The sequence below is a fragment of the Cryptomeria japonica genome, chromosome 8 (assembly GCF_030272615.1).
Source record: "Cryptomeria japonica chromosome 8, Sugi_1.0, whole genome shotgun sequence".
Taxonomy (NCBI): domain Eukaryota; kingdom Viridiplantae; phylum Streptophyta; class Pinopsida; order Cupressales; family Cupressaceae; genus Cryptomeria; species Cryptomeria japonica.
In genome coordinates this window covers 313,946,102-314,018,190 of record NC_081412.1, presented here as the reverse complement: position 1 = coordinate 314,018,190, position 72,089 = coordinate 313,946,102, and positions in this window count along the sequence as shown.

Sequence of the window (72,089 nt, the reverse complement as noted above, 5' to 3'; positions counted from 1 at the left end):
AGTTGCTTCTCCATAGCCATGTTCAATGATTCTGGTTTCAGGATCTTCCTCAAGCTATTAAACTTCCTTCGAGGTACTAGACTCTCATACCAATTGTTGGAATACAATGAATCCAAGAACACTGAGAGGGGGGGGTGAATCAGTGTTTTGTCAATAACACAAGATTTTAACCTTTTATAGCATACACATATAAACCGGTAAATGAAGAAACATATAACATGAAGTAAATAAACCAACCACATGAATGAACATCATAACACACTTAATTTATATGTGGAAAACCTCTAAGAGAAAAAACCACGGTGGGATTTGTGACCCACAATATCAATTCACTGGCCATATGAAAGATATTACATAGCATGGGGGCCTGCACATGCAGGAAGGTACACTGCTCAACACAAAAGAGTCTCACTGACTACAAGCTTTTGCTGAGATAAAATAGTACTCGTGAACTCACAAAATATATCTACAATGCCAAAAAGAGTTCTAGTTATATCTCTTCTCTGTACCGGTTCATAAACCTTGAACCCTTCTATTGGTATCTCCTCTCCTCCAATGATTATTTTCAAACCATATACTAATCATTGCATGATATAACATTCGCATACATATCCTTCACATTACACAGTTCTTCTACCTTGTCATATATCACAATCACCTAATAGACTGACTTGTATACCCTTTACAAACAATATGCCTTATGTCGGCTTACAATACAAAAGATATTCAATGTCGGCCCTATACAATAATTACAAAATTATTTTTTTACAAATAAAACCTTTCGGATCCTAGACTAATGTCAACTTCATTGAAGTGTTGGATGTCGGTGTCGATGCCAGTGATGACCCTAATTACTCCAATGTTGGTATCTACCAGTGTATGCCTCCAAATGCCGGTATAAGCCTTCTATAGAATCTTGTTTCCATCAATGAAAACATATGAATCCAATGAGTATCAATTCCCAACATGTTTATCCGTATTGCTTCTAAATATAGGTTTTCTCTGATATTTCATATTAGGCTTATAACTCCTCATAAATATTTCTTGATTCCTAGCAGCTCTCTCAGGACATCTAGAAGCAAGATGACCAATCTTATTGCATGAAAAACATTTAAAAGGGACTTTTCCTTCATACTTACTTTTAATTTGTCCTTTAGGGATTCTTCTAGAAATTAGAGCTTCCAACTCTTCAAGTTCTTTGTCTTCTCTCTCAATGTCTTCCAAATATTTAGCATACAATTCCTTCCAATCTATTTTATTCTTACCGAAGGCAGATGCTTTAAATGTAGACTCTATTTTAGTAGCACTCTTATCTCCAAGTTCCTCAAGCTCAAAGGTATTCAATTTCCCAAGTAATATATCTCTGGTAACAGGGGTACTTGACATTATCCGGAGTTAATTAATTGCAGTAGCCTTCATCTTGTAAGCTGGAGGTAGAACTCTCATAATTTTTGACACAAATTCATCCTCACTAACTGGTCCGCCGTAACATTTAATTCCCATGACAATTTTATTCAATCAATCCATGAAAGAACTAATCTTCTCATCTTCTTCCATCTTCAAAGTTTCATATCTTACCTAGAATCCTTCAAGTTTTATAATATTTACTACTTGGTCGTCTTCATAAAGAGTTTCAAGCTTTATCCAAATCTGCTTTTCATTCTCCAACTCTATTACATTCAATAGCTTTTCATCAGTTAGGGCACTCAATAATGCTTCTTTCTCTCTAACATCATTTTCAACTCTCTTATGTTCATCAATAGGTGCTAGTGTTCTAGAATTAGGATCATGAGGTATATATGCTTTCTCCAAGACATCTCAGATGAATCTTCATTCGCTCCTTTCATATCTTGTAATTTGTGGCATCAAATCTAGGACTCTCCTTCCAATAGGGATTAAATGTGGAACTAGATGCAGATGCCATCGGATCTCCTCAAGTGATTAAGCTTCTGTAAAGAGGACCTTTCTCTAATACCAATTGTTAGACATATCTGATACCGAGAGTAAACTAAGAGGGGGGTGAATCAGTTTACTATCAGAAATTAGAACTATTGCAGATTAAAACCTTTAAACCAAAACACAAAGGAACCAACACAATAAAAGATAAAACATGAAAGCACAGTACACACAACACCAATATTTTAATGTGGAAAACCCGATAAAGGGAAAAATCATGGTGGGAAACCCTACCCACAATCAGATAATACTTCTACAGCAGTATGTGAAATAATTACAATGGGGATTGCACTTGCAATCAAGCCAATAGCCTAGAGCTCACTTATCATCACAAAAGAGAAGTATCACTGACTTACAAAAGCATCGGACTATAATCCGAAAAGAATGAACTGTGAAAGTAGCATCTCCTAATGTTTGATACAGTTTCAGTTAAGCATATATGTCTGCCCTGCAACACCAAAATGTTTTATTGAATGATATAACAATGTTTGCACATAAACCTTCCTCTGATAATATAGACATAACCATCGATCCCAAAAACCATATCCAATTACATAAATAAGTCACACCTATAAATATAGATCATCAACCTTATTGATAAGGTCGGCTAAAACCTAAACCCATAAACCCATAATTATAAAAATTATCACACGATATCACTAGACCAATATTATGATTTACATTACATGGCATGGACCTAAAAAAAATTCCCAAACAATTATATCCGCCAGAAATCATGCTAAGACCAATCATCAACACATTTCACCAACCGGTAGAAACCCTCAGTGCAATAACATAGAAAGTCTAACCGAATCCAAATAGGACCACCATAATAGCACGCCAGCCAATGCAAAACCACCAAACAATTAGGAAACGATCAAGAAGCACCTTCAGCATGCTTGAAACCATTTCCATAAGTTAGACCAAAATCAGTTAATCAAATCATCAAATATCGCTAACCGGTAAAGCTAACCGGTACCAAGAAATACCAACCAGGAACATAAGCGATAGCTACCAGAGCACCAAATCATCAACCAATAGAATATAGCAAGCATTTAACCATCTTGAATAAGTATCCAAAAACCAAAACCAGGGATCTGATCATATTGGATCAGAATTGCAGCCAAAACCAAGATAAATACCAAGTCTAACTGGGATAGGTCCAACCAGGATAGTAGAACCATATCCAATCGGGATACAGTTTTGACATCAATGAAAACACTTAACCAAATCTAGCATATTACCAACATGAACTAACTCCCTTATTTACATAAGGGTTACAAACAATTGGCAACCCTTATGTGCACACCTCTTCATCTGCATGGCGGAAATCATGCGAAGAGAGATAGGTCTTTGAATACCTACAATCTCCACACTCTGTCCACCATCATCCACACACTACACTCTCTTACGTCTATAATCTATCTGCGCTTGCTGAGATCTAAGCCAATCCATAACAAGAACCAGATCATAAGATCCCAAAGACATAATACAAAGATCCATAAAAGTATGGAAATCTCCCAAAGCTAAAGGACAACCGAGCACAAGGGAATCCACTGCCGCCTTGGACCCCATAGCTATCTCTACCTGCCACCTATCATCCTTCTTTGTTCTAGCAAGCCTGCATTGCTCTACTAGAAAAAGGAGAAATAAAATAATCTAGTATTCTTGAATCAAATAACATTGAAGAAGAGATATCACCTATCAAACCTGATGTCTCCACAATGGTAGCCCGATGCTCAACCTAACAATTATCAACCATCGCAAATACACGATGTGACCTACCTGCATCTCCAACCGTAGGCTTGGAAATAGTTGGCATCTACTGCCCTAACATCTAAGAAGTGCATTAAGGACAATGAACAACAATGTGTCTTGGTTTCCCACATGAAAATGAATCTCTCGTACCAAAATCTCTACTCATTGGAGTAGCACTCGAGTCCTAAACACTGCCTCTACTAGAGGCTAGCTGAGAACTCTGTGTTGGCTATGAAGGTGTAGGTCTCCTATCACACTGATGATTGTGACTCCTATCAACCTAAAATTTGGCACCTCACACAAAGTTCTAACCCTTAGAATGCCTCCTCCTAAACTATTGGCTAATATGGAAAGAAGAAGGATGGGTCCTAGAAACACCTATAGACTAAGGCTAAGAGCCTCTTGCAACTGATCCTATAACTGGTGCACTAGCTATCTATCCACTTGTCGCAAGATTCTCCTCTACTTTCATCGCCTTCTCCACAGTTGCCTTCAAGGTCTTAGGTTTGTGCATCTGAACCTCACCACTAATATGATCACTGAGACCTCTCACAAAAAGTTGAAACAAATTTTATTTGTGAGGAACGGGTTATTACTGAGAGGGGGGGTGAATCAGTAATAACAATAAACTTAAAAACTTTAGCAACCACCAAAAACTCCTTTCAATACAACTCATAAATAGTACCAGTAATAACTAAAATCATACTGCTAATCTGATTCATCAAACTGCTCATTTTAATGTTCCATATCATGTATGCAATAGAAAGATATCAACTTAACACAAAATAAATCAAGCAACACATGAACACCAATATTTTCATGTGGAAACCCAAATGGGAAAAACCACAGTTGGAATTGGTACCCATAAGATTTTTACACTCTTTCGAAATGCGCCCTGTTAGGATCCTAGCCCGGTTAGGAGCTTAAAAATATGCCTGGTTAGGAGAAGACCCTGTTAGGATTCCCCTAGTTAAGGGATTTACCTCAGCCCTGTTAGGAGCTTTACTCTGTTAGGAGCAACCTTGTGAAAGGATATAGAACCCAAGATAATGAGTCACTCGGTGAAGGGATTTATACAATCAAGCCTACCAGGACTACCCGATTAAGGGATTTTGAGTAGTTGCAACTATTATGGAACAACATATGTATGATATTAAAATATCACTCTTGCTTGTACAGATCCTTTTATGCTCCAATCCACTTCTTACTTGCAGACACACATACTGGTTCACCCACACACTTCTTCCTTTGATCACCGACATAGTAAATCATCATAGACTTACCCTCAATAGACTTTACAACTTAGTCGGTTACAAAACCCTAAGATTTACATCATAGATCATCACCACACATCGATCTGATATACTTTCAAACCCTTAGCTCATTATAATAAGCACTTCGCATATTCCCAAGAAATTCACTCTTTTATCGTGCCAAAACATTAATTAAACAATTCGTGAGGATTCAGCCATGTCATCACCATCTTAAAAACATAAAGAAATACACCGCCAAACTCAAAATCATTATCGATTATAAGATTTGAATATCGATTCTTAAATCCTACTAAAACCCTACAAAAAATATATCAGTCAATCAAAAACATGACTTTCGGTAGCCAAAACATGATGTAGTTTCAGTCATAAGCTCATTACAATGTTACCAACACAATCCAAACCACAACACCAAATTATTCATCAATCTCAAGATCCAATTACTTAAGCATAACATAGTTTCACATTTACCGGTTAAAGTCCTATTTGCCAGTTAACTGTCAAATCCATTCCATAGCTTTCCGGTCAATCATAGACGACTTAGATAACATGATAAAACAATATAACCATAGTTGCCATCAATGACAACACAAACTAATTATCAAGTAATCAAACAACATCTCAACAATATCATCACCAATAGTCCTTATACCGGTTCATCAATATCATCATAGTTGTGCCAATATGCCAACAACAACATCATCTCATCATCTGCAATCCCAGCATGTTGTCTAAGCTTGAAGAACCTACGCTCATACTGCTCCATTGTCATCCTCTGCTACCTCAAATCATGGAATTCATTAGCCTTCCTCTGCCTCCAATGCTCTAAGAGGAATCAAGCATGAAACCGCTCTAGGAACAACTCCCAAGAAAAAAAATGTCCAATCATAGGTTTTGCTCCTCGATACACCACCATGTTGATGCAAGATCATGAAGGTGTATAATGGCACACCTCACCTTGGTGTTACTGCTATATGAGTGAATAGAAAAACACATGCTCAAATCCAGCAACCATGTCTTCACCTCCATACCGTTGCCTAATCTGTCGAAAGTGGGAGAGCGAGACCTCAACAGATCTCTCATATGACAAGCTGCCAACTCCTCCTGATATACCATAACTCTCCTCCTTGGAGAACGTGAATGGTCTCTCTCCTGATGGTTCTCCTCATGTCTTAATCCTAGACGACCAAGAAGCTCTTGAAGAATGTTCACCAACTGCAGAATCGCATCACCTATAAGTTGATCCTACTATTGGTGTTGCTACTCATGGTGTGACTCTTTAGAAACATCAGTATGAGGATTCCTACAAGTACCCATGCGACCAACATGACGACGATATCTACCCCTAGCAGCCATCTTGTCTAAGCAAGATGCAACACATAACTATAAGCTAACAAACTAAGGCAATAGGAGAAAGGACAACAAGTAGGGATAAAAACCATTGGGAAACCCCATGCTAAAGGATAACATGCAAAATAGGCTTAAATAAAACCAGAGTACCCAGTGTATGAACATGGGCTCTGATATCATATGCAATGCCCGCCAAAATGCCCTAGAGAAACTAAGCTAAATCACCTATTAAAGGAGATAATAATTTTTTTTTTGTTTAACATGTAATGTTACACTTAACATCTTTTATGCAATGTGACTAACATACATTAACATTTACATCTTCAACATAAAATCACTACACATAATACATTAACAATTTACGCAAGCGGAATTAACATCATCCAATCTTTACACTAACTCCCTAGGGTATCTTATCGTCATTACTTAATTACTACCATAGTAATAACATCTACACAATTTCTACTACAACTTATACTACCCTGAATCCATTAACATGCACATATGCATCTTATCTATATAATCCACCATGATATGCATCTATATGATTATTTATGTAATCTACTCACTATATGATCATCGATGTAATCTACTCTATTATTAATCTCCTACTCATGGATATGCAACACATGATATTTCTTTTCACTAAATAAGCACATATGCAATGCACTTTATACTATCTTACATGATGTACCATCTATAAGATTTCCTTTTATATGATATACAAACCTTTGAATCTCCTTAAGCTACATGATCTCAATGAAAGATTAATCCCTTAACTAATATTCATTTTAAGCTCCAAGTCCAAATATTCCTTTTTCCCTTAACCAATCCTATTGCATAATATCATCTTACAATTACTACCACGAATAATCATCCTATAATACATAAGCATAAATTCCTTTTACATGCAACTTTTTCCATAATCCACTTATGATTCTCTATGCCTGACATGATCACTTATTAGCATGAATCCTATATGTGTAATGCAAGGAACTAAATGTCATTCTTATTTAATCCTTTCGTATGATATGCATATTTCCCAAATATTACAATGCAACTATAAGAATAACATCAATAACTAGACATGATAAGATCACCAACCATGATTCCTATATTACATTCATTTCATATACATAAGGTTCATTACTGTAGCATAATCTACCACCTAATTACATAACATTTCTTCTTCAATATTTCTTATTCGTTATCATGATCTAAGCCTATTCCCAATATCAATCCATAACAAGGTAGAATTTACTTGAAATCATTTCCTTCCCCATTATGAATATAAACAATATATCATGTTTCAATACATAACAATGTCACATCATTATTAATATATTCATTCACCCAAGGAACCTACTAGAGTATCATTACAACTAACATGAACATTACAACATGAGCATATCTCATCTAATACAAGACTCATCTATAAATATTACAAGTTATTTACCTCTCATCATCATGAAAGTGCATTACATAAATCTGCAATAAGATACACCCAAGTGCTGCAAAACATCCATAAGCCATCATGAATAATAGTCCACATCCATGCATGAATAATCCAATAAGGAAAATACCCCAATGGTAAAAAGCACCAACCAGCCAACCATGTGGAACCAAAGGAACCACCCCCCATGCTAGGAGATGACACAAGGTCCCAACACACACTCTACATCTAGGATGATACTTAATACCAAAGAGACGAAAAAATAGTAGGAACTCTCAAGCATGAAATAACCACAATAAACCACAAACAAGAAACTCCTAGAGGCTACAAAGCAACAAGGCATGAAATCAAAATCAACAAGGGGACATGTGTAGGAGTAGAGTGTCATCATATGCCATCCTCATAACATATCATATAACATAAGGCACTCGCCTGATGGACATGTGGAGCCATCTCAACCTATGGGAGACCAAGGGAGATTGACTTGCCATCACAATGGTCTTCTCATGCTTAGCCTAAAACATCCTCCCTATGACAAACTCATGAGGCTCACATCAATTAATTATATTGATTAATGCATCTAACTACCCACCCCATGAGTTTATTATTATGTTATCACTTGTTTAAAAATCATGGTAAACTCCCAATGTTCCCTGGCGGTCTAGACTTCATGCATCCTTAAAAGGAACCTCATGTAAGTCTCTCTCGTGACCTCGATCATCACAAGGAATCCCACTCCCCCTAACATGGACCCATACAATAATAAATCATAAGAGGCTCTTATTCAAGTCTAAAAATTTGAAAGTATAAACATGTACATGCAGCCAATAACATCCATACATACATATGCTCATACAAATGGCTTAAGCATCAAGTACACAAAATGAGCCTCTTGTCATAAAGATATAACAAGGGCCACAAAAAGACCATCAAAAATTTGTCATAAAACATGTAATTAAGCTATGACAAGGCCTACTCACTTGCTGGATTAAGAACAACAACATAAGCATCTCCCTCACATAGCACATCAACATGGAGGAGAATTCATTCAACAACATAAAGCATAATAGATATTAAAAAAACATCAATAAATCCATAACAAGGATCAGAAACAGTCAATTCAAATCTATAAATCATTTGCAGACTAAGAACAAGCCTCTAGTACAAGATCTAATCAGAAAAATAATGTCAAATTAAGCAAAACTGTGAAAAAAACACAAACCAGATAGGGTCGCGCATTCATCCATTTTGGCCATGCATTCACCCAGTTTAGTCGCACATACACATAGTTTGGTCACGCATACACACTGTTTGGTCGCGCATACACATAGTTTGGTTGTGCATTCATTGTTTTCGTTCATTTATTCAAAAATAACTCTGACACTCGGAAACTTATGGCAAAAAATATTAAATCAAAGACTAAGAAATAAACTTCAATAAGTATATAAAAATCATTGCTTAGACCTTAGGAACAAGTAGATCAAATAAAAATAAATATTGATAGACTATAGGCAAATATTTTAAAAAACTTGCCTTGCGGTTGTGAGACCTAGAATACACTTGCAGAGACTCTCCATGAGTCCAGAGTGGACAATAATAAACACAAATGAGACTGAACATACGGAAACTCCAAAGGACTCATAACACAATAAAAAATAATGTGTAAGTATTGAAGAAGGATCTTTGTGAAAGCTTTTGCATGACATGGTCGGATGGAGAGTTTCACAGAGAGCTCCTCAAACACCTAGCAAAATAAATCTGGGTAGTGAAAATGATATATACATCCAGCATGGTAAATCACAGTGCAAGAAAGAAATACAATCAATCTCCCAGCCAAAACCAAAGAGAATGTCTTGAATGGCACAACACAAAGAGTGCAAATATATTTTCACAAAACTATACAAGCAATTATATAACCGAAAGTTTCAATCCCCAAATATTTTCTGAAAACTATACAAAATTATATGAAATGAAATACCTTCTACCTAGCTTTCGAAAAACATTTGCAGGCACGGAGCATATCGAATAAACCAGAAACTAAATGCAAAGGCAAAAAGGGCTCCAACCTGCACCCTGTGTGATGGAAGAAGGTTGAAGTAGAGCTCCCAAAACCAAAAGCCAAACCAGCAAAATCTCTAGGAATCCAAACCAAGCTCCCAAAAGAAAAAGTTGCAGAAAAACTTCCAAGAGAAGAACCCGAGAATAAACTTGAAAACCAAATAAAAAGCCATACAATAATCCAAAAACCCTAGCCACATTTCCAGCCAATCAAAATATTCCATTTTGGAATATATTTCACTGTAGACACTGAAAATTGTCCAAGTCTTCAACGACACTTTTCACTAACCTTTTTCGTCTAAACTGATTAAAAAATTCTAATTACTTAATTAGTACTAATATTCTTCTAGTTTCCTATAATCAAATAATTCTTAATTATTTCATTACTATTCTTTTGAACTATTAATTAAATAATCTTCATTATTTAATTAATATTCATCATTATCTCTTTCTAATCAATTAATCTTGATCTTAATCAATTAATCCTAACAATTCCTCTTTTATTAAATAATTCATTTAATTATTTAATCTCTTTATTCTATGCTAATTATTCTTCCATGATTAAAAAATTATTTTAATTATTTATTCCCATTCTCCAAATTATTCAAATTAAATAAATTTTTAATTTATTTAATTACCATGCGTGGATGAAATAAATAAATTTTATTTATTTATTTCTGACCCCACTTATCTCTTCCACTTACTAATTTTTAACTCTTATCTCTTCAACCTGCTAATTTGGTATTTATGAGAAGATAATTAAACATTTTATTATTTATTCTCGTAATATCTTCTCATTTGCTTTCTTCTATCTTCATCCTTCCTCGAATGGCAGATCTGTTGTGCATTTAATCTCATCCATTGATTATTTTTAGTCTCAAATCAATCTTGGCCATCCAATCAATCCTATTTTTTCTATAAATTGAGCTCTCATTGCTCATTTTTAATAACCACACTTCTAGTATCCTTACGTTGTCAATTTGCTATCATCTTGCCATCATCTTGCTTTCAAATACACTTGCTTTGTAAGTGAGATCCACAACAATTTGAAGGAGAAAGAACAATAGAGGTCAATTGAAGGATATTTTGTTTGGTTTTCTTTTTTTGTTTACATCTTATCTTCAATTCTTTCATTAAATGTGATAGGAGTTGATTTCATTTGCAATTAGGTTTGTGGTTGCCTAATGTTAATGTTTTTAATGTTTTATTTTGATTTCCTACCTCACATTTTTTGGTGAACCCGATGTGAACATGCTTGGATCTAATATTTTTTGAAAGTTTTGTGAAGTTGCAGATTTTTCATGGAGAAATTGCAAATCCTTCTTCTAAAACCGTCCTAATCATTTGATCATATAATAATTTAAGTGCCGAATTAAACCAAATTATTTCTCGGTTTATTATATCTCATTCTCACCTTTCCAGATCATTTTACAATTTGTGATTTGGATAAATATTGAAGAAGTCACTAATACATTTGGCCTCAAATTCCGACGAGCATTTCCGACAATCTATGGGATTTTTTTTGCTTTGTTGGATTGATTTGTTTTTTTTTTCAAAAATTGCCCTATGTTTGTCGTAATTATGACACTAATACATTTGGTCTAGAATTTAAGATGGAGGTTTCCAATGGAGAAGGTATATTGTGACCAGATTTGATTTTTTTTTTGAAAAAATGCTCGAATTTGTCGGAATTACGACGATAATTTCACATTTGGTTTCGACGGAGAAGGCATTAGGAATGAAATTTATTTTTGTTTTTTTTTAGAAGTGCCCACGTTCGTCAAAATTTTGACGACAACGGGCATTACTTCAAAAAAAAGCACCACATTTCATTTTAACCCAAAGCTGCAATCCCGCACAAGCAGAGCTCTATCACTCCCTACGTGCGATCTCCTCCACCCAATCCTAAATCAAACTAACTGCCTATGAAAAGAAAATCTCTATCACTCCCACCTAACCCAGAATTCGAGCTTCACTGTGGCGACACATTACAACTTTGATAACATTTCATGCAATTTAACAACTAAAAGGTTAGGGTGCTCTACTTCATTTTGGGGTTGCACATTATCGATTTAACATTGATAATATTGAATTTTGCATATGAATTTTGGACCTACTGCAAGGGAACTTTATTCCATGTTATCGACAGCTAGATTATCTATGAATATCATGATTATCGACAGCTAGATTAACCTTGATCATGCTAACAATAAATGGAAGTTGAACCTTAACAATAAAATGTTGAAGAAAACCCTTAAGTCTTGTTGAAGCTCCCATACATCATATCGGGAATAATCCTAAAAAGGACCTCTTTCCTTACATTCCCATCATTAGTATACTAGACCTAATAGACATACTAGCATGCATAATTCCTCTGAAACATAGCATTAATTTGCAAGGGCTTCAAGAATGATAGCCAAATAATTGCCAATTTCTACTACTTTCACCGCAAATTTGGAAGGGGGCTAAATTTTTGTTGATGACCCCAATTCGATACACCTCCCATGCATCTTCTATTAGGGTTTTCTTTCTTTCCTTCTACACCTTTGCTTGGACATGCTCCTCTTCCTCATCATCTGGGTCCTCTTCCAAATCTGATGAGATGTAATTGCTCGAGTTGAAATATACACCCAACAAAATTACACAGCTACTTAAATCCAAGTTCAAGATTTCGTTAGCAATGGCCTGCCCATCCATAGAGAAAATAGACCCATCTATCTTTTGGATACATACCTCCTTTGAATCCAGAACATCGACCATTGGACAAAGCACGGCTTCATAGATGAAACCATCACACTAATTTCTACCACCGCCCAAGATAGAGGTCACCAGTCTCCATACCACATCTCTTGCCCTATCATCGATATGAAACAACCTCCTACACTGCATTTGAAAACATTCTTCTCTACACATGCAACTCATACCGAAATGATGAACCATTTATGCAACACTTAGTTGAATATCGCATGCCTCCTCTCTACAAACACAATGGCCTTTTTATAATGATCAATCGTGAAACTACTAGGCCACAATTTTGGAATCAATTAGATCAATTTGATTGCTCTCGATTGAATATTTTCCTCGACATCTTCTTGCAATATGTGCTTAATCTTTCTGCAATGCCAACTATTTGTTGTATTTCTCATACTCATCCTTCTCTCCTATCGAGATTGGTTTACTGAGATCCTTAGTACAAATCGAGGCAAAATTTCACATTTTTTAACCTTTTCCTGCTCTGATGTTCTGATTTGCACGATCCAAATCGCTTCTTATTATCCTTAAGAGCTCTCCACTCTGTACCTCATGAATGATTTCTTCTTTTTCATATCTTGACTCGATACTTATGAAGCTTTAGAGCATGTATTTCTTTTGGAGTCTGTATGAGACAGATTGGAAAAATATGCAAATAACAATAGACCGTTGGACTTCATCGGGTAATTGAGAAAATAAGAATTGAAGTGGTACAAGAAGAACTATCCTCAACACTCAATCACTTGGGATGTAGTAAAAAAGAAAATTTTTAGCAAACTTTGGCACCATAGAAATTCCAACTGAAAGTGTTAGTAGGATGCAAAACTTAACACAAGGAGACAATTAATCAGTTAAAAGCTATAACAAGAAATTTAAGGAAGTATATAGAAAACAGGAGGAACCTTTAAGTGAAAAATAGAAAATAGAATAGTTCATACACATATTACATAGAGATATTTGAGAAAGATTGGATGGAAGTATCTAACAAATATGTTTTTTTGATTGCCATAGCATACCAGATTGAAGCTCAATCATGGAGAAGACTGAAGAAAGATAGGAATGCTAAAATCCTTGAAGATTTACAGCTAAAAGTACATAAATTAGTAGTACAACAAGTAAACAAGGTCGGTGAACCTAAAAATCCTACGAAAATTTGGTATACATACTGTAATAGGTAAGGGCATATCCAAAATGAATTCCCCAAGGACAAATCAAAGAAGACACTAGTGTTGGCATTTGACATTATAATAGACAATGGGAGATTGTTGGCATTTCAATAAGGATATTGAGAAGGTTGTTGATGATTATGGATATAACTGATTAAGGATGTTTACTATCTTGATATTATTATTTCGTCATTGATGTCAATAAATTGATTTTCTAATTCAATATGATGTTGTCATATCTTGAGAAGTATGATTTGAAGAGTATAAAGATGTCGGTAAAAGACACACAAAGAATATGATGAATAAGGGGATGAATAAGGTATTCAATGGGAAACTATTACCGAGTCAGACAATGATGAGATCATGATGTTTAGATTATTTTAACATCATACATATGTTGTAAATTATAAGGTTAATACTATACTATGTTACCGAGCAAAGAACCTAGTCGGTAAACCCTAAGGTTATCGCTATCAGTTAATGAAGGCGGAATGTCTACTGAGTGAAGTTTAGTATTTACCGAGTTGTTACCAAGTTGTAACCGAGTTGTAACAAAATACATTAAATGGTTACATGCGTTATTTAATGAAGGAAGCTGATGAGCTAGAACTGATTAAATGATTGGTATGTCATGCATGAAGTTTGTTAATGAATCTATGGTAAAGGAAAATCGGCATGAAGATCTACAGCTCAGATTGAACCACAATACCCTAGCACAAGTTCCAAGAAATATATGCAAGTTCCAAGGCAAGGTAAAATGTTTTCAGATCAAAGGATACATTGAACCTAGTCAAAGTTTGAAGATCTGATGGCTATGATTGATCATGGGAAATGTGATCAAGGAGATTAAGCGGTTAGCTAATTGTTTATAAATAGGGAATTGTTGATAAACAATGTATGCGGGCAAATGTATGCACAAGGATGCTACATAGTGATTACCGAGCACAAAAGCTTGAAGACCTGTTTGAATAACATAGTATAGAAGCCCAGTAGATGGACAAGATTAGTTCTATGTCTAGATTGTATTGAGCAAATAAGAATCTGCTTTAGCATTTTAGATATGAAGTTGCAGATAGATTTTTATTACTGTTATTTTGTGAAAGTGACAGAAAGTCTCTTAACCGAGTGGACTTAACAGTCTTATTTGTAAAACCCTCTAGCAAGGTGACATTCTGATTGAGTGTTTGAAATCCTTTAACAAGGTCACTTCTAACAAGGTGAAGATCCTAACAGATCTGAGGGAAATCCCTTAACCGGGTCACATCTAGCAATGTGTTTGTAATCTTTAACAGGATTTGCTTTTAACCGAGCATACTCTAGAAGAGTATATTTCTTAGTGGGTCCAAAATCCCACAGTGGTTTTTCCCTATTTGGGTTTCCACATTAAATCTGGTGTTATGAGGTTTATGATGTTCATATGCTTTTGAGTTTGCATGTTTAGCAGTTTTGGTTATATTACAAAAGTATATGTTACCGAGGTTGAATCTGATGTTTTTATGGAAGATTAAGTTTGTATGATTCACCTTCCCCCCCCCCTCATCTTGTTGGCTATTAGATCTGTACTTACATTAAGTATCAAAACTATCAACTAGCTATAATGAAATTAGTATGACCCAATTCTATATGCTATGTTATTTATCAAGAATGAAATATACATCTAACAGAAGATTGTATGAAGAAAAACCTCCAATCTAAAATGGAGGAAATCAATATTGTCGTAGTCATAACTATGATGTGGATAAGAAAAGCAATGTTAGATACTAAATCCCACACTGGAAAGATAACCAAAATTCATATTGCATGTTGAATAATTAACAACAAAGTTATCATGGCGACAACAGACAATCTAATTATAGAGGAGGTATGTGAAGAGATTGAAGCAATAGAAGAATGAGTGATGCAAATTATTTTCATTGTGGAAAAGTGGGACATCATGCATTTATATGTTGGGTGGAGAAGAAAGAGAAATGTGATTTTTGCGAGAAAGACACTCAATATATATTTTCATATGAAAATGCAAGGATATTCTTTCAAAAACTAGCTAGTCAACCTACCCAGAATGATGAGTTACAAAGAGAAACAAGAGTGATTTGAAGATGCTACAACAAGGAATTAGAGGATTTCATAGAATGGATATGGGGTCCTTGGATACTTCTATGGAAGAGTACTCTAGAGGAAAACTAGTCATGGAGAATAAGAAGAAAAAGAAAACTAGATGGGAGAAGAAAGTACATGTTCTAACTAGACAAGGTACTGATACTAGAAAGAATAAGAAGAAATAAATGGTAGAGGAAGCTTATGAAGAATATTATAGTCTAGAAGAAGAATATGATGAAGAACCAAAATATTTATAGCCAAATTAAAAGCAACATGAGAGAGTGGTAGAGCAGGCTAAATAATCAATAATTCGATAATAACATGAAGAGGAGGGTTGTTTCACTAAGGAAGCTATTAAAATGCTTTAAGAACTAGCAGCTATTGCCAAACAAAAGGACTTGGTGCTCAAATTAAAACAATGGGGAAAGTACTGTAATAAGAAGAAACAAGTGAACCAGTTATTTGAGGATTGGAATTGGAAGAATGGTTGAAAGTTGTCGTGCCTATGATGAAGTGTGATACCTGCAGCTGCAACAAAAAACACTCAATAGATCATTACAAGCATGGTTAGAAAATCATAAGCAAAATAAAAATAAAACCATGACAAAGTGATCTATCGCCTCCTAAGAGATGCGAGTGTGGATTTGCTCTCAGATCTGAATAAGCAATCCTAGTGACTTGACTACACCTAGACGGAGGATTTGAAATGATAATGATATGCAAAGATGAGATTGATGTGTTAGATTGATCCAAGAGACTAATTAAGATAATGATATGCATGATTAAGCTATGATGATGATGAAATTAAGATAGAAAAGAGATTGATTAAGCTACATGATTCAACAATTATGCTAGAAAATGATCAAATTAAACTAAATCTAAGATGAAATTGCCTATAATAACAATGCTCAAATGATATGCTAGAATGGATATGCCTATAGTAACAATGCATAAGATGAAATGAGATGGGATCCTTATTGCTCCAAAATGGGGGATATTTATAGGATTTCCAAGGCCAGGGGTGAGGTCGTAGGAATCAACGTTCAAGATTGAGTCTGAAGATATCAAGGGTGAAATTGGAGGAGGTTGAAGAAGAGGTTGGAGGAAGAGACACTTGTCATCTTTGTGGTGACAAGTGTCAAGGAGATTTTCTCATAAAAGGGCAAGTGTCCAAGAGAGGAGACATGTGGCCAAAGTGCCATGTGTCTCAAGAATAAAATATCCACACCATAGGAGGTTAGGATAAGGAGGTTAGAATGTGCAAGATAGGATAGGGTTATTTAAACCCAAGGTTAGGTGGAATGGGTTAGGTTAGAGGGATTGTTAGGTTAGGTGGTTAGAAGTTAGGAGGCATGTGGGTAATTTGAATTTAAAAATTAAAATAATAGGAAAAGACTAATTAATTCTCAACAACTCATAAATTGATTTGTTTAAATTAATGAGGGGATTAGAAGAATTAATTGAAGTGGGGGGAGGAGATTAATTAATTTAAATTCATTAATCAAAGGGGACTATGGAAATGAACCTATTAAATAAATCCTTAGATTTATTAATAAGTGGATGAAAGGGAGAATTTAATCAAATTGCCTAATGAATTTAATTAAATTAGGAAGGGGGATTAATTAAATAATTGCTTAATTAATTAATTATCTTTAGACCATTTTTAGGTGTATACAAAAGTAATTAGAACCCAACTCACCACCTAAGAGTTAAGGAGTATGTAAGTGAATCAAGTGGTTGGATAAATAGACCAAATTTATAGAAAATAGATGTTACAAGGTTCACAAGGATGAAGAAGAGGCAAATCCAAAAATATATATTAAGGTAGGAAAAGGAGAATGACAATTACAAGTAAAGAAGGCTTCTAAAAATCACTATTAAAATTAACCACTTAATCTCTAAGAAGAAAACATAGCTATATCAGATAGCCCAAAAATGGCAACAATAGGAGACTATTAGGAAAGAACTAGTTGTTGAAGAGGGGAAAATGGAGTAGAAGGGTCAAATGATCAAAAACACAATGAAATAAGCATGAAAAACACCAAAACATCAAGAGGTCATTTTTACCTTGCTATTTTACCTTCTCCTTCGGATTGAGCTTGATGAAGTGGATGATGAGGATGTTCCCTTAATGCTCCACTTGATGTGTTCCTTGCTTGATTTGGATGTGGATTGATCTCCTTTGTGCTCAATAAGATAGATTGATGGATTGGATTCGCATTGAAATATTAAGGATGGATGGAGAGAGGAGAAAAGAGTAGCATGAAAATGCATGAGAAGTGGATGATTTGTGAGGAGAATAGGCTCTAATTTATAGATTGGAGAAGGTCAATGGAGGGACAAGATTGATTTGATTATGAAGGGTTGAGATTTATTTTAGATAGAAGGCATGGATCAAGGGTGCATTGGGAAAATAAACAAGAATATAAAATTCCTTGGAAAAAAAGGGGGAGAAATTTGAATTTCAAATATGAGGAATTAAAAATTCTAAAATAAGGATGCATTGAGGGATTCAAAGAAATTTGAATTTCTTTAAAAGGCTCAATGTTTATGTGACATGGGTGGGAATTAAAAATTGAGGGATAATGATAATCATGATTATGAGAGATTCTAGAAGGATTAATTAGGCTAATGAGATTAGGAAAAGTGATTTGTAGGAATCACATGACTAGGTTAATTAATTAGAATTAATTAACTGAGTGGGTTTAGAGGAAATAATTATTGGAGGGGACTTTAGAAGAATAGGGGAATAATTTATTTATTTGATAAATTAATTATTGGACAATAGTGACAGGATTAATTAAATTAGATTTAATTAACACTGAGAAGAATAAGGATAACGCAATTAAGTCAATTAATTATGTTGATAGGCTTAAATTAATTAAATATTAATTTTAGGTGTCTACAGTTGTAGTATCAATAATTGAATTATTGACACAGTTTGTGGAACTATTCTCCTAAACTTTCATGGAGATGAAGGGAATTAAGGAAGTAGGTACTATGAAAATACAACTAAAGGAGAGCACTAAACCACGTAGGAAAAGACCATACTGTGTAAACCCTAACATGAAGAAAAGGGTAAAAATAGAGCTAAACAAAGCTATCCAAAGAAAGATTCATTATTACCCGTGTTGACTACTTAGCCAAATTGGTAGAAAATAAACCAGCCAAAGATTATATTGCATATATTGTTGCTAAATTCTTGTACAATAATATCATTACCAAATTTGAGTTCTCCTTAAGTATCACAAGTCATGAGGGAATCATTTTCTCAATAAAATAATGTTGTCTTTGATTATATTTGGCATAATAAAAGGTGAATTTCAATAATGTTGTCTTTGATTATATTTGGCATCTAAACTCATTAGTAAATTCTTATGTAGCAATGTTTTGATTTTTTTTAGTTTGCCTATCCATTTGGAATGCACCAAAGCAGTTATAAAAAGATCTTTGAAAGATGTATAAAAGTAAACAGTTTCATAGAGTTCACAATATTTATTATTTTACTATTTTTGAAACGTGATAATGAGCATGTGAATTACTTGAAATATATAATTATTGAATAAAGTTGAAACCTTAATTTCAAATTTAATGAAGCTATTGATACAAAAGACATAAAATTATTTATTATGGTTATTTTTTTGAAAGTTTATAAAAAAATTCATTTCAAAAATTACAATAAATATAGTAGTTAATGACATATGCCTAGAGGCCACACTGTCCGCATACCAAGCATTCCTAGGAATGTGTTGGTATAAAGACAATATACCATTGAGGAATCTTTATCAAACTTACAATTGGGGTAACCAGTGTCTATACAATAATGATTTTTATTTTATTTCCAAATTAAATAACCCCACCAATGGGTGGAAAATCTTGTGTACATATGTGTTTTTATACCTTATGCTTTGTATGGTTCCATGATGCAATCTACACATGCAAAGTGTGTTGGAGAGACTGGTTTTTGTGTCTCAGTCTGATAAGACAATGAGATGATGAGTTTTGGGTGGTGTGAATGCAAGAATCGAACTTTGGAAGAGTTAGTGGAAGTCTAGAAGGGTGTGTGAAGACATCATAAATATGTCCCAAGGGTTGGCAATGCCAAATACCCAAACCAAAGAAGGAAAATGATGATTGGCCTAATGACAGTGCTTTAGACTGCAACAATATAGCAGTGGGTTGAAATAATCCAAGTGGAAAGGGGTTTGTGTGTCTTTGGTGTCAGGAAAGACATTAGAATGGGTTCACAATCTTTGTGATAAGAATTTGGAGTATTGGGAAGGGGGTTTGTCCCTTGAAAGTGTGACTGTCCCAAGCATACATGAGTGTCTTAATAGGATAGTGTTGCATCAGTAGGATACTTTGTGACCTTTAGGGTGGTTGGGAGGGTAAAGTAGGGTGTTTGGCTATCAAAAAGAGTTCCCTTGAAGTTGTCACGCAATACCTTGGAGTGGTATGCACCCATTTGGCATTGGGACTTGTGTCTAAATCACCACAAAGCCATTAGATATGTTTTGAGATGAAAAAGAAGAGTTAAATGGTTTTGGTTCAATTTTCATAATTTCTATGTTCAAGTAATTTAATTTAGTATATTATACTGAAACGTGATTTCATAACTAACATTTCAACCTCTAATTTTTTTGCATGTGAAGAAAGACCATATCAAACAATATCAGAGAACAACAAAATAAGGAGACAACTGCTAGATTGTGGTCTAACTTGAAAAGAAAAGGTGATGGAAAATGTTATTGTCCCTGCAAAATTTGCAAGGGGTTAAAGACTAGAAGACTTATAATCAAAACAGCTAAGAAGTATTGTAGGTTGCATGGTCACATTGAAGGTGGACATGATTATCATCCATTAGTAAGTTTTTCATTATATCGTTTTAACAATTTATATACATAATAAATCACTTGATGATGAGATCAATTTTATATTGCTCGAGCACCCTAGAGCACATGATATGGATCAACACAACCTAGAGAATATGGTTTTTGAAGTGGAGGAACATGGAGGCGTGAATATCAAAGCTGAAGATAATGATCCCATGGAAGATGATGATCATGAGCCACAAAACACAATTGAAGATGATGGTACAAATACATTTATCCATGACACATTTAGTATTAGCGTAGCTGATCATGATGATGAAGATGACCTTGATGTTGTACATGATGTCCCTCTACTTGAGAAGGCATCTGAGGTGCTTTAGGAAGGCTCCCAGACAACTCTTCTCTTCGTTGTATTGTTGTTGGTGAACTTGAAGGTTATGAATGGTTTATCCAACATAACAATCTCACGTATGTTAAGGTATGTCATATATGTCATTATAGTTAATAAATGGTGAATCACTGTACCATTAATATTCTTTATACTAACAAATTATATTTTTTTGTTGTAGATTGATAGGTGAGTTTTTGTTACCACCATCAAATGTTCTACCTCGCTCATACTGAGAATTATCTACCATTATGAAAGATATTGGAATGGAGTATCAAGCAATAGATGCCTGTCCCAATGATCATATTATATATCACGAACAACATGAATTTTGAACTAAATTCCCTGAATGTCATATCAGTAGATATCGAACAAATCAAACAACAAAAAGGGTTCCTCGCAAGGTTCTTTGTTATATTCTCATTATTCCACATATGCAACGATTATTCAAGTGCACCAGCTTGGCACAATTTATGGATTACCATGCACGTAATAGAAGTTGAGATGACATTATTCGAACACCTGCAGATGGTTCAACATTTATGGACATAGAGGAAAAGTGGCCACACTTGAAAGAAGAACTTCGTAATCTCAAGCTTTCATTGGCAGCGGATGGTGTCAATCCATTTGGAGAGATAAGATCTACTTGCTCAGTGTGGCCTATTTTTGTTATCAACAATAACATTCCTCCATGGATGTCAATAAAGAGGGAGCACATAATGTTGGAAATGATTGTTCCAAGTATTTTATCATTTAATAGTCTACATTTAATTATAAATAATGCAGTAAAATGGTCATAATAATTATGTAATGTTTTTTTTCATTCGATTAGGTAAGTACCAAGTTAAAGATATGAATGTATATATTGAGCCTCTTATCGATGAGTTTTGGAGTTATGGAATGGTGTCACTATGTCTGACGTCTCTAGACCAATAGGGCAAAGACAATTTCAATTCCATGTAATGCTTGTATGGACAATACACGATGCCCTAGGGCTAACACATTTTTGTGGTATGTTATAGTGTTCAAGTTGTGCATGATAATTATAATTAAAAAAATTAACATATTTAATCCAATTATACATTATCTTGTAGGTCTTCAAACAAAGGGAAAATTTGCATGTCCAGTTTGTGGTCCAAAGATGAAATCTCGTCATTCAAAAAGTTTAGGAAAGAAGGTGTTTGATGAGTATAGGCACTTTCTCCACAAAAATCATAAGTATCGAAATACTGAAAAACATCTTTTCAATGGGAAAGAAGAGAATACATCAAAGCCACAAAGAATGACACCTCACCTATGGAAGTTGGAATATAATAGAATTAATCGTCAAGGTAATGTCATTCCATCTAATGGTTTATGTCATAAAACATCTTTTCTATTGTGTTTTGTTTACTAATGATGTGATTGATGATCGTGAAGGTCATCAAGGCATAAATGAACACCTTCCTAAGGGACTAAAAATTTATCCCCGACAATTTAGTAGGTTTCCCTACTACGAGCAATTAGAAATTGTGCATTTGTTTGATACTATGCATATTGGAAAGAATATAACGAGACATTATGGAAAATATTGGATGGAAGGAGTTACAAAGAAAAAATTGTCAAAATTTGTAGTGACATTTAGGAATCCTATCATGCAATGAAAAATGTCATTCAATCAAATAGCCATGGAGACCAGATTAATATAAGTGACTTTCCTTGGTTATTAATGAACCAGCAAAGAAATGCTATAAAAGAAGTCATACAAAAAATTTGATTTCCCACAGGATTTGCTACGAATATAAACAATCTCATATCAAAGAAAAGTAAATTTGGGCCAGGGATGAAACACATGATTGGCATACCTTCATTAAGGTAATTCATGTTCTTGTGTTTTTACTATATATTTGTATATTGTGCATGTACTTTTCATTGTATTATGTTAGAAAAAAATGAAAAGATAATTTTATAATTGTTGCAGTACATTCTACCTCTATCTCTCCTTGGACAATAATGTCAAGCAAGTCATATATGATCTTGGAAAATACATGAGGTAAGTAGTGATATTTGTTCAGTTTGTTGTATAGATATTATATTTACAATTTGTTTTACTTGTTATATAATATATTTTTTGCGTCTTGAATATCTTGTAGGTGGTTGTCATGTAAAGAAATGCATAAGGAAGATATAAAATGTTGGAAGAGAAAAATTCCTCATCTAATGTGTGAAATGCAAAAGTGTCTACCTTCAGCTTTTTTTAATGTACAAGAACACTACCTCATACACCAAGTTGAGGAGATTGAATTGTGTGGACCTGTACACACTAGGTCAATGTGGATGGTTGAGAGGCACTTGAAATTTTTGAAGGCTTTGATTCGACAAATAGCACATCCTGAGGGTTCTATGGTGGAGGAATATATGGTATACCAGACTATGGTCTACATTTCTGAATATCTTCCTAAGTTTGCAGCAAAGATCCACATGGATCGCATTTGGGATCCCAACCCAATTAACAAATTCAAAGGGGATTACTTGACGGGGAAAGGTAGATTCAGGGAAGTGAGAGGTAATTATAAGATGTTATTGTAGTTAATTAATTCTTAATCTTCAAAATAAATTGGTTGTAAGACATCTATTTATTTACTACATTTGTATATTACAAACAATCTTGATTGGATGATGGTATGGATTGAACGTTGTCAACATTCTACTTGCACATTAACATGGGAAGGTGTGGCTTCATTAGTTAAAGAAGCTCATCATAATGGAGATTCCAATGTTACTCAAAGGGAAATTAATTTAGCATATGGTTTAAGAGATAAACAGGTACGTATAAATTTATTAATCACCCATATGTTTATCAACTCACGATGCAATAATTTTTACATGTTTGACATATCGTAGGTCAAACACCACAATGCTATGTGCTACAATGGTCATAAATTTTGCATCAAAAATTTGGATGACACGAACAAAAATTATGATTCTGGGATAACTGCAGTCTTTGAGGTGACAAATATTTCATCGAGAAACGACATACATCCTCAAGAGTCTCAAAATCGATAATATGGCATTTTGGATGATATACTTGAGTGTGATTTTAATTCTTTCAAATTAGTTTTGTTCGTTGTCAAATAGTACAGGCTACGATTGAATAAAAATTATCCTGATAGAACTGTTATTGAACATGATAATGGTTTTACAATGGTTAATATTGTACACACCTAAAAATGGTCTGAAGATAATTAATTAAATACGCAATTATTTAATTAATCCCCCTTCCTAATTTAATTGAATTCACTAAGTAATTTGATTAAATTCCCCCTTTCATCTACTTATTAATAAGTCTAAGGATTTATTTAATAGGTTCATTTCATAATCCCCTTTGATTAATTAATTCAAATTAATTAATTCCCCTCATCAAGTTCATCATCAAATTCATTTCTTCTAAATCCCATAATTAATTAAAACAAATCAATTTATGAGTTGTTGAGATTAATTAGTCTTTTCCTATTATTTAAATTTCTAAATTCAAATTTTCCTAACTTCTAACCACCTAACCTAACCCCTTCTAAACCTAACTCATTCCATCTAACCCCGGGTTTGCCTAAACCCATCCTAGCTTACACATCCTAACCACCATGTCCCCTTTGCTTGAACACTTTTCCCTCTCATGAGAAAAGCTTTATGACACTTGTCACTAAGTGTTTCCTTTCATCCAACCTCTTCTAGAAGCCTCTTGACACTTGTCACCATAGAGATGACAAATGTTCCCTTTCATCCAACCTCTTCTAGAAGCCTCTTGACACTTGTCACCATAGAGATGGAATTGTCCCCTTTTATCCAACCCCTTCTCCTACCAACCTCCAACTATCCCCTTTAATCCAACCTTTTCTCAACCACCTCCAATTTAACCATTGATATCTTCAGATTCAATCTTGATCGTTGATTCATGCCACCTCACCCCTAGCCTTGGAAAATCCTATAAATAGACCCCATTTTGGAGTTCAAAGGATCCCGAATCCATCTCATTTGCATTCAAGTATTGTTAATATAGTCATATAGCTCTTAGAAATATCATTTTAGCATTATCATCATGTTCAATTTTAGCTTAAATCTAGTTTATTTTCTAGCTCAATTTGCTTATCATCTAGCTTAATCTCATCATTTCTAGCTTAAATGCATCATTTATCATTTAAATCCTCCATTTAAGTGTAGTCAAGTCACTGGAATTTGCATGACCAGATCTGAGAGCAAAATGCATACTCGCATTTACTAGGAGGCAATAGATCGCTTAGTTATGGTTTTTTCTTTCTTTGCTTCAAATTCATTAACCATGCTTGTAATGATCTATTGAGTGTTTTGTGTTGCAGGAACAGGTATACACTTTATAGGCACAACATTTTGGTGCCCACCGTGGGGCCAAAATTATCCTTTTTTGCCTCTCAAGCTTCAACAAAACTTCATATGTGCCAGATCTTGATTCAGAATATCGTACGAGTTGATTTTCCAACTCGTACGAACTTCCTTTTAGGCTGGGATGAAACCTAATTCTGACTCGTATCAGGTGAATTATGTGTCATATGAACTCATTTACCTTGTCGTACGAGATCTAAAGTTGTGTCGTATAGATTTATGACTGAATATATTCTCACTTGTATTAGCTTGTTTCTATGTCCTACGAGCCTGTTTTGGCTTGTGTCTGAGATCTAAATCCGTGTCATTTCAGCTCATAAATCATGTCGTATGATTCTCTGCCTCTATGATTTTAAAATAAACTGCATTTTAGGGTTTTTTGTTTTTAATCCGAGCTTTACTAATGCTAACCCTGACTTGTTTGTGAAATTTTTGGTAGCTTAACTCTTTTCTGCATGACGATTGACGAAGATATGCTTGTCAAAGACCAAATTCAAAATGCATCAATGACTACTAATAGATCTGTTTTGTAGGTTGCCTAAAGGAATTGGAACAACCTAAGTGGGAACGACTAACACCAAGTAATCCAACCCACTATAAAATAAATGTGATTTGATGAAAATCAAGTCAATGGCAATGCTCAGGAATAGCTCTCCTTCATACCTTCGGGTATATCAAACCTTGGTTTTCAAGGCTGAGAGACCTCTTAATTGAGTATTATACCCCGACATGCTAAACGAATCCCTTACTAGTGTTGGTTAAATTAGAAGCTACCTGATTCACCTCCGAAAGGGTGATAATCTTTGTGCAAGAGAGATAGTAACTCTCCCAAGATACTTGCCATATCATTCCCCCATTAGCATTTAGAGTCGGATAATACAGCATTGAGAATCCATTGTGTGAGACTCAACGGTCGTATTATGATTAGCTATTGGGTGTGTACCTAAGCTTGCAAACAAAGGTTTTCTCTCCTCAGCCAACTTCCTTAGGGTTTAGCATGCTTGGAGTCACTTATCACATCATGTGTTTGTTGTGTATTCATCCCTAAATTGAATAAATCAAACATCTAAAACTGGAAAACATAAGCAAAACATCAAAATCTGCTAATCCAAATTCGGCAAAAAAAACATTTTTTTATCTCTGCCCTGTTATCTATCATACGAGTCAAGTTCTCTGTCGTGTTGTCTGGTGATTTGTCATATGAAGTTAATCTTTTATCATCTGGTTCAAAAAGAAATGTCGTATGAAACTGAGTTTTTTACATGAAATTTCTGATTTGTTGTTTGGTCTTATATCTCTTGTCATTTGGGGCTATAATTTGTCATACGAGTCTCTATTTTTATTAGTCTAGAGCTACCACTTTTCATTACTTTTTCAGGTGTGTCATTTTGCTTGATCATTTTGTTGTAATCATAAACATCTATGATCTATTACTTTATGCTTGGATTGTCTACTTGGTTCGATTGGTCAAGTTATCATCCGTCAAAATCAAACTTTAGAACATAAACACCTCAAGATTTTCAAGTGCTCACCCTCAACAAGTTCAAGATCTAAACATCTCAAAGTGCATTATCACCTTCTTTGGTAAACTGATCACTCAAACATAGTTTCTCATCAGGATCTATCATCCTTTATCACGAAACTGAAACATTTGGTCAGGATAATCTCGTCCCACATTGTAGGATATATTGTTCCTACTAGACTTGGTTCTTATCATATCATCATCATTGCACTCCAAAACCAAAGATCGGAAAACTTGCAAACCTTTAAAACACTTGAACCATCTTTTCGTGTCATATCGCGCTATCACATTTACCTTGATAATTGATCACTTATCAAAACAAACTTTTGGACAATCGAATCCTAGAAAAATAAAACATGTGTATGCCCATTCTAACTAGAGCTTAGAGATGAAGGATCGCAGAGACGGAAATTGAAATATTGGAAACAACTGAAGAGAATATAACCATGGAACATGAAGAGGAAATAAAAGTTGAAGGAGAAATAATAGAACAAAATATCAGAGATATCAAGAAAGATCCTCAATTCAGCAAAATTATGCAAAATTATTGGAGGGGGAAAAAGAAAAATATTTCCTAATGTTATCCAAATCTGGTGCTGCATTCCCCCAAGATTTTGATATGAACAAATTGACACAAAAGAAAAGTGATCCTCCCCCTAATAATGAACAATATGAGGATATTTTTGGTCTCCACATGAATGACACATCAATCCCCAATAATACTAGAACTAATGAAGAAACCTACATACCCAAAAGAGATGAAGTAGAAATTTTGAATAACCTCCAATCCAATGAAGATACAAGAAGGACTAGAGATGACAGCAGAAGAGATCAAGATCCTCCTAGAATACAAAATCAGGTTATATAAGAACAAATCATGTTGATAATCCTATCACAACTCTCACACAACAACTACAAATAGTGCAAACACAAATTCAAGATATGCAGAGAGGAAATGTTAGAAGATACTCACTTCAAGAAATTTGTCCTTAACCATTTGACAGAAATCTAAACATGATACCATTTCCTATAGGTTTTGAAACTCCTAGATACAAAAAATATGATGGAAGCACTTGTTGGCATTACAATAGAAAGGAGATTGTTGGCATTTCATTAAGGATATTGAGAAGGTTGTTGGAGATTATTGATATAACTGAAGAAGGATGATAACTATCTTTATAACATTATTTTGTCATTGATGTCAAGAAATTGATTTTCTGATTCAGTATGATGTTGTCATATCTTGAGAAGATTGATTTGAAGAGAATTAAGATGTCGGTAAAAGACACGGAAAGAATGTGACGAATAAGGGGAGAAATAAGTTATTCAATGGGCAGCTATTACCGAGTTAGACAAGATGAGATCATGATGTTTAGATTGTTTTGATATCCTACATATGTTGTTGATTGTAAGGTTAATACTATAGTATGTCACCGAGCAAAGAACCTAGTCGGTAAACCCTAAGGTTATTGATATCAGTTAATGTCAACCGAGTAAAGTTTAGTATTTACCGAGTTGCAACCAAGTTATGACAGATCACATTGGATGGATAAAAGCATTATTTAATGAAGAATGCTGATGAGATGGAGATGAATAAATGATTGGTATGTCGCGCATGAAGTTTGTTAAGAATCTACGGCAATGGAAAATCAAGAGGAAGATCTACAGCGTAGATTGAACCGCAATAACCTAGCACAAGTTCCAAGGCAAGGTAAAACATTTTTAGATCGAAGGATACATTGAACCTAGTCAAGATTGAAGATCTAATGGCTAAGATTGATCATGGGATATGTGATCAAGGAGATTCAGCGGTTAGCAAATTGTTTATAAATAAGGAATTGTTGATAAACAATGTATGCAAGCAAGTGTAAGCATAGGGATACTACATAGTGATTACCGAGCACAGAAGCTTGAAGACTTGTTTGAATAACAGAGTAGGGAGCCCAGCAGAGGGACAAGGTAAGTCCTATGACAAGATTGTTTTGAGCAAAATAGAATCTGCTTTAGCATTTTAGATGTGAAGTTGCAGATATATTTTTATTACTGTTATTTTGTAAGTGACAGAAAATGTCTTAACCGAGTGGACTTAACAGTCTTATTTGTAAACCCTCTAGCAAGGTAACATTCTAAATGAGTGTTTGAAATCCTTTGACAAGGTCACTTCTAACAAAGTGAAGATCCTAACAGATCTAAGGGAAATCCCTTTACCGGGTCACATCTAGCAATGTGTTTGTAATCTTTAACAGGATTAGCTTTTAACCGAGCATACTCTAGAAGAGTATATTTCTTAGTGGGTCCGAAATCCCACAGTGGTTTTTCCCTATTTGGGTTTCCAGTTAAATCTGGTGTTAAATGTGTTATGATGATTATGTGTTTATGAGTTAGCATGTTTAGCAGTTTTTGGTTATATTGTTGAAGTTTAAGTTACCGAGGTTGAATTTGTTGATTTTATGGAAGATTAAGTTTGTATGATTCACCCCCCCCCCCCCCCTCTCATCTTGTTAGCTATTGGCATCAGAAATTTACAATTGGTATCAGAGCTTTGGACTCCAGAAGAAAAGTTTAAAGGTACTTGAGGCAAAGATCCGAAGATGTATAAAAGGGATGCCCCAAAGCTAAACAAGTCAAGTTTCTCCACATGGCAGAAAAGGATGAAGCTGCATTTATCAGGAATTGGAGAATATTCAACATATTATTTGGAGAATGATTACATACCACCAAGAACCAACCTGATGACCTTGGAGGAGATAAAGGCAAAGCAAGAAAACATTCAATCAATGATTGAAATAACATCAGCATTTGACCGACTCAGAGTTTAATGATCTAGAAGGCTGTAATGATGCAAAAGCAATGTGGACCAAGCTCATATTTGTGTATGGCGGTGATGAACATGTTCAAAGAGAAAAAGTAGGTAGTCTAAGAGGACAACTTGAATCCATGAGAATGAATGAAGGTGAGAACATAACCTAATACAGTACAAGGTTAAAGGAGACTATCAATCAAATTAAAGGAGCTGGAGGAATTATTGAAGAAAAGGATGTAACAAGTAAGTTGTTGAGAACCCTTCTACCTGCTTATGCCATTCGAGTCTCTGTAATCAATGAATTAAGGTCTGTACCAAATATGCCAGTTTCTTTGGATGCTACTATTGGTAAGATACATGCATTTGAGTTAAGTAATTTTGATAACAGTGGGTCTTCGGTAAATAAAGTAGAATCTGCATTCAGTTCTTTTCATATTGGTGAATCTGATGATTACAATGATAGAATGAGTAAGTACTCTAAAGGGAATCACAGTGGAGCAAGTGAAAGATTTCATAAAAACATAGAAGAAGTGCACAAACTATATGAGGAAATCAAGAAGCAAGAAGAGTTTGAAGCATTATTAGCCAGAAGGTTACCAAGAGGAAAAGGTAAGTATAAAGGAAAACTACCTTTAAAATGTTTCAATTGTGATAAAATAGGACATATGGCTTCTAATTGCCCTGACAAAGAATCTAGTGAAAAGAGGGAATCCTGAGATAACAGGCAGAAAGACAACCAATACAGAGGCCACCGAGACTTCAGAAGGAGAGACAGAAAGACATGCCTAGTAGCTGATGAGGAATCCAACGATGATAAATCTGATGAAACAGATACAGAGGAAGTTGTTTATGTGGATATTAAATATGGATTAGATGAAGAAAGGTATGAAAAAAAGCCCTAATATCTCACATAAATAATAATGACTCTTGGATCATAGACAGTGGATGCTCACATCACATGACAGGTGATAAACACAAATTTGTTAAATTAGAAGACTATGATGGAGGTTATGTAAGATTTGGTAATGATGCACCATGTCCGGTGAAAGGTAAAGGCTCTATCACACTTCTTGAAAATGATAAATGGGATGATGTATAGTGGGTTGAAGGTTTGAAATACAATTTGTTGAGTGTAGCACAGCTAAACAATACAGGATATCGAATAGAATTTCAAAAAGGAATTGTCAAAGTCCATGACAAACATGGAAAGTTAGCTGCTACCAGGACACAAACAAAAGGTAATACATTTCATCTTGACTCAACTCGGAACAAGTGTCTTTATACAAAGATAGATGATACCTGGTTATGGCATAAAAGGATTTGTCATGTAAATTTTGATAATTTGATCAAAATAAGTAAGAAGCACCGAGTAAGAGTCTACCAAGTCTGGAAAAATGGGAATGCTATGTGCCGAGGATGCCAGATGGGTAAGATGACAAGATCAAGCTTTACAAGTAAGTCCTACACTTCTAAAGGAATTTTAGATCTTGTGCACACTGATCTTTGTGGTCCCATGAAAGTTCAAAGTTATTATGGTGATAAATATTTCTTATTATTTGTGGATGATTACTCAAGGATGATGTCAGTTATGTTTTTAAAATAAAAATCTAAAGCTTTTCAAATGTTTAAATGGTACAAGGCAAGAGTTGAAAATGAAACAGGAAGACAACTGAAATGTCTTAGATCTGATAGAGGAGGAGAGTTCACTTCTAATGAATTTAACTTATTCTGCAATGATCATGGTATAAAAAGGCAAGTGTCTGCACCGAGAACACCTCAGCAAAATGGGATAGCCGAGAGAAGAAACAGATCAATTGTGGATTGTGCCAAAACCCTGATGATAAAAAAGAAGGTACCTCAAACATTTTGGAGAGAAGCAATCAGCACTGCAGTTTACACCCTGAACTGAGTACAACTGAAAAAAGGAACTATAAAGACACCATATGAGATCTGGTATGACAAGAAACCTAATGTAAGTTATTTTAAAATCTTTGGAAGTAGATGCTATGTACACAAAGATGACAGAAATGGAAAGTTTGATCAGAAAAGTGAGCAAGGAACATTTCTTGGTTATTCTTCTAGAAGTAAAGCATTTAAATGTCTGATCAAATCATCTAACAAAATAGTAGAAAGTGCAAATGTGAAAATTGATGAATTTGTAGAAAGAAATGATGAAGGAAATTCCAAAGAACCAGAAAATTATGAAGAATTTATTTATGTTCAACCGAGAAGTCCTACCGAGAAAGATGCTAAAGAAAATGAAGATAATGTCCAGTTACCGAGTGATGAAGAAGATCATACAGAGCCTACCAAGCCTATATTAGCCAAATATGTCAGAAGACATCATGCATCAAGTCAGATTATAGGAGATAAGGATGATCCAGTGATGACAAGGAACAAACTGAGACAAAACACATGTCTAATATCTGAATTTGAACCGAGAATAGTAAAAGAGGCATTTAACAGTGAAGATTGGGTAAATGCTATGACAGAAGAGATTAATCAAATCAAGAAGAATGACACATGGACACTGGTCCCAAGACCGATGGACAAAAATGTAATCGGTACAAAGTGGATTTTCAAAAACAAGCTAAATGAAAAAAGTGAGGTCATTCGCAACAAAGCAAGACTAGTTTGCAAAGGTTATGCTCAAGAAGAAGGAATAGATTATGGTGAGACTTTTGCACCTGTGGCTAGACTTGAGGGAGTAAGAACATTGTTGGCATATGCTGATTTCAAAAAGTTCAAGGTATATCAAATGGATGTTAAATTTGCATTTTTGAATGGTATACTAGAAGAAGAAGTTTATATTGAACAGCCTAAAGGATTTGTTGAAGACAAGAGTAAAGATCAAGTATGTAAACTAAACAAAGCTTTATATGGTCTGAAACAAGCACCTAGAGAATGGTATGAAAGATTGCACTCTTATTTGATCAAGATTGGATTTATAAGGACAAGTGAAAACAACAATATGTACATAAAGAATGATGAGGACAATGGAATACTGATCTCAGCCATATTTGTTGATGATATTATTTTTTGTGGAAATGATTCTCTATGCAAGAACTTTTGAAATGAAATGTGCAAAGAATTTGAGATGTCATTAATCGGTGAGATAAAGTATTTTATAGGTTTACAGATACTGCAAATGAAAGATTAGATTTTCATTACTCAATCCAAGTACATAAAGGAAATCTTGAAGAAGTTTGGTATGGAGGATTCAAAACCTGTAAGTACTCCTATGACTACTAACTGTAAATTATCAAAGAATGATGAATTTGCATCTATTGATGAGACACTTTATCGATCCATGATTGGAAATTTGCAATATGTTGTGCACAGTAGACCGGATATAGCACATGCAGTAGGTATTGTTGCAATATTTTCTGCAGATCCCAAAGAAACCCATATGATAGCAATCAAGAGAATTTTCAGATACCTGAGATGCACTAAAGACTATGGATTAATATATGAAAAGACGAATGATTTTGATTTGAAATTTTATACTGATGTTGATTGGGCAGGAAACATTGATGATAGGAAAAGCACAAGTGGTGGAGATTTCTTCTTGGGAGATAGACTAGTAAGTTGGCTTAGCAAGAAACAAGGATGTATTTCACAGTCAACAGCTGAAGCTGAATATGTCGTTGTAGCATTGAATTGCACTAATATAGCATGGATCAAACAACTGTTGGAATATATAAATGAGAAGGTTACCAAGCGAGTAACTATATTCTGTGATAATACGAGTGCCATTAACATTTCAAAGAATCCAGTAATGCACTCTAAGACAAAACATATCTCTATAAACTATCATTATCTCAAAGAAGAAGTTCAAGAGAAGAAAGTTGTGCTGGAATATATTAGTTCAAAGGAGCAAATAGCAGACATCTTCACAAAGCCACTGCCAAGGGACACTTTTGAGTATCTCAGATAGGGGTCCTACCCCTATCTTCTATTCACTGATAGAGTTCGGTGAACGCATCAATTCGATGAATCTACAGAATATTATGTGTGGTTTGATGCTGATTTATGCACTTTAGGAGGTTTTCTAAAGGTGTGCAGGAAACAGTATTGAAGGAAAGGTTGCTCTGACTGAGACTCAGATGACACTTAGTAAGGCAAATCACTTCACGAGGGAAGAAATCATGATTTAGTTCTTTTACTTTTTGGCATTGTTGTCAAAGGGGGAGAAGACTGAATGGTAAAGCCCTAACTGAAGAAGTTTACAACACAAAGGGGAGAAGACTAAATGCAAGACAACACCTCTAAAGCCTAATGAAAGAGGGAGAAAGCCTAGAATAATTTTGAAGATTTTAACAGCTCAAGGATAACAGGAGAAGTCTCCACAGCAATCTAAATCCGAATCAATTTGAATATCTTGTTGGTATTACCATTTAGAAGTTGGTTTTGCCATCACTACCAAAGGGGGAGATTGTTGGCATTACAATAGAAAGGAGATTGTTGGCATTTCATTAAGGATATTGAGAAGGTTGTTGGAGATTATTGATATAACTGAAGAAGGATGATAACTATCTTTATAACATTATTTTGTCATTGATGTCAAGAAATTGATTTTCTGGTTCAGTATGATGTTGTCATATCTTGAGAAGATTGATTTGAAGAGAATTAAGATGTCGGTAAAAGACATAGAAAGAATGTGATGAATAAGGGGAGAAATAAGTTATTCAATGGGCAACTATTACCGAGTTAGACAATGATGAGATCATGATGTTTAGATTGTTTTGATATCCTACATATGTTGTTGATTGTAAGGTTAATATTATAGTATGTCACCGAGCAAAGAACCTAGTCGGTCAACCCTAAGGAACCTAGTCGGTAAACCCTAAGGTTATCGATATCAGTTAATGTCTACCGAGTAAAGTTTAGTATTTACTGAGTTGCAACCGAGTTATGACAGATCACATTGGATGGATAAAAGCATTATTTAATGAAGAATGCTAATGAGCTGGAGATGAATAAATGATTGGTATGTTGCGCATGAAGTTTGTTAAGAATCTATGGCAATGGAAAATCAGGAGGAAGATCTACAGCGCAGATTGAACCCCAATAACCTAGCACAAGTTCCTAGTAAGGTATGCAAGTTCCAAGGCGAGGTAAAAAAATTTTAGATCAAAGGATACATTGAACCTAGTCAAGATTGAAGATCTAACGGCTAAGATTGATCATGGGATATGTGATCAAGGAGATTCAACGGTTAGCAAATTGTTTATAAATAAGGAATTGTTGATAAACAATGTATGTGGGCAAGTGTAAGCATAGGGATGCTACATAGTGATTACCAAGCACAGAAGCTTTAAGACCTGTTTGAATAATAGAGTAGGGAGCCCAGCAGAGGGACAAGATAAGTCCTATGACAAGATTGTTTTGAGCAAAATAGAATCTACTTTAGCATTTTAGATGTGAAGTTGCAGATATATTTTTATTACTGTTATTTTGTAAGTGATAGAAAATCTCTTAACCGAGTGGACTTAACAGTCTTATTTGTAAACCCTCTAGCAAGGTAACATTCTAAATGAGTATTTGAAATCCTTTGACAAGGTCACTTCTAACAAAGTGAAGATCCTAACAGATCTGAGTGAAATCCCTTAACTAGGTCACATCTAGCAATGTGTTTGTAATCTTTAATAGGATTAGCTTTTAATCGAGCATACTCTAGAAGAGTATATTTCTTAGTGGGTCCGAAATCCCACAGTGGTTTTTCCCTATTTGGGTTTCCACGTTAAATCTGGTGTTAAATGTGTTTATGAGGATTATGTGTTTATGAGTTAGCATGTTTAGCAATTTTTGGTTATATTGTTGAAGTTTAAGTTACCGAGGTTGAATTCGTTGATTTTATGGAAGATTAAGTTTGTATGATTCACCCCCCCCTCTCATCTTGTTAGCTATTGGCATCAAAACTTTAGAGCACTGACCCTCGAGATCATATACGAGAATTTTGCACAATGAGTATGGAGTTTGCACATTAGGATACCTACTTAATGAGATTATTTCTTAAAAGCTTAACTGGACTAGCTATGGAATGGTTCTCTAAACTTTCACTTGGAATCAGATATTTTTCAGAATTGGTGGATAAGTTTGTTTTACAATACTCTTACAACATACAACATGAAGTAACAATGCTAGACCTATGTAATGCCAAACAAAAGAGTGGAGAACCTTTCATGACATTTTTACAATGATGGAGACGGTTAGCTTCGCGGTATCCACGTGCAGTGCCAGAATACAAAAAAATGGACATATTCATCGACAACTTAAATGATCAAATGAGTTATTACTTAAAAATGCAAGGAAATAAAGGTTTCAAAAAAATGGTCGATAATGGAATCAGAATGGAGGAAGCCATGATAAAGAAAGGTGAGTTTAAAATATACAAAGAAGGAGTCCATCCACCTAACAACAACAATAACAACAACAACAATGATAAACCAAAGTTTTGGAATAGAAATCAAAATTTCCTCAATGATGGAATAGTGGATAACAACAATGTGAAACCAAAACAATTGATTTTTAATTTATCCACTCACTCAGCATCGGCTCAGCAAAACAACCATCACCAAAAAGAAACTATGAAAACTTTCTTTCGAAGACAATTTACAAACATTAGTGAACCCCTTGGATCAACACTAAACACACTTCTCGCAAACAAATTGATCACTTTACCAGAAGAAAGGAACTACGAACCTCAAACTAAACCACCTTGGTGGAATGATAACCATTATTGTGATTTCCATCAAAACAAGGGACATCACATAGATAATTGTCAGAAGTTGAAACATATCATACAAGATATGAATGATAATAGAGTAATAACAGTGGATGGACATACAACAAATGAATCTCATACAACTTTTAAAATTCCGCTTCCAAATTATGAGAAAGGTGAATCATCAACAACAAACAATGGTAAGGGTAAAGCGAATGTAAACTGCGCTCATACATATGACAATGTGGTAAACGTGATTGTAGTTAAAGAAAAACAAAATCAAGAACGTGCTCATGCTATCACAAGAAGCAAAGCCAAAGTTCTTTTGTCGGGTCCTACAAAAAACACATCATCCAATACCAAACAATACAACCTAGTGGAGCAATTGCAGAAAACACCCACACAAATATCCATCTTAGAATTGTTAAAGCTTTCACCTGCACACAAAGAAATTCTAGAAAAAGCATTAATCAATACAACAGTATCCAAAGATCTTGATATTGATCAATTCCAAACCATGGTGGGACACCTCACAACCCCTCACTACTTATCATTCATTGAAGAAGATGACATGTCCTTACAACATCCCCACAATGCTCCTTTGCATATTGAGGTCCTCATTCAAAAAACGTGCGTTAAACGTGTTCTAATAGACAGTGGAGCTGGCCTAAAAATCTATTCATTGAGTCTTGTTCATTCCTTAGGATATTCAGAAGATGCAGTTGATGTCTGAAAAAGGGTCACCATAGAAGCCTATGATGAAGAAGAACGTTCCTCCAAGGGAATTGTGATACTACCCATCAGAGTGGGACCTTTGTAGAAAGACACAGCATGCCATGTTCTAGACTTGGACTTATCATATAATGTACTCCTGGGGAGACCATGGATACATGACTTGCAAGTTGTCCCAACAACATATCATCAGTGTGTAAATTTTCCCTACAATGGACAAGAAATCACAATCTCTGCAGATTCAAATCTCATTTCAATACTGCAACAATCTAAAAATGGGCCAAGAAGTCATTGTTCCTCATAACAGGGAGGCATAATCTTCGAACACACAATCCAAAGAACAATCATTTGCTTCAATTATATCAAGTATGGAAAAACAAATGCAACTAAGAGATAGAGGGAACTGAGAATATTCAATATCACAATTACCACTTTCTCCTAAATCCTTTGGAAAACCATCAAACTCTAAACAACAACCAATTGTAAAACATCTTCTGATATTTGATGGAGCATTTGTTAGTGCTGGAACCTTATTAGAGGAAACAAAAGACAAAGATGTGCTATAGTGGCTATACAAGGATGAAGAATGTCAACAAAATATCAACAATGTTAGAATACCTACAGAAAAGTATGGAAAAGGATTTAACATTCTCAGAAGGATGGGATACATTAGAATAGGTCCTATAGGAAAAAGAAAAGAAGGTATCTCAGAACCTATTCAGCCTCATACTCAACAGAGTACTAACAAAAAGGCTTAGGGTATGGACAAGTCACTCTACCAGAAGATGCATTTTTTAGTCAACAACAAGAGGAATATGAAAATAGACAAGAACAACTGGCAATTGAAAAAGAAGAAGTATTAGCTAAGCAACAAACACAAGAAAACATGAAATGGAAAAAGAATCAAGCTTCAAATCAACAAGAGAAACAAACTAAAAGCAACTCTCAAGAAGCATTAAATCTCAATCAAAACAAGAAAGAAGCTAATATAAATCCAGGAGAACTCATAGAAAAGTTGACAAAACTTAATCTTAGTCCTGAAGAAGTTGAATATGAAAGAAGAAAACATATAGCTAGAAAAGCAAAAGAAATGCTATATGACCAAATTTGTAGGTTGCAAGCTACAAGTGATACAGATTCTAATGAATGGGAATGGGATTCCTATCACTCTGAAGAATCAACTAAAGAAAATTTCTTTGAAGGAGATGTAGGAGTCGATGTAGTTCACACGTATGCAGGACAAATGTCAGGAACTAGTTCACTTGAATTAGAATCACATTCAGATGACTTGGACTTAACCGAGGACGATCAGGAATTTCTTACATGATGTCATTCTGATGAGATTACCATTCTAGACATCAACATACATATTGAAAACTTTGATACATCCATCATGACCCTTGAAACCCTTGAAACCTCCCAACCCGAAGATCCCCTACCTCTAATCCACCCTAAGCTTATTGATTGGGAAAATGAAGGACATACCATCAGTGATACCTTTCCAAATGACCATTCCATATATGTATATCTTAATGCAATCGAACTCGTAACAACTCACACCAGGAATGTCAACAACGCATTTTCCAATCAAATGGGTGCCAAATCTCCTAGTCGCAAAAGTGAAAATAAAGAAAAGAATATCAACTCTAATGTTGAAAACCATTTATTGGCAACATTAGATCCAGAAAAAGTAAAAAGAAAGGACACATCTAATGATGAAAACCTCCTCAAGGAACCAAAAGATGGGAGATTCGACACTTTACCTGAGCACTATCAAGATAGGTCATCCATGTTGATTGAACCAATAGAGGTAGTTAACATTGGCACAATAGAGCAACCAAAGATTCTTCATCCAGCAACTTCTCTGTCTGAGAAAGAACGGCAACAATATATGGAATTCTTCAAATGGCGGCAAATCAATTTTGCCTGGTCATATGCAGACATGTCAGGGATAGATCCAGAGCTTATTATGTATCACTTAAATGTTAGTCCAGGGGCCAAACCAGTCAAACAAAAGTTAAGGAAAATGCATCTGCATATCGCTCTTCTACTCAAAGCAGAACTAAAGAAATTACTGGATGTAGGATTCATTAGACCTATAGCTTATCCTCAATGGGTATCCAACATCATTCCTGTTTCAAAACTAGAAAAAAGCATCAAAATATGCATAGACTTCAGAGATCTTAATAATGCATGTCCAAAGGATGACTTTCCTTTTCCTAACATCGACATCATTGTAGATTTAACTACTAGACACTCAATGTTTTCTCTAATGGATGGTTTCTTCGAATACAATTAGATCAAAATAGCACTCGAAGATCAAGAAAAGACAGCTTTCACATTTCCATGGGGTACTTTCTGTTGGAATGTCATGCCTTTTGGATTAAAGAACGCAGGGGCTACATATCAAAGAGCTATGACAACTATATTTCATGACATGATGCATATATTCATGGAAGACTATGTGGATGACATATTGGCTAAATCATATAATAGAGAAGAACATATAGAGATATTGGAAAAGATCTTTGATAGGTTAGAACAATACAAGCTAAGGCTAAACCCTAAGAAATGTGCCTTTGGTGTTACTTCAGGAAAGCTATTGGGATACATTGTTTCAGCTAGAGGTATTGAAGTGGATCCAGCTAAGGTTAAAGCAATCATGGAAATGGTATCTCCCAAGAATATCACTCAACTAAGATCACTCCAAGGAAGACTCCAGTCAATCAGAAGATTTGTTTCTCAATTAGCAGATAAATGTCAACCATGTACTCATCTATTGCACAAAAATGTTCATTTCAAGTGGGACCACCAATGTGAGGACACATTCAACAAGATCAAAGCATATCTCATGCAACCACCCATACTAATGTCACCAATTCCAGGGAAGCCATTGTTACTTTATGTATTGACCACTGAAGCATCATTAGGAGTTTTGCTTGCACAACAGGATAATGAAGGAAAAGAATGAGTTATGTACTACATCAATAGAACACTAGTAGGATATGAGATCAACTATTCACCAACAGAAAAAGCATGCTTAGCAGTAGTTTTTGCTTCTCAAAAATTATGACACTATCTACTATCTCACTCCATCAAGTTAATCGCTAAAATCAATCCTCTGAAATATTTACTCAGAAAAGCAACATTAACAGGACGACTAGCAAAATGGATCATGATTCTGAGTGAGTTTGATATTGAGTATATCGATAGAAAAGCTATAAAAGGACAAGTCATTGCAGATCAACTAGCTGAGGCACCACTTCAAGATGATCATCCTTTACAAATTGAATTTCTTGATGTTGATATCCTAACAGTCACCACAAAAACATGGCAACTATACTTTGATGGTTCATATACACAACATGGATCAGGAGCAGGTATTCTATTCATCACACCACAAGGTCATACAATTCCAAAAGCATACAAATTAAACTTTCCATGCACCAACAACACAGCAAAGTATGAAGCTTTAGTTACAGGTATCAAAATGGCTATAGAATGGAACATTAAACAACTTCAAGTCTTTGGAGACTCTCAGCTTGTCATCAATCAAATCAATGATGATTATCAAACAAAGGATGAAAAATTAATGTCTTATAAAAAGATGGTTGATGATATCAAAAAATACTTTGTAGAAATAACTTTCCAGCAGATTCCAAGGAATGACAACAAAGTAGCAGATGCCATGGCTACACTTGCTTCTCTACTTTAGACGCAAGAAAATCAACAGCATTATGAATTCCTAGTGGAAGAGTTGTTTTACCCCGCTTATAATTGTCTTGATTCCTAAACTATCTGTCAACTTGTGGGGCATGATCCCTCCCACTATGGCCAAACTTACACATACCTAAAAGATAACACCTTACCTCTTGATTTATCGAAGAACCAAAAGAGAAACTTTATTCGCCAATCCTCCCATTTTACTCTCGTCGCGGATAACCTGTTTAAACAAGGTCTAGACGGTACTCTTTTAAGATGTCTTGAACAAGAAGAATCTGAGAAGGCCTTAAATGAAGTTCATAACAGCATTTGTGGCACTCATTCAAGTGGTCTTACCCTTTCGAAAAAACTCATACACTTGGGCTATTATTGGCCAACTATGGAACGAGATTTTTTTCAGATAGCCAGAACATGCAAACAATTCCAAATCCATGGAAACTTGATTCATGCACCAGCACAAGAACTTCATGCTTTGGCAACATCTTGGCCTTTCTGTCAATGGGGTCTTGATCTAGTAGGAAATATAAATCCTTCTTCATCTAATGGTCACAAATTCATCCTTGTAGCTATAGAATATTTCACAAAATGGATTGAGGCAGTACCTCTCATAAATATCACAGGAAAATAAATTATTGCATTTATCTTGAATTATATAATTTATCGATATGGAATACCAATGACCATTATCATTGATAATGGGCGACCATTCAAGAATGGAGATGTATAAGAGTTATGTGACAAATTCAAGATCCAACACAGATTCTCCACACCCTACTATCCACAAGGAAATGGGCAAGCAGAAGCATCAAACAAAACTATTCTAAAAATCCTCAAAAAGACAGTGAATGATGCTGGAAGAGATTGGAATATCCAATTAAACCCTGCTCTATGGGCCTACCGTACCAGTATCTAAACACCAATAGGTGCCACACCTTTCTCTCTTGTTTATGGATCAAAAGCAATACTGCCAATAGAAGTAGAGATACCTTCTCTATGAGTATCATTAAAAGGTCTTATCCCAGAGGAAGAACAACGAGTATCTAGATTACAAGAGTTAGAATTGATCCATGAACGAAGACAAAATTCCTTTGATCATCTAAAGGTACATCAGCAAAGAATGTGTCGGAGCTATAATCATAGGGTCAAACCATGAATATTCCAAGTGGGGGAACTAGTACTAAAAGAAAATCCACACAACCATGCAAATTTAGAAAAGAAAGGAAAGTTTGAACCAAACTGGTTAGGTCCATTTGTGATCATAGCAGTATTTGGATCAGGAGCATATCAGTTATCAACACAGGACAAAGAACAGCTCGAGGAACCCATCAATAGCATGCACCTGAAGAAATTCTATGTCTGAAAAAATCATAAAAATCAAAAACAATGAAAAATCGAAAAAATCAAAAAGAGTGAAAAATCAAAAAAATCAAAAAACAGTGAAAAAACAGAAAAATCAAAAACAGTGAAAAATCAGAAAAATCAAAAATAGTGAAAAAGCAAAAAATCCAAAACAGTGAAAAACCAAAAAATCCAAAAAAATCAAATATGAGAATAAGTGCAATAAAAACAGATGGTGAAAACTTGACAAACAGGTGCTATCTGTCGGCTAGCTCTTTCATCTATTAGTTCATGTCTATTTTCCGCTTGCATTCATTCATTTTCCATCAGCATTGTTCATATCCATAATAAAGTTTTTTTAGATACGCAAGCATCGCAGCTGCTCTCTCACCATGGTTTGGATCATTGGGTATATCATACTAAATTTGTTTCTAGGCTTGGGGCAAAATCCTGCACTTAGCTGGGGGCAAAACTTTGGATCAATTCTGAGCTTAATCTAACAGGTAGAACAAATGGTTAGACAACTCTTATCAAGCGAAAACTGAGACATATCCAACATTGAACACGAGATCAAATTATCAACCATCAAACTATCACAAAGTTAGTCTAAACGCATGGATGATATCTTTTGGATAATGATTTACTATTATGATTTCTAAGTGACTCCAAGATGCCTTTGACTAGAGGAACAAGGAAGAAACATGACATTTTTCTTCTTTGTTGTCTGAAAATTAATCATTAATGTGTGCAAATTTGTCTTGGGACATGATCATCAAAGTATCATTGAAGATATTTCTGATTTGCGTATTGAAATGATTAATATTGCATGTTTTATGCAAGCAACACTCAGGTCATCTTGGTGTAATTATACCTCAATGCTTGTGCTAACTTGCCATATCAAAATCTAGGAAAGAAGTGCTCAGGTCATCACGGTTTAATTATACCATCAATGTTTGCACTCACTTCCCACATTTCAAAATCTCAATGATGACAAAAATGCAATAATCCAGTGACTAGTCCGCTCGTAGCTTTGCATTGCATTTGCATTTGCATTTAGCTTTCATTTCATTCTTGCATGGGATCCTTCATGCTTCTTTTATCCAAGGTTCAATCTATCACAGGAATCATCAAGGTATCATCACAAATATATACGCAATCAGAATGATGACTCATATATCTCCAGATACTATCAATCCAGTGAAAATCTTATGTTGCCCTCTCATCAGAACCAACATCAGCATATCCAAATCTTTCTGCAACTTGATATCAACAAACTGTCAGTTCTTTATCCAATCAATCTTATCAATTCTATTAATCAATCACATCTAAATCAATTCTCTCGTGTCTTATACAAGATATACATTTCCTAAAACCAGATGTTCTAATCATGTCTTATACAGGATATATCATTCCTGAAACTAGAAGCTTTCATCATCTTTGTCTTATATAGGAGGTGTCATTCCTGAAACCAGACTGAATCTCAATCTTATTAATCTAACCAATCAAGCTTTATCAATAATCAAGAACTACATTACCATAATGGTAGAGCTCGCATTTTCATCAACCACAATTGCAGACATCAAATCATTTCTAATCGGGACATCAATTTCGTAATCATCCAAACCACTCCAAAGATCAATTATCTCAATTGATCTCCCGAGGGGGCATCATCATATCGCAATCTATCAACCAAGAGTTGGGGCATCCTATAGAACCAATATCATCATCAAAATGATATTATTCTTTGAATGAACGCATCATCACACCTCGCTTCAAAGAGGGGCAAAATGTATAGACCTAAAAATGGTCTGAAGATAATTAATTAAATAAGCAATTATTTAATTAATCCCCCTTCCTAATTTAATTGAATTCACTAAGTAATTTGATTAAATTCCCCCTTTCATCTACTTATTAATAAATCTAAGGATTTATTTAATAGGTTCATTTCATAATCCCCTTTGATTAATTAATTCAAATTAATTAATTCCCCTCATCAATTTCATCATCAAATTCATTTCTTCTAAATCCCATAATTAATTAAAATAAATCAATTTATGAGTTGTTTAGATTAATTAGTCTTTTCGTATTATTTGAATTTTTAAATTCAAATTCTCCTAACTTCTAACCACCTAACCTAACCCCTTCTAAACCTAACTCATTCCATCTAACCCCAGGTTTCCCTAAACCCATCCTAGCTTACACATCCTAACCACCATGTCCCCTTTCCTTGAACACTTTGCCCTCTCATGAGCAAAGCTTTGTGACACTTGTCACTAAGTGTTCCCTTTCATCCAACCTCTTCTAGAAGCCTCTTGACACTTGTCACCATAGAGATGACAAATGTTCCCTTTCATCCAACCTCTTCGAGAAGCCTCTTGACACTTGTTGCCATAGAGATGACATTGTCCCCTTTTATCCAACCCCTTCTCCTACCAAACTCCAATTGTCCCCTTTAATCCAACCTTTTCTCAACCACCTCCAATTTAACCATTGATATCTTCAGATTCAATCTTGACCACTGATTCATGCCACCTCACCCCTGGCCTTGGAAAATCCTATAAATAGACCCCATTTTGGAGTTCAAAGGATCCCAAATCCATCTCATTTACATTCAAGTATTGTTAATATAGTCATATAGCTCTTAGCAATATCATTTTAGCATTGTCACCATGTTCAATTTTAGCTTAAATCTAGTTTATTTTCTAGCTCAATTTGCTTATCATCTAGCTTAATCTCATCATTTCTATCTTAAATGCATCATTTATCATTTAAATCCTCCATTTAAGTGTAGTCAAGTCACTGGAATTTGCATGACCAGATCTGAGAGCAAAATTCATACTCGCATTTACTAGGAGGCGATTAGTTATGGTTTTTTCTTTCTTTGCTTTAAATTCATTAACCATGTTTGTAATAATCTATTGAGTGTTTTGTGTTGCAAGAATAGGTATACACTTCACATGCACAACAAATACAAGGTCATTTGAACCAGTTGGGGATGAGCCCTATGTTCTTCCAAGCCAATGTGAGCATGTATTTTACTCAAAGATTCCACATAAATTGGGTTTGTCATTTGTTGTTAGACATGATCCAAGAGGAAGGTCGATAAAGTATAATGTAATGGAAGAAGAAGATACCAAACAAGTAGAATATGATGTAGATGATGAACATGATCGACGGTTACTCGATGATGATGAAGAAGAAGAAGAAGTTGATGATGATGATAATAATGATGATGGTCATGGTCATGGTCATGGTGACGGTGACGGTGACGGTGACGGTGACAGTGACGGTGACGGTGACGGTGACGGTGACGGTGACGGTGACGGTGACAGTGACAGTGACGATGACGGTGACGGTGACGGTGACAGTGACGGTGATGCTGATGTTGATGTTGATTTTGATGCTGATGCTGATGTTGATGTTGATAATGATGCTGATGTTGATGACGATGTTGATGTTGATATTGTTGCTGATGCTGATGCTGATGTTGATGTTGATGCTGATGTTGATGTTGATGCTAATTATGGTGATAATGATGACGAAGATGATGGTGGTGGTGGTGGTGGTGGTGGTGGTGGTGGTGGTGGTGGTGGTGGTGGTGGTGGTGGTGGTGGTGGTGGTGGTGGTGGTGGTGGTGGTGATGATGATGATGATGATGATGATGGTGGTGGTGGTGGTGGTGGTGGTCATGATGATGAATGAAATGTATGAGGTATGCGATTAGTATATTATCTACTTAATATTGATTTCTTGATAGAAATTTATTTGACTTATATGGCTACATAATTAATTCATTATGTTTTTAATTCTAATGCCATTACATAATTAATTCATGATGCACCTTTTAATGTTTTTAATTCATGTTCCATGACCTCTAGCAGGTCCTTATAGTAGAACTATGCCACCCTGAGGAGATGGAGATAGGGAGAGTGACTACTTATGTGACATTTTTTAAACTTTGTGTTTATTTATGGAATTTGGATTGTTTATTAGCTATGTGATGGATGTTGATTTAAAATACATATGTGATGGATTACATGTTTATGATGATATATGTGACATTTTTTGAACTTTGTGTTTATTTATAGAATGTGGATTTTTTATTACCTATGTGATGGATGGTGATTTATGATACATATGTGATGGCTTACATGTTTATGATGACACATATGTGATGCTAATTATGATTCTCAATTACATATATGATGATATATCATGTGATGCTTATGATGCTTATGATACATATGTATTTATTGTTTATCAACTTACAAATGTAATGCTTATGATGCTCAATTGATGGTGTTGATTTCATGTATATATTTTGTGTGATGTTGTCACCCTTGGTGGGAATAGGTCATTGACTACAGACATCGTCAACCCTTTAGTTTAGGATCCTGCATAGTCTATATAAAGTAAAGGTAAGAAATTAAAAAATTTACAATGATTATGATGACAACATCTTTTTTTTTATCTAATACTCTTTTTGTCTACAAAGTTCATGTTGTTCATGTTGTGTACTATGTAATTTTTAGCTAACATAAGATAATTGAATTACATGTGTAGGAACCTAAACCCCTTTGACGAGGATCCTGCACAGTCTCATGGATCGACAGGTATAAGTCAAAATACCCTATAGAAACATATTATTTTATAAAAATTACTTGGAAAACAAACTTCCTCAGTTTTTCAAACCTTGACATTAGCAAAAAATCTAATACAGTTATCAACACTTGAGGCCCCAATTGGACTTTTCAAATTTTAATCTCAACATCAACTTTAGGGTTGACTTCTTCATCAACATTACCCTCATTTACAAAATATCTCTCATTACCAACTAACTCTCCCATTTGATGGAGTGCAGGTACCACCAAATAGGTATTTGTCAGATGTGCCTTCCTCGAGTGAGGAAAATGCAAGAATAGAAAATGAAAGTGAGACATGTAGTAGGTCTACAATAGGGAGATCAACTAGAGGTCAAAATATTAGAAGAAATTTCAATAAACGTATGAAATTTTTCCTTGCTCAAGGGGGGTCATGTTCTTATGATGATGAGACCAAAGGCAACATTGAGGTGCTCTTGAGGTATAAACATCTACAAAAACAATGGGTACCCAAGGAACTTCCTTCAATAAACACCAATTTTTTTGTTAACGATAGGATATATCGCATAGCACCTTCGTCGTTATATGGTTTGGGCCTATTTTCCATGGATGGAATAAAGGTTTGTTACAAAAAAGTTATTGAATTGATGGAGTTTGTCGGACCTTGTTACAATTACAATAATTGGATGCAAATTGTTCGATATAAAAAAAGTATGTGTAGGTATGCACTGTCAGCAAATTATATACAACAGAAAGATAATGATCAAATTAAATGAGTGGTTGTATACATTGATGGAAGGCCAAAAGCAACAGGGAATATTGCAGGTTTAATAAATAGTATGCGACCTTGGTCAGCTAATAAACAACCCAATTTCATATTTAAGGCGCGTGAGGGAAATCATGTATTCATATGTGCGATAAAATCAATAAGTGCAGGGGAAGAGTTGCTAATCGATTACAATTTGAATCGTATAGATACAAACAAAGTTACTATCATGGGGGTTGTACGTACTATATACCATTTAAATTAACCAACCTCCAATTAATGACTCCAATATACCATTTTATTATGAAGTTTTTTTGCTAAGTCTATTGGTTTAATTACGCTAACATTTTTTATATTTTTTCTTTATCACAGGGCGACATGGATCCATCACATAGCACAAGTAGGGATGTAGGTCAAGACACTTCTACTGAGAAGGTAAACCTCATTGTAATTGTACAAATTATATCGAAGAAAACTGTTACATTATTATGTTCTTTTTTTTAGTGTTTTAAACTAATTTTGTAATTGTTAATGACATTATTGTCATAGGTGGATGTTCAGACAAAGGGAAAGGGAGTTGCAATACCTGAGCACCTCTCTAGGGATGTGGACTCAATAGGATTAAGTGATGATGACCCTGGAAATTCCACAAACCCTATGCAATTGATAAAAAAGTCACTTAGAAAAATTTTAGAGAGATTGTTGCTTTGGCATCCGTGGAGCCTCAAATGGATGAGATATGAGAGAGGGTGCAAAAATTGATCCAGACAGTAGATAAATTGCAAGTAAGTAGTAATGAAAGCTTTAATTATAGCAAAAGTTCAATAATGGTTTATATTTTATACTCTTTTATGTCATTAACTAAAATATGTATGTGTTGTTTTTACAGCAATTTATGCATCCTCATGAAACTGGTGGCCATGATCAGCGTGTTGTAGGTAGTTTAGGTGATGATGATTTTCTTTGCTTATCACTCGCTTGTCTTATCACTGTGAGTACCCAAAATACATCATACTTGATACTGCCAATATTCATAAAAAAGGTTCAGCCTTGTTTACAATTATTGCACTTTTCATATATTTAATGTTATTCTTCACCTGTTGTCAATGTTCCTGTACAAATGTCGATGGAACCTCATCAAGGGTTAGCCCCACTTGTATTGTTGACTACAATGTCGGCAACATGCAACATGCAGACATCCTCTACTACACATCATATTGGCCTGCCCACTATTGGTAGATCCCTCTTTTGCTCTATCTTATGTTATGTGTTTATTTCCCTTCATGCGTTCTTTCTTGGGGGCATTTCATAATGGATTCATTTTCTATAGCAGAAGATGCACATGAAGATGTGCCAGAGGTGACTACTACTGATAATATACCATCATTTCCTGGATCTTCTCGTATTGCTAGTACGGGAACGTTGCAGGACACATTGCTGGTGAGCGACAAAGAAATGATTCCCTTAAAGATATAGAAGGTTCCAAGTACTTTAAAATTATTATTATATATAGTCTAATTGCAATTTAATTTATGATCACTCGTTTGGACTACTGATCCCATGAATTTTTTGCAGGAAATGATATTTTTTATAAACATCTTAATGACATTGCATTGCAGATATTTGGGCCCACCATACGTAAAAGGTGGAACATCATATGTGAACTAACCCTAATCCACTATTTTGATTTCATATCATTACTAGAATAGTTTTCCTTTTATCCATTTCTTGAACTATAATAAATGTAGCTTTAGTTCATTTCTAAATCTAACAAGTTTATTTTTGCTTTAAAAGGTGGAATGACCAAGAAAAACAGTTAAAAGATGAATTGACAAACCATATGGTTGAGTGGTTTGGAAATGATACCTTTGACAAAACCAAGCTCCTTGAAAAAGATGGTACATATCTAAAGTATGTGAGGGACCAATACAGGACCCATTTAGAGAAGAACGTAAAGTACGAGCGTCCACCCATGATTCCAGAGAGGGAGTGGAAGGACTTGATTTTGGATGCCAAGGATAGAATTGAAAGGAAAAAAGGAAATACACCAGTAGATGCCAAAAGAAGGTATGGGATACTATTAAGAATGTAATTATGTACTAATTAATTACTCTTTATATTTATATAATCTAACATATTTCAAAATTTTCATAGACTAAGTGACACGTCAAAGGCAACCAAGGCAAGACAAGAAAAGCACGGGCAACACAAACTTGGCTCTAGTGGTTATATGAAACTTGCCGCATGAATTGTAAGTATCTGTAAATGAAATATCGCATCAAAATATTTATAAATTGAAAACGATTTTTTTTTTTTATCGAACAATGCAAGCAAAATTCATGATACAAAGTAAAAATGCAGGGCTCTAAATTCAATAGAGCGCCCATAGAAGATGACAAGAGAATTTCCTACCAGTAAGGCTATACAGTCGTGGCTGATCGGCTATAAGAATTGAGTGGGACAAGATTCTGGTGCATCCGTCATAGAGGTAAATAAGCTAAATGAAAATTGTTTCAAATTGAATACTTTACCTGCTATTTAATCTAATTGATGTTGAGTTCCAACATAAAGTGACTATATTTGTTTTAAATAAGCAAGCAATGATAACAATGTGCATGACATTGGAATGCATCCTGCTAATCATGAAACACCACCTGCACATGAAGGTCTGGATGTGCATCCCAGTAGTGGAGGTATTCATTTGCTATTCAAATTTATTTATCTAATTATTAATACAATTAAACATCTTAATTTATAATTAGAGTAGTAATTAATGTAACCTTTTTTGTTAATATTTTAGAGCATGTAGTTGGTGGTGACCAAGTGGAGCATGATCTGGGTACACAACATCAGGAACGTGATGTTCCCCAATCAGGTAAAGAGGACCACTGTTATTCCTTTAAACAAATTTAATTGCAATTGGTGTTCAGCATTAATGTAACCTTTAGTATTTCAACTCCAGAGGATCTAGAGGGTGTTCAGCATGTTGAGGTTGAGGCTAGACAAAATGATGTGGCCCCATTAGGTAAAGAGCACAACAGTTATGTTCTCTAAATTAATGAAATACTTGTAACAATAATAAAAAAATATTTTGAATTTAACCCATTTCTTTGTTATTGCAGAGGACCCCCCTTCTCTTCAGTGTCCTCATCCTAAGTATAGGACTAGGCATACATCGAGATCATGAGCAGAGGGAAGAACAATTGAAGAGGGGGGAAATGATGAAGAAAATGATGTTCCACTTAGTCTTTTCATAGCTTCAAAGAAAAAAGAAAAAAAATAAATGATTGTAATTTACCTTATTTGATAATGACTGATTTTTATGTGTTAATGAATGTAATTATGTGCTAATGAATGGTTATGAATGATATGTGTTAATTAATATTGATGAATGTTGTGTGTTAATTAATGTTAATCAATGCTATGTGATATTAATGAATGAATGTTATATTTTATTAATGGTAGAAAGAATGAATGAATGAATGTTAGATGTTAACGAGGAATTTAGAGTGATGTTAGGGGGGCGGGAGGGGCCAAATGAGCTTCCACCTTCACGTGGTTGGCCCTATTGAGTAGATAATATTAAACTATTCTCAAAACCAAGTGAAGCTCAATAAGATAACACACTTTTCAATATTTAATTATGTTGCATAGATAATAATGTATATTGAATCTTAATTGCAAGGTCCAACAGAGCCAACGCGAACAACAACACCACAAGTTGTTGGGTATAATGAACTCCCATTTATGTATACTTTATGCTATGTGTATGCACATCTTATGGTTTTTATGTATACTTTATGCTACGTGTATGTTGTATGCCTTAAGTGAATTCATGCGTACAATTCATGCTTTACATGTGTTTGTGCCTTATGTGTGCACTCTATGTTTTACATGAATGCTTCTTGCCCCAATTATATTCATGTGTATGCTCTATATGTATTATTTATGTTTTATATGCATACTTCATGCTTTAAGTGCATCCATGTGCCTCATGTATATTACTCTTAAATGCATGTTTTATGTATATATACCTAATAAATTATAAATATTAATGTGTTTGTTGTGTCTTCAACATGATTTCCTCATTGGATGATTTATATGTGTACTTTTCATATATGCATTGTACCTTAGGGGGTATTTATGTGTATTACTTCATGTCTTGCATGGTGTTGGAGCCCTAAAATTTTCAAATTTTGGAGTTCCAGATTCATGCCAAAAAGCATATTTCTATGTTCAATCATGTGTAACATCAATAATCAAGTAGGTTCATTCAATTCTAACTTTCAGAGACCAAGTCTAATGCATCCATCAAGAGGTCAGTTCGAGGTATGTATATGTTTCACAAATTCTAGAATTAAGCCAGGTATACCTTTTCGAACCATAATTCTTTTTCATTTCAACACTATCAAGTCAAATTAATTATTCCTTTGTATTTCATGTATATTTTAGGACCTACGTTTCAAATTTTAGATTCATATGAGGTTATTTGATATGTTTTCTAAAGGCAAATCTAAATACAACTTATCTGAATTTACAATATGCAATTCTAAATTCAGATCTTTCCAGTCGAATATTAGTAAATCATTTTGCAGGAGTATTACTAAAGAAAATGGAGTTGTCCAAAAGAGGGAAAGCCTTTATCCCACATTGTTTGTGGGATAGGCTCTTTTAACGTTTTAAGTCCAAAGCGACTCGAATGATAACTGTCGAAAGACAAATGGCTTTTGGTATGAAGAGGGTTGAACCTAGTGGACCCCACGCATGTGGACATGCATATCGAGGCAACCAAAATTTTACGACAGACTAGCGAGGATGGAGGCTAAAGATCAAGCAAGTCAGGTAGATCTAACGGACGGGTGGATGATCCAACGGGGGTCACTATACCGCAATGGGAAAGTGCATGATAGATACCTATCGCAGATCACCGACAAAGCACATGCACAAAAGGTAAGTTAACAATCAAGCAGGTTGAAGGTGGATCAACAGTTGTCACTATACCATGATGGGAAACTGCTTGTCAAATACCCATCGCGACTTGACGACAAGGCAGGCCTAGGTCAAATGGCAGGTCCAGATGGCAAGTCTATGTGGTGAATAGGTGGATCTGCAAGCAAATTGGAGGCGAACACATGGAATGGATGGACGAAGAGATAAATAGTGAGCAAGTTGAAAGAGATCCAATGGCTATCGCTATTCTGCAATGGGAAAGTGCACGGCAGATACCTATCATGGATTAGTGACAAAGAAGAGCCAAGGTCAGTGGTGGGTCCAGTGGTACTGAAGTGGCAGATGAAGTGGTGCCCAGATGGACTCGCAAACCAATTCAAAAGTAACACGTGGAAAGGCACAGAAATGAAAAGCAGAGATAAAGAGTTGGCAGGTCTGAGGGAGATCGACGGTTGTTGCTATACCATGATAGGAAAGTGCACTATGGTTATTTATTGCGGATCAGCAACAAAGCACGTGTAGTAAAGAATGGGGTAAGCAGTGAGTAGATTTTGGAAGATCCAACGGATATCGCTATTCCGCGATTGAAAGTTGCACAATCAATACCTATTGTGGATCAACGACAAAGAGGAAACGAAGTGAAACGGTGGGTCCGCGGGTGCTGAGGTGGTAGACCGGCTGTGATGAGCTGGTAGTCAAGTGACACGTCATCAAATTCATAAATTGACTTATCAAACAAACCTTGGCCACATTAGATCTCTAAAAAGATTCGCCGAAAGCATCAGTTTCATCAACATAAAGCACATAGAAGAAATCAAAAGTGGTCACTCAGATAAAATTAAAAGTATCGATGAAACTATAGAATCAATAAGACCTGTGAACAGCTCACCGAGGGAGGAAGTTTGGCCGAAAGAATAATACGGATTCACGGATATCATTATAAAGGGAACTATTTTCTTTTATTTTATTTAACAATCTTTTTAGGGTAAATTATTATCTTATGTCAATGAATGTTATATTTGCACATTATTTTCTTACAAGAAAGAAAATACTTTGGTTTTATTGAATTATTTTAAACAAGTACTTATATAAAGATTATTGACTTCCAAACTAAAAGCTAAGGTGGAATATGTTTAATTTTCAAATCAAGGAATTTGATTGGCTTATCTTGTGTGCAAGAGATAATGAGAAGATGATGGATATTTGCTAAGGAATTTTTTCAAGGCAGAGAATAAAAGACACATGATTTAAGTATCATTTAGTATTTTTAAGGATTCTCATTTGTAATTAATTATTAAACCAAAGGGTGTGTCCTTTGGAATGTAAGTGTCTATAGCTTTCTCTTCTGTGAATGAAAGGGTGTGTCCTTTCATATATGTCTTTTGATTGGCATACTTAGGGGGAGTCATTCTTATATGTAAAAGGGGGGAGAGTTAGAAGAAGAACAGACTGTTGTAAGGATTGAATATCATTTTGTATTAGAGAATTCTATAGGAAGAAGAAGTATCATTTTGTGCAAGCAATCTGTAACGGAGTATCTGCAAGTGCAGCTTATGTATGCAATTATTTCCAGAAGATTAATATACAAGGTTCATTGTTTCTTTTTCCAAATATTGTGTACACTTTTGTGTTGATGATTATCTTTATCCTCTTGATAAATCTATTTATAGATTTTCTATGGTGTGAATCACATGTCATTGCATTAAGTTAAAGATTGAGTTCTTATTGTTTGTGTAACACGTATTTAACCTTCATAGTTGATGAGAAATTGTCTCTTGAGTTGATAAGATATTTTGTCCACAGAGTGTCATATATATCCCTGGATAGAGGCATTGGTCTGTTATTGATCTTTTAAGGTTTTGATCTATATGCATTCAAGGTCCTTGATAGAGAAACTTTCTTCCCAAATCCTATATGAACTAATCTATGCAGATTTCATTTAAATCCTGAAAGCAATTTCATTTTCAATATACATTCACAATCATTTCTTTTCAATGCATTCGTTAAAAGCACATAATAAAGCATAGTTGCAGAACAATAATTTGCCAATTGTGTAAACTTGCTAAAAGGTTTAAATCCACTATAAATAACCTTTTTTGTGCTCAAGAGGAAGTGGCAAACCCACCTAGGTTCAGTGGAGCCTAAAGTGCAAAGGGATCTAGTCCTTGACTGTCCCTGTTCGTTGGCCAAGGCTAATTGGACTACTCAAGGATTTGGCAAGTCTTTTGGTTTTCCTATCTGTGGTTTTGGGAACCAACAAATTGGCAACTCTACTAGGGAGTTGTCATACATAGTTTGACATTCACCTAGAAGCTCTGGTGTGTTTTAAATTGAAGATTTGATAATTTTTGTTTTCCCCATCCGAGTCACACAACAAATTGGCGACTCTATTGGGGAAGTTGTCTATAAAAACATCAATTCCAGAATCTCATTTAAGGTGCTCTACTGGAAGGAAGAACCCAGGAGATTAATAAGTAATCTTTCCTCCATAGAAGGTGGAGACTCTACCTAATAAGAAGTTTTAATACATGAATAATAGTTGGTATTTTGAGAAAATAAGAGAAACCCCTAGACATTTATCAATAAAATTGATGCAGGGGAGAAGGTCTTTACATAAAGGGCAGGATAATCTTGTTGAGTTGAGTCCTAAGAAAAGATATAAAGAAAATAATTCAACAACAAGTATGGCATCTCAGGGTTATAAAAATTTTCCTAGCAGAGAGGATGGTTCTTCTTCCGATGATAAGTCTAAAAATCTAGAGGAAAATCCATTTTATTCCTTAAATGCAAAAGATAATAATGGTGGCCATGATGAAATCTTGACTGAGAAGGACAAGCAACTGGATGAAATCATACTTAAAATGGCAGTCTTGAATGAAGATGAATCCAAAACACAAAAGCTTTTAGGAGACAGCCAGATTGGGTATTGCAAAAACTAGGGATACAAAGGGATACAATTCAAACCCCTAGGTGTTGGTATACGAATTTGTCTTTCATTATGTAATTAAATAACATCAGTGTGTAACATAGAAAAATGGACAATTTCTCCTACCAAATAGTTGGAAAACCATTTAATTGATTAACCTCTGAATATAGGTACAGCTCCCTCTAGTTAATGTTCATTCAGCTCTGAATTACATACAATCAATGGAATGCTTTTCACCAGAAAGCACTTAAAGGCAGTTGCATACACCAGTCAATACAAAATGAATGCAGGTACTGATCCATATATAATTTTATATATAAAGCCAATAGACTTCATATGATCGCTAAAACAAAATGAAAAGGCTTCCAAAATGAATCTAGCCAATAACCTTCTACATATATAAAAAGTATAACAGCCTTTTCTTCAAAATAGACTTGCACAGAAATCAACTTTGAAATCAAACACACAGATTTGAAATTGAAAATAGTTGTTAAAAAGATTCACATTCATAGATGTTCCTCCACTTTCTTCATACACAAAATGTATTTAACTAGTCTTAAAGCCAGTCTTTTCAAAAACTTAGCCAACCTCGACAAAGTCATTACACCAGATACTTATAGGTCACCAGACCCAATAGTTTTTAACCAAAGTAAAATTAACTCATAAGAGTTAATGGAAATCAACCCTAACTACAATAACTGAATTTTAAAGAAAATAATAGACTTGCTGGCAAACAACTGCCAGCAGTGCTAGTCATACAGACTGCTCTGTTTCGGTGTTATCACTTGGATTAGTGTCTTGGATAGACACCATCACCGCCTTGGCCCCGCTCCATTCTTGATGTACCTTTGAAAACTCCTGGATTACCGTTACATGCAGCAAACTGATATGAATAACTCTTTTCTTCCAAAGCTCCTTCTTCCTCTTTGCCATTTGCACTTTATCCCTGTGAGAATCTAGATGATCGAGGCACACGGTGAGCATTGATTCCACCTTAGATATCTGTGTGAAATCTTCCATAGACAAGGTTTTCTCTATCTTAATCTGCCTGATGTGACTGCTGAATTGGTTAATCATTTCCGTGGTGTCCTCCAAAGTTTCACTGCCTTAAGTAATTGAACATCCACACACGGCAAGTCCTTCTGCATGGTTGTCCTCAGGGTTGTTAATTCACCGCGCAGGCTGGCTGATTCATTATAACCCTGCTCAATAATCTGATTGTGCCATTCGATACTTTCTTTGCAAATGAGCATGGCATCTTCATTCAGGCCTGACACTTGGTTTTCAGCAAAAAAATTCATTAGCCCATAACATTGGACATCCCGCATCTGCTTTGAAATCACAGTCCATTTAGACTTTTCTTTCTGCCATGAGACCAAGTCGGTATCTAAGGTTTTGGTGACCTCATTGGCATCCTTAAAAATCTGAATCAAGTTGATTATGTAATTTGTTGCCTGGCACATGATTGTGGTGAGCCATTCTGAGAAAACCTCGGCGATCATCCTGTTCCATTGAACTTCATCCAGGAATTTTTGATTGCTAGGTGACTTTGGACTAAAAGGTCCTGAATGTTGTGATAATGGCAACGGACTGTTCTGCACGGCATGGATATATTGAGCCATTTATGTCAAACTTTTTTTCAACTCAGCCTTGTCCCTTTCATCCTTCCAGGTATGAGAGATGATTTGTTTGGTAGAAGTCTCCAGGTGTTTAACATCCACGGCTCTGGTTTCGACTCCCAAATCTATTCGTTCCATAGCATAATCTGCTTCTGAGGCTGTAACAGCATCTTTGTTAGGGCCGAGTCTAGCGATATCCACAGTCCAGTGCTTTGTATTTTTATTTTGACTCTATTTTTAATTTTTTAGGCTTCACATACCTTCCCAGGCATTTGCTTATAGCATCCTCCATTGATGGAATCATTTAGCCATTTTGGTGCTAGGGTTAACTCTTTTGAGGGCATGGATGAAAACCCTACTGAGGATGGGGGAGTGGTATGACCTACATGAGACTGAATCTCAAGTGTTCCTGAATCCTGAAAAATAGTATCAATGTCAATTGAAATCTTATCTGCTTCTGAAACAGGGGATGTCATTTTGCTCGGTGTTTCTTCTGGATCCAAATCTAGAATGAGGTGAGAAGCCGGTGGTTTGAAACCCTTCTTGGATCTTGATCTGGTTACCCGACCAACAACAGGAAATTCGACCCCGATGCTAGGTTTCTCCTCCTTAATCCTTCCCTGTACTTTCCCTACATCAGAAACAGGAATGTTAGTCCCAGCAGAAATTTTATCCACAGTATTCCTCTTCCCACTTTTTCTTCTTGGGATGGTGGTTCATGCTAGGTGAGAATGGTGACCCCTCAACCAATTTTCTATCCTCCAGATTACACCAAAAGTGTGCGTCTGAACACTGTCACTCATCTTCTTGTTCCAATCTACTTCCAGAAGAGGTTCATTATGAACCCATCTCATAAACTCAAAGTCGAGTGTATCCTCATCATCACTGGTGATGCCTGAAGTATCCATGGGTAACTTCATATCATGAATTTTCTTCAAAGTTAGTCTTGCCCAACTCCTTCTCCGTACTTCAAATTCATCTTGACAGCCCTCCCAATAATCTTCCAACTGAGAAACATGTTGATCAGACACCGCTTTCTTTACATACTAAGGAATGAAACCCCTACTGTCAAAGTTATCCCTCTTTACAAAGGACTTCAAATGAAACTTTTTAAATTCAAGTTCAAGGTTCAATGCATCGGAAACTGATCTATAGCTATAATGTCCTAAATCAATGGGAAAAATCCTGCTTGTGTCGGAGTCCTCACCATAATCTTTGGCCACATAAGCGAGCTGTCTAGATACCTCAATCAATATGCAAGAATCTGAGACGTACCTAGGAAGCCTAAAAGGCTCACCCTTAAATCCTTTGACTCTTAAATAAGTGAAATGGCTTAACTATATGAAGAAACTGCCATAGACATTGACGAGTTCAACCGCTTCCGCGGACATTCTTCTGTGCAAATTTCCCTATAACTCGAAGGTTAGCCTTCCAGCGAAAACATCATTCCAATGGAGGTAATCATCAACATGCCCTTTCAAGGTTAAACTAGGATGATACTCATAAATTCTCATACCTTGAACCCATTTTACGTGTGACAACCCGGACCACTCTCTGACACAGGTAAGCATGTATAGCAGATAGGATGACATATAAAAATTGGACATTCCAAGATAGTTACTCAAACGCTCATGTAATCTTTCTGTGATAATAGTTCCCCAATCAATAAACTGATTTTTATCCAGAGCAACCTGGATGAAGAAATACATCCAGTCCTCCCAGTAAAAAGAATGAGAATTACCTTTTACCCTGCTCAGCAGTATGACCACATCTCGGATTACTGGGATTAAGTGTTCACGAGTTAAGGGTCTTAGTAACCTCGAGCCTCCCTTTTGGAATTTTATTAGCCAATATTGGGCAATCACTGTTCTATAATACTACTTCTTCTCAAAGAAGATCCCGTATGATTTACCAATGGTCTAGTCTTCATAGGGTTCCCAGTGTGGGATACCCAAAGCTGCCATTATCGTTTGTCTGTCAATAGACAACAAAACTTCACCATCGTTTCTCCTTATGCACCTGTTACCCTTGTCATAATGATTCATGCACTCTTAAGACTAATTCTAGACAAGGAGCAGCAGTGGGGAAAGCAATGGCTTCCAATAAACCACTCTGAGCCACATCTTTCATCATGTCTGCGGTTGAATTTTTAATTCTCCCCAGAAAGACCTCTAAATCTAGTTGAACCAGGGTTATGTCTCCCAATTCTGGTAAAGAGATTACAAGGGAAGATGAGCTCACCAATTTGGGTAAAACAGGCCTCATCTTTTGGTTCGTGGTTTTTCCCAAGTTAACCCCAAGTGAAGAAAGAAATTGAACACAAAACAAGCAGCTAAAGAACACCCAGATCTTTTAAAACAAACTGCGGCAATTTAGAAAATTGTTGAACATACCTTCCTTTTCTCTCTGTACACCCTTATTGCTGCCTAATTTTCCTGCTCCGAAAACTCCTTCCCCAAAATCTTCTCATGAAAAATAATACTTCTGATGAGACAACTACTCAGTTTTAAAGAAGAGAAAATCTTACCCATCATTACTAAAACTACCCTTATTGCTCCTTGTTCGTGTGAAGTTACTTTGAAATGATTACGTTGTGGTTTGCCTTAACCATTAAGTCACTTTTCTTCTGACATTGCCGATTTTCACACATACTTGCCATAAATGGCAGATTTCAAATCACTGGAAAAAGAATATTCTTTCTTTCGGCGACCGTTAATCGAGTTCTGAAAACCCACGTCACCACCACGTGGCAAGTCACACGCCTTCCAAAGAACCCAAACATATAACTCAGAACCTTGCACGAGCACCACAAAAAAAAACATTAACATGATGAATGTTGAACTTGAACCTTGAACCAAAATGGTTCAAGTTCAAGGTTCAAAGAATGCAAAACGCCAGTAAGACTAGCAAAGCTTAAAGTTGCACGGGAAGAAAGGATGCTCAAAACAATGCTCGTTGAACTTTGAACCTTGAACCAAAAAGGTTCAAGTTCAAGTTCAAGATCAAGTTCAAGTTCAAGTTCAATGCAATGAAAACTAACAAGGACCGAAAGACAAGAGCAAAATTTAAACAAGCCTTCGACCAATGAACTAAACCAGCATGACTATAAACAGGGAGGCATATAGAATGGAAATTTGTATATGGGCCCAACACTAGGTCAGGAGGGGTAGAAAACACTAAGGGAGGTAGGCCAGCGATACCTAATTATAGTCCCCCTCATATGAGAAGAATAGAGAATCCTTTTATAACCTTTGATAACCCGTTATTAAATGGAAGCAGAAGATGGAGGGACGTGCATAGGGATCAAAGTGAAGAAAGGAATAGAAACAACCAAGATAATGGAGGAATAAATGGAAATGAGGATAATGATGGAAACTGGAATAACACAAATAGAGGTAATATTATAAATAATAATAAAGGAAGTAATAGGTATGGCAGCAACCAAAAACAATGGAAATAATGGAAATAATGATGACAATTATGGAAATGGTAATGTTGGAGGTAGAAACAACAATAATGGCAATGGAGGTAATCATGGAAATAATAGCAATATTAATGATGGTGGAAACAATTGGAATAATGGTAATTATGGCAGAAATGCTGGATTCAGCAGATGAAATATTAACAATCAAAATAACAATCAGGGTAGCAGATGGCCTATGTTCATTGAAACATATAGGCAATTGGATTTCACCGGCATTGTTGGTTAACCAAATCAGATCTTTAAAGATTTAAGATCAGTAATCCCCAAATTCTCAGGAAATGGAACTGATTCAGCAGAACAACATGTAGTTAATGTAAAAAAAATCATTGCAGAATTTGAGTTTCCTCATGAGGATGTATTCATGAAGTTTTTTGTTCAATCTTTGACAAACGATGTAGGAGAATGATATAGGAACCTTCATGATGGATGTATCAGCAGTTGGGAGGAGTTTGTAACATTGTTCTTAGAAGAATTTGGAGATCACAATGATCCTTCATTTGCATCCCATGAATTAACAAGTATAAAGAAAAATTAGAATGAATCAGTTGTTGAGTTTAATAAAAGATTTAATAAAGTATTAAATAGAATACCCAGAGATGTCAGACCTATTGATTCATTTCTGATTAACTTTTATTTGAGTGCTTTTGATAGCAAAACCCATTATGAGATTTTGTCTCATGGACCTGATACTCTACAACAAGCATTCAATATTGTTGCTACCATTGAGAATAATAGGAAGGTTGCTACGAAAATTGCTAAAAGAGATGATCCAAAGTTATACAATCCTAGGGTTCCCAAGAAAGATGACCTTACTCAGATCATGGACATGCTTAAGGACATAAAAGGTAAACAAAATCTTAATGAAAATCCACCATACAAAAATAATAAGCAAATGAATTTCAATAGGCCCAGACTCCATGATAAGCGTTATAACACCAACTGGAAGGATGGTAAGCTAATAAAACCAAATATGAGTAAAGAAACTCTAGATCCACTGAAGAGAGCAAATAAATTTGTGGGAGATTTCCCATGGTATGAGGTCTGCAATCTTCCCCATGATCAAGATTAATGCATGATTGCACAGGGCCTGATGGAGGATTGGCATCAAGAAGAGGAATATGAGCCTACAGTTAATGTTTTGTCACCAGATCCTATGTGGGGTAGAGATGAGGATTCATCTGAGGAAGAGAAAAATTTAGATATGCAAAGGATGAGAAACCATCAGCAGTATAGCATACAGCAGGTTTTTTCTGATGATGATGAAGATATCCCTGCCTTGAGAAAATTGTTTCAAGAGGAAGCAATGCCTTCTTTGAGAAACTTGACTGAAGAGGAGAAGAGAGAATTCACAGTGGCTGTTGTTTCCCGGGCCAAGAGTAATTACCAACTGAGAAACAGAACAGTGAATCCTCAATAGGAGAGGCCTGTAGGAATATTCGCAAAAGTCTCAAAACAAAATGTGAACAAGGAGGTAAATAACAAGAAAGGAAAAGAGGCTCCAAGTGAACCAGCAAATCAGATTGATGCCCCGAAGTTGGTCAAGCCTATGGAGAAAAAACAAATCAGTAAGCCTCTTTCAAATTGTGGAACTTTTATGTCTCAAGCGTTGTCTCAGGTAAAAATTTCTATGCCTTTGCTTGAAGTGATGAAATTTCCAAATTACAACAATGAGACATTGAAAATCATATCAAATGTGGGTGATGCCAATAAAGAAAATCCAAAATCAAAAGAAGATCCTCTTGTGGTATATCTAGGCACGTCCATTACCAAAAACTTCACACAAGTGGATCCTTTTTATTTAACATTGCTTATAAATAATTAGATGGTAAGAAATTGCATGATAGACTCAGGAGCAGTAGTAAATATTATGCCAGAAGATTTCATGAAAGAGCTGAGAATGAAGGTAGATACCCCTTATGGAAAATGTTATGAAATGGATAATAGGTCAATCCCAGTGATCGGGATCATGAAGGATATTGAGTCCAGGTTTCTAGCTTGTCCAGACACTACCTATAAAATAGATGTAACAGTTGTGCAAGTGCCTGCGAACTGTGGAATACTGTTATCCAGACAGTGGTCAAACTTGGTAGGTGGATATTGCAATTAGATCTATCATATGCTATGTCAACACCTACTAATACTTATCAACTTTGGCACTTTGGAGAATCAGCAACATTCACCATCATACAAATGACTTATGTATAGTCATCGGTATCTGGTACACCGGCAGGATATAATGATCACCAACACTTGGAATGGCATGGAAAACATGAAGACATCATTTGGAAACTTTGTCTTTAAGATTTGTTTATTGGCATATTCATATTAGCATATTTGCTGTTATCGGCAAATTGGTCTAGGTTATACACCGGCAGGATTATCTTTTCCAGATCAGCATGGCATGCTATGGAGATGATTTATTATTGTTGTAAATGCATCAAGCCAACATGTTGTATTGGTTATTACATTGGATATTGTTTTAATTGTAAATTGATTTTATTGTAATATCCTTTAGAGCCGACCTACTAAAATTGGTCCTAGGTTATGATATAAATGTAAGATCTTATTTGTAAGATCGAATGTGGAATGCGAAGAAGAATTGTGTGAAGGTATATGCGAGAATAAGCAGAGCTATACATGCAGACATCATTTGAAGGTGAAGCAAGGTTTTTGTGAAAGCATATCAGAACTACACCGGTACTAAATCCAACATATAAAGATGCTATTTTGAGCAGTACATCCTTATTGGATTTAACCATCCAATTATAGTCAGTGTGACTCCTATTTTGTGTTTGAGCAGTGAGCTCTAGGTGCTTGGCCTTTCTACATGTGCAGACCCCATTTGTATACACTTACTATCTACAATAGTATCATCTGATTGTGGGTAAGGTTTCCCACCATTTTTTTTCCCCTTATAGGGTTTCCACGTACAAATATTGGTGTTATGTGTTGTAGATGACTTTGTCTTTTAATTTCATGCATTAATCTTTACCGTTATTGCAATTAACTGATAAAACTATCTACCGGTATAAAAGACTAGTTTACCGGTATTCAGTATTAAGTTGGTTAAGTTGTTTTTGGTTTGAATTTATTAGACAACTGATTCACCCCCCCCCCCTCCCCTCTCAGTTGTCTCCGGGACCTAACAATTGGTATCAGAGCCTAGTCCTCTTTTGGAGAAGTTTAATAGCTTGAGGAGATCCAATGTCTACTAACTATTTCAGGAAGGACAGTCCTAAACTTGATGGAACCAACTATGGCATATGGAAGATCATAATAGAGACGCATCTAAATTGCATTGCTAAGGACATTTGGGATGTTATAAAGAATGGCTATACCACTCCTACTCAAAGTTAGCCTAATCCACCTAGCTTGGCTAAAGATGAAGAAAATGATTGCAAAGCAAGGGAAGCACTTTTGAGCGCATTAACAGATCAACAAATCATGGAATTATTAGATAGATCCACTGCTAAAGCTATTTGTGATCATTTGGAAACACATAATGAAGGAGATTCCATAGTCAAAATTGCAAAACTTGAAAGCTTTCGAGTCAGGTATGAAAATCTGAAAATGGAAGAAGATGAAAGGATTTCTACTTTTATGAAAAGAGTTAATGAAATTGTTTTGGGTATTAAATATTGTGGAGGAACCTTAAGTGAAGATGGAATTGTTTCAAAAGTTTTAAAAGGATTGCCACCGGCATATAAAATGAAGGTTACTGCTATAAATGAGTTAAGAACAATGCCTAATACATCAATAACTAGGGATACATTGATTGGAAAACTCTCAGCTTTTGAAATTGAGGAATTTGGTCTTGTTGCTACTATAAACATAGATTTAGCTTTTAAGGCATCAACATCATCTGCACCATCATTTGAAAAATTTGATTGGAAAGCCTTTAATGCAAGAGAACTTGAGGAAAGCTGGAGAGAAAATGAAGAACTTGAAGCACTATTTGTAAGGAAAATTCCTAAAGGTCCAGTTGGAAGTAAGTATGAAGGTAAAGCACCCTTTAAATGCTTTAACTATAATAAGATCAGTCATATGGAATCTAGATGCCCTAATAGACATGCTGGACTAAGAGAAGAAGCTTGAAGAACATACAAGCCTAACCTTGAATATCAGAGATACGGATTTAAGAATAATAAAGATAAATCTTATTATCTTGTTGATGAAGGAGTGACTGATGATTCTCATGACGATCTGACAAACAATGGATGGGCTTTTGTTGCTGTAACAGAAGATCAACCAGCACCTACCATTCAACCGGTAGAGCAGGCCCTAGCAGCTAAAGTTGAAGTAAAGGATGAATGGATCATTGATTCAAGATGCTCACATCATATGACTGGAGATAAAAGTAAATTCTTGAAATTTCAAGAATATAATGGAGGCTTAGTGAGATTTGGAGATGATAAAACTTGTCTGATCAAAGGTAAAGGTACAATATCTCTTGATGGTAAGCATAATAATGACAATGTTTACTATGTTGAAGGTTTAAAGCATAATCTTTTAAGTGTTGGTCAATTAGTTGAAAAAGGATTTCAGTTACAATTCAAACATGGAAAATGCAAAATCATGAACAGAACTAGTTTGGAAATTGCAACCGGTAATCAAACTAGAGGTAATATCTTTCATTTGAATAACAGTGAATAGACATGCTTGATTGCACATATTGATGAAAGCTGGCTATGGCATAAGAGACTCTATCATGTAAACTTTGATTGCATGGTAAAAATCAGTACTACTAAGGCAGATAGAGATTTACCTAAAATTGTCAAACCTCACAATATAGTATGTAAGGAATGTCAATTTGGAAAATAAGTTAGAGCTACTTTTAAAAGTATTCCAAAAAAATCAAATAATGTTCTTGACTTAATCCATACTGATTTATGTGGTCCAGCTAGAACTAAAAGTTTGCAAGGTGATAGATATTTCATGCTAATCATTAATGACTACTCTAGAATGTGTTGGGTTACTTTTCTCAGAGAAAAATCAAAAGCACTTGGAAAGTTCAAACTATTCAAAGCAATGGTAGAAAATGAAATCGGTAAGAAAATCAAATGTCTGAGATTAGATCAAGGAGGAGAATTTATATCTAAGGAATTTAATGCATTCTTTGAAGTGAATGGAATCAGAAGATAGCTATCAGCACCTCGAACACCACAACAGAATAGAGTTGTTGAAAGGAAAAACAGAACTATCTTGGATGCAGCAAGAAGTATGTTATCAGAAGCAAATATACCTCATGTGTATTGGAGAGAGGCAGTAAGTACAACGGCCTATACATTCAACAAATTTCACATCAAAGGTGAAACTGGTAAGACCCCTCATGAACTATGGTTTGGTATTACTCCTACTCTTAAATATTTCAGAATATTTGGAAGTAAATGCTATATTAGAAGAGATTAGTATATTGGGAAATTTGATCCTAGAAGTGATGAAGGAATATTTCTTGGTTATTCATCCAAGAGTAAGGCATATAGATGTTTTAACAAAAGATTGCAGTGTTGGCATATGAACACTCCAATGAGACATTGTATGTGATTGAAGGTTTTGTCATTGATGGCAACCTTGCAATCCTATGGCACCGGCAAGACATCATACCATCAAAGCATTACACAGGCAAGATAGTGCACCGGCATCAACAGATCGCTCTACACAGGCACAGGCACAAAAGAAAATATGTATACCGGCACAGAGGCCGACAGGATTTTTGTTATGTAATATTTTATTTATTATTGTAAGCCGACTTGGCAAATTGTAAAATGACTCTTGTATATAAAGGAGATCATTATAGACATTTGAGAAAGTAGATAGGTGATAAAAAGGGCATAAAGAAAATTATTAGGCAGACCTAATGTGCGAATTATAGGTCAAGGGTATATGTAAAGAACAGAGCAAGAACCGGTACTGAATCTAGCATTGGAGATGCTATTGTAAAGCAGTATAATTAATTGGATTAGTATAATCCTTATTGTAAGTCAGTGTGACTTCCCATTGAGCAGTGAGCTCTAGGCAGTTGGCCTTCCTACATGTGCAGGCCCCTATTGTAAGTAATATTCTCTTATTGGCCAATGAGTGAATATTGTGGGTCACAAATCCCACCGAGGTTTCTCTCACCCCGGGTTTCCTCATTAAACATCTTGTGTTATGGTGTACTTTTCATGTGGATATTCTTGATTCTGTTTATAGCATTATTTCTTGCATACCGGTACATTGTTATATTATGTTTTGCATGTTTTAACTTAAGAAATTCTTATTACCGGTTAGATACTGATTCACCCCCCCCCCCCCTCTCAGTATCTGTGGGATCCCTAACAATTGGTATCAAAGCTTGGTCCTCTATTTTCAGAAGCCTAACAACTTGAGGAAGATCTTGACACCGGTAAAAATGGAAAATCTGATGAAGCAACTTGAAGGAGCTCTTACAGACTATGATGCAAATAAATTGAAAAATTATCAAATTAGAAGATGATTTGAGAGCAGCTCAGGATATCATCCAGGCGCTTCAAGAAAACTTCACTGTTGCAAGAAATAAGAGAAGAGAACTTTGTGAAAAATTGCAAAATGAGAATGATGAAAAGGAATCACTTAATGATATGATAAGCAAGTTGAAACAAGAGATCATGACAACAAAAAATGAAATGCAGGATATGACAATGAGATTTTGCAAAGAGATTGAGGATAGAAAGAAGAATGAAGAAGAATTGACCAGAAGACTAAATGATGCAGCAAATGAGAACACAAGACTTAGCTATGAAAATGACATGTTGAAGACAGATCTGATGCATACTTAGAATGACTCAAATGAACTGATGAGACAAAAGGAAATCTTGGAAAGGGAACTGGAAACTGCAAATCAACACAAAGAAAAATTCAAGAAAAGCTCAGAGGAACTTGGTACCTTGCTGAAGAATCAAAAACCTAAAGGTGACACTTCTGGAATTGGCTTTGAAGTTGGTGAAAGCTTCGGTACTACAAATACTCAGGATCACAGCAAACCGGTAAGACAACCTAATGCTTATAAATTCAATGGAAAATGTTTTAACTGTAATAAGTATGGTCATAGAGCAAATGAATGTAGATCTAAGAATTATCAGAATATCAATACACCCACCGGTCAATGTTCAAAATGCAACAAAGTTGGTCATAACTCTGAAAACTACAGAATGAATGTGAGATGTTATGTTTGTGGAAGATTTGGACATTTATCAGATCAATACAGAACACAAACCGGCATAGGTTATGGGAAAGCTATTCAGAAGAATAATGTAACTTGTTGTGCATGTAACAAGATTGGGCATATTGCTAAATTTTGTAGAAGTAAAGGTACACTGGTAGACAACAAAAGTGCTAGCTTGAAAGGTAAGGAAAAATTTGAAGAGGTTAAGCAAGAATTTTTGAAGCAATGGATTAGAAAAGCAGATCTAAATATTGGGAATACTTCTCCATGGGTAGAACCAATCAATGCTCCACTGGTAGGACAAAGTGATGCTTCACCGATAGGACAGAGTAGTGCTCCACTAGCAGGAAGTTCTTCATCTAATTGAAGAAAATTTCCTTGAGGGTTTGGCAATCAAATGACACATATGCTAATTATTCCCTTGATTAGAGATAAGAAGTTGAAAACTACTTATTACCGGCAGATAGTGTTAAGTGAATACTTAACCGGCATGCAATTAATATGGTAGATGGCGAAAAGACATTATAAAATAAGGTTTTGGCTCCATTTCATTTCACCGTAATTTCAAATTTTTAGAGAACGTGAAGATTCCGAGCTAAAGCATTCTGAGCAAGAAGCAAGCACACTCCAAGAAATCATCCACCCAAGGCAAAAAAAAGGTATTTAATCATGGCATCCACCTCTGCAATTGAATAAATAGAAAACCCTACTATTGTTGAAGTAATTAAAATACCTAGGCCCGTATTTCAGCTAGTCCCCAAGATAGCAAAGAAGGATGATACCTTAGGTGCATTTTCTCAAATCCCTAAAGGTGTTGTATATCCTGAAGACCCTAGAATGTACATCCACTGCAACATTGAAGAGTTAGGAGATGAGGTAATCAAAACCATGTATAAAACCATAATATGTAATGATACCGGCAATGTTAAAGCTGAACACAAGGTTATTGAAACCCTAGGATTCATAGAAATCCTTAGCATTCATGAATTCCCTAAGGATGTGATTAGGATAGTGTTAAGTAGAGTTCATGGAGAATTTTTCTGGCTAGATGCAATCCATAAGATCACCAAGGAAACTGTGAAAGTTGTCACAGGGTTACCGACCACCGATAAGAGACCAGACAAAACCAAGAAGGTTCCAAATGACCTAGTTACAAAACTAACAGGTGCAACATTTGATAAGAGATCACTAAGGGTTAATGATGTAAAAGACATCAATGTGAGATTCATAAGTATGATATTAGGTTACAAAGCCACTCATGCTAACAGACTTAACTCAGTTTCAAGTTTATGCATTAAGAGTGCTTATGACATGGTAACAGACAATGCAAAAATTGACATCTGTGAATGGTTAAAAGATGAACTAATAGACAACCTTGGAAAGATAAAGAAGGACAAGAAAGGAACTTTCAAATTTGGAAATCTATTGGTATGTCTAATGCTACACATAACAAAACAGGTTCCCGGTATAGGTTATAAAAAACTTGGATATGACATACCGGTAGGAAAGCAATTGACAGAACTGTTCAATACCATGGGTGAGAACAAGGAGAACAATATTCATGACTTTTTTCAAGAATTGAAAACCAAAATGAAGCAAAGAATAAGGTTATCCCAGAAAATAGTAGACAAATACAAAGATGATATATGCTTTGTTATTAAGAAAGATGAAATCTGGATGGAAGCAGTCATCCCAAGGACAATTTGGGTAACTGAAATGGGCTATGAGACAGATGATCACATAGTTGAAACTTATGCTAAAGCACTTCTGGAAGCCCCCAATGAGCCTAAGGAAGAAGTATTTGGTAGTGCTGAGACCATAGAAAGCCAAATAAAATCCAAGAAAAGAGTAAAGAAGGTTGAGGCATTTGTGAGGAAAGGATCCAGGCAAGCAAAGGCCATTAAGGAAGATGTACTAAAGAAAACTGGCATAATGGAGGATGAGTTGGCAGCTCCAAAACCTGAAGCTCATCTATCACCGGTAGGTACTTCTTTAGAAGGTGACATGCCAGCAACTTTTAAAAAAGTTGTTAGAAAAAGAGATCCCTCACCGGCAACCACTCCTTTACCTAGAAGGACAAGGAAAAAGCAACAAGCAGTGAGATCTCTAGTTAGAAAGGTCACACCCAAGAAGAAGTTAACACCAAAGAAAAAGAAAAGGACAAACAGTGACTTAGCACCTCTAGATATATTGTTAAATGAAATCACAGAGGAAGGAAAACTGAAAAACATAGAGAAAATTTATGACACTCTATCTGCTGATGAAAAAGAGCAAGTTGAGGAAGGTGTGATACTGCATATGGACATGTACAAGAAATTTTTGATGGAAGTAGCAAATGAAATTCCTGATGATTTGTACAAAAGACTTGAGGCCAAAAGGCAAGCAGTGATTGAATTAGATAAGAAAATAAAAATAGAAAAACTACTTGTTGTATATCTAGTAAACTCTCCCAAGGAAATTGATGATTTGATTGCTCAGGCGAACCGGTCAGTATTCTCTACTACACACCGGCACATTTCAATGATGGCAGGAAGAGTTACTAAAGTAACAGAGGAAACAGAAGATGGTTGGGACATATTTCTGGTTGACAAGGAAAAACAAGAGGAATACAGGAAACCTAAGCCTATAAAAGTATATCAGAAGGACAGAGACAAGGGGAAAGGCAAAATTGGTGGACCACCAAGCATAAAGGTTAAAGACAACCTACCCCCACTGGTAAAAATTACAACTACTGAAGATCAATCGGCAGCAGAAAGTATGGATGTAGAGGATAGCAATCCTAATTCTGAAGTCATGTATACTGTAAATGTTGATACCCAAAAGATCAACATAATAGTTGATAAAGATACAACTGACAAGTCAGATATGGCTAAAGAGCCTCCGATAGCAAGGGAAACAGAGAAACTGGCAGAGGACACAGAGAAAAAGGTAGAATCTGAGGCATAGACAGAGACAACACAACATTCAGAGAAACCATTAGAGCTAAAGGCTCCGGAACAGGTTCACAAGGAAACAGTGCCACCGGTAAGTAGTGAAGTAAGAAAACCAGTGCTAAAAGAAATGCAGACACAAACTGACCTACCAAAGGTCAATACAAGCATGGTTACTTCCACCGGTACTCAAATAGTTGGATCATCATCAACATTCAAGTCAACAAATGTGACTAAGGTATTATTAGATTCTATAAAGAAAATAAGTGATTGCAGCTCATAGGCTTATAAAGCAATAGATGATTCAATACCAATTTTGAAGACAATAGCTCCAAACTGTAATATAGATAATAAAGATTCTTTAGGACAATTGGATACATTGTGTAAATATATTTCTAAAAACATTGAGAAAATAAAGGAAGAATTAGTAAAGGACAAGGTAGAAAAAGAGAAACAAAAATTCTTTGATGAGGAAATAAAGAAGTGTAACAGAAATTTTGACACACTTCTACCGGAACTATGTAGTTTGTTAAAAGAATACAAAAACCTGTATAAAGATACATGTAAAACAAACTTTTTGACTGTAGATATTGACAAGAAAATAAGCAAGACACGGGATGAGATAAATAAGCTTGCAGACAATTTTGTCAACTCACAGGATTCATTATCAGTTTTTAAAGAGAAGATAGCAAATTTTGAGGAAGAATTGCTCAAACTGGAAAGAGAAAAAGAAAGAATAATAAACAAGGCAAAGCATTTGAGATCTAAACTGAGTCCAAGATTGGACTATTTAGCATCTCTACGGAAGGAAATCTTAGAGGCATTAACACAAGGTAGCAAAACACCAGTAGAGCATTTATAGCATCTCACTGGTACAGTACAAAGGACTGAAATAGCAATAAAAGATAGTAAAAAGTTTATGGATAGTATAAACTTAATTTTGGGAGATCTTTTTCAGATAATAACTACTCAACTACAGGGTTGAGGATAGATGAACCTACAAACTCTACTAACATCTTGACAACCTTTGTCATTGATGCCAAAGGGGGAGTAGTGGAATGAGAAAGTTCAAAATACAGGAATCATATGCTCAGGGGGAGCTCTCATATTTTTGGTAAACTTTTTTTTGGACTACACATTTTGGATACTTTTTGAAATTTCTCATGAGTGTTGCCATTAATGCCAAAGGGGGAGATTGTTGGCATATGGACACTCCAATGAGACATTGTATGTGATTGAAGGTTTTCTCATTGATGGCAACCTTGCAATCCTATGGCACCAGAATAACATCATATCGTCAAAGCATTACA